This window comes from Lissotriton vulgaris, unplaced genomic scaffold, assembly GCF_964263255.1.
Source record: "Lissotriton vulgaris unplaced genomic scaffold, aLisVul1.2 SCAFFOLD_1408, whole genome shotgun sequence".
In the NCBI taxonomy this organism is placed as follows: domain Eukaryota; kingdom Metazoa; phylum Chordata; class Amphibia; order Caudata; family Salamandridae; genus Lissotriton; species Lissotriton vulgaris.
In genome coordinates this window covers 498,521-570,609 of record NW_028255291.1, presented here as the reverse complement: position 1 = coordinate 570,609, position 72,089 = coordinate 498,521, and the positions used below count along the sequence as shown (strand labels likewise).

The 72,089-nt window shown below is 46.0% G+C and overlaps 1 protein-coding gene and 1 long non-coding RNA gene across 2 annotated transcripts; both read right to left on the bottom strand.

The window, feature by feature from the left end:
- Positions 1-37,524: 37,524 nt before the first annotated feature.
- Positions 37,525-40,783, bottom strand: LOC147659180 (uncharacterized; the record flags this gene model as incomplete). The annotated part of the gene is made up of 7 exons (XM_086951919.1): positions 37,525-38,260; positions 38,345-38,596; positions 38,934-39,269; positions 39,354-39,660; positions 39,997-40,080; positions 40,165-40,579; positions 40,637-40,783. Coding segments are annotated over 7 exons (2,277 nt in total), but the record flags the coding sequence as incomplete, so codon positions are not given.
- Positions 40,784-40,794: 11 nt separating this feature from the next.
- Positions 40,795-67,761, bottom strand: LOC147659179 (uncharacterized). Its single transcript, XR_015307305.1, has 3 exons — positions 67,723-67,761; positions 50,133-50,216; positions 40,795-41,435 (listed from the first exon to the last, which is right to left on the bottom strand). It is a non-coding gene; the product is annotated as an uncharacterized LOC147659179 (long non-coding RNA).
- Positions 67,762-72,089: the final 4,328 nt, after the last annotated feature.

The window sequence follows — 72,089 nt, the reverse complement described above, 5'->3', positions numbered from 1 at the left end:
GGAGCTGATGCCGCTGAGAACCCGCATTTGCCTGTGTTACCAAAGTCATTGTGATCGCTATTGTGGGCCGCTGCAGCTGAGGAGCTGTTGCCTCTGAGAGCCCGCATTTGACTGTGTTACCAAAATCATCGCTATTGCTATTGTGTGCCGCTGCAGCTGAGGAGCTGTGCCTCTGAGTGCCCGCATTTGCCATCTGACAAGAATCATCACTATCGCTATTGTGGGCCACTGCAGCTGAGGAGCTGTGCCTCTGAGTGTCCGCATTTGCCGACCTACGAGCATCATCGAAATCGCTAATGCGGGAAGCTGCAGCTGAGGAGCTGTGCTGCCGAGTGCCCGCACTAGTCCCCACTTCGAGGGTCTTGTTACCACCTGCTTGTGCCGCTGGGTGCGCGCCTTTAAGTTCCGTCCCAGGATTATCGTGAGTGCATGCCGCGGACCGCTACAGCTGGGAGCTGTGGCCGCTGCAAGTCCGCCTGTCTTCACCGCAACTTCCTTGTGAGACTGCGTGCTGTGCCCCTTTAAATCTCAGGTACAATGTGCACCACCGGGCCTCGTGGACCCCGGCCTCGCACTAACTTCGTTCCACTTGCTTTTTGAGAGCCTTTATTGCTTTTGAAGTGAATCTGTAATTATGTGCATTGTGGCTCCTTGAGCTCTTTTACGCCTCATGTTCAATCTATATAAAGATAACTATTTTTCTATAACTGCTTGTGGTGTCCGTTTGTAGTGTCTTCCCTGCGTTATTGTGTATGGTCATCAATGCTTCACACACTGCCTCTGAGATAGGCCTGTCTGCTTGTGCTATGTTACCACAGGGTTTAGCAGGGGTTATCAAAGGGTGTAGCCCCCTTACTCTGGCTTAGGAAGAAGGATCCCTATTTGGACCTCGGCGCCAGGCGCTGCCAACTAGAGATCCCCATTTTTAACCGTCAGTCTCTAGATCGTAAGGGGGAGCACCCAGCATGTGTCGCAGGCTATCCATAGGCTGTCAGAACTGTCAGTGATGCGATTGTGGCAGCCCATAATCACGCATGAGAGTAGCAAAGGGGGCCAACGCACCGTCCCTTACTATATCATGCACAGAGTGTATCCCTCTGGCCCTCCACTGAGTATTCAGAGTTCAGATCATACTTGGCCCCAAGCAGCTCCTTGAGAAGAGCAGGGATCAGCAATGCGTTATACGTCTGAGCCAGGTGAAGCGTGAGGTCAGTCAACCAACACTGTTATGCCTCACAGGGGCCCTTATAGGCAGCCAAATCATTCATCAGATTGCCTCTCAGAGGCAATCCTGCCCTCTCACAGCACCTGTGCAGAGGAGATGGAGCCAACGTTCTCCTCCAAGTACTGGCTCAGATATTGGCACCGTCTGTGCTTGTCTTCAGGGGCTTTATCCCCTGCTGTATACATACGCCAACGGGCCTGAGGGGTTTGCAACAGTTGAAGATTATGGTTGGTTTGGGAGGATCAAGGCATAAACGTTTGCAATGGGTGTAGGAGGTGAAAGTATAGTCCACGTCCCTCAGGTGCATCAACCACCATGGATCCATCAAGGCATGATCATCAATAATGTCAGAGAGAATGAACCGGTCTCGGGGCTGCCTGGTCGTATGGTTTCTGGACTTGTCAAGGTGCCATATTCCAGCACCCCCCCTCATGAATACCCTGGCTGTCCCAAAAGAGAGCAGGAGTTTGATCTGCCGCCGGGGCATAGATAGAGCCCACACACAAAGATTAATTGAAAATCTAAACCTTGGCAAAAATATATCTGCCCAGGGGGGTCCCTCCATGTCCGCAGTGTGCAAACCTCCAGGAAGTAAAATAAGATGTCCAACCCACTCTCTCTATGTTCCAAAGGAGTAGGTGGGTGTGTAAGGGTAGTCTGGATCCAGCTGGCATGTAGTACCGTACTCATCCAATCCTGTCTAAGTTCATCATGTTCAATAGGTGCAGGTGTGTGTCCTGGAGCAATGGTACATCAAGGTGGTGCATCCTCTGAAATAAGAGGATTTTCTGTCTCTTGATAAAATAGGTCAGGCTGGTGACATTAAGGGGCAAATTTACAAGGGAGTGGTGGAGCACAGCGTTGGCCTCCTTGGCTTAATGCCACGCTCTCCACTTCTGAAATGCAGGGCTACACCGTATTTACAAGAATACGGTGCAGTCTTGCATTTCACCCTATGCTGGTGCTAAATTTAGCTGGCTAGCACCAATGCAGGCAGCCTTGTACCATAGTGCAAGGGGGCCTGCGTTGAGGGGAACAGGCCTGACAAGTAACACACAAAACACACAAGATGATGGATGGAATGTTGCACAATGGCAAAACATTCACCCCCAGTACCAGATCGGGGTTTAATCCATCATTATTTTGCTCACCAAGCCATCCCAGTACAGACATGTCATATGTAGTGTCAGGGGAGAGTGCCTTAAGGTGAACGACATGACAGTAGTGTCAGGAGGTGTAAAGAGATACCCGGTTGTAGAGGCTTATCACAGAGAGTGGGGGGTTAAGATAGCCGGTGCCGCTCGTAGGTCTTGGTGTGATAGTCAGATCTTTCAGGTGAGCCGGCCTAGCGTGATTGAGGTGAATCAGAGCGGTTTGTGAGAACTAAGATATATGTCAAGAGTGTCCCACATGTGTCTGGTAGAAGATTTCCATGGCGAGGTCTGGAGGGATATATTGTCGGCGCTTCTTAGATTGATGACCCAGTTTAACCAGCAATTAAAGGAGTGCTTTGCGTGTGTCTTTCCAATTGTTGAGGATAATCTTAATTGCCGCAGTTAGAAGTAAGTCTAGGAGTGTCCTGTCCTTTTCATTCAGTGCTTTTGCTCTAAGGAAACCAAAAACTAGTGACGAGATATCTCTACTAGGGGAGTAAGAGAAAAGGTTAGATATGAAGTCGAAGATCTTATCCCAGAATGGTGTCACACAAACGCACTGGAGTGTGAGATGATCAAGGTCACCAACTTCGTCCTTGTTTCTCAGCGTTGAGGCCCAAGTTTTGGACCAATCGAGCTCTGAGATGGGGGAGGAGGACTGCGATTCCCAAAAGGTTACCAACTTCTTATTAAGGGAAGATTGTTGAGGGCGAATTAGTTTATAGATCTAGTAGACCTGATGACCTAGCCTATTTACCTTCGAGAGATAGTGTGGGAAGGAAGGAGAGAAGAGAGGTAACTTCGCTTTATTTAATGCTGATTTTATTTTTAGGAAGTTATAGAACTCAATTGATTCCGGGTTATAAGTAGCTTGTATTTCTTTGAACGAGAGGAGGTAAGCGCCGTTGAAGAGTTAGTGTGGAAATATTATGCCCTTGTTAACCCAGGAGTCATTGTATAGAGGGTTTCCCTTGTAAGGTATTTTATGATTGCTCCAAAGTGATCCAAGGTTGGAGCGCTTAATTCTGTAGTCCAGAAATGTATTGATCTTTAGTAGGGCCCATTTTGTGTTCTTAAACAAGGACTTTCAGAATGTAACCGCCTTGAGATTCGTGGTCAGCAGGGACGCAGGGGAGAGATTCATGAGGATTTATTTCTCAATGTCCAGCCAAACTGGGCTGTAGTCTTCTGATTTAACTAGCCAATAGAGGCCTTGTTTTGCTAAAAAAAAGCCGTCTGGAGAGTTTGAAACCTGCACGATTGATCCCACCCAGTGAATTATCTAACCTAAGTTTCTTCATGCTAATTCTCGCTTTCTTCCCTTTCCACAGGAATTTGGCGAGCAGGGTGTCTAATTTATGGTGGAAGTCCTCAGTTAAAAGGAGGGGGAGCATAGTGATTATATAGTTATCTAGGGGCGAGATCATCATTTTGATGGTCTCAATCCTATCCCACCATGTTATGAATCTTGGGGTCCATGCATCAAGGAGACATTTAATTTTCTCTAGGGTGTTAGCCTCGTTGCGATGGAGTGTCTCGAGGATCGTACTGCCAAATTCAATCCCCAGATATTTTATGTAACCAGGTTGCCAAGCAAGCCCAGAGTCACCCAACATATCACGGGTACCAAGGATGTTCAGGGGTTTGACTTCTAACTTGTCGCAGTTTAATTTGTATCCAGAGTGACTACAGTATCTGTCTATGGTGGACATAAGTGCTTTGATGGAATCACTCGGGTTCTCTGTAACCACTAGGATATCATCCACGTAAGCGGCCAGCTTCACTTTGATATCTCCGAATGACACACCCTTTATATAGCTATTACGTTTGATATCCGTGATCAGTGGTTTCAAGGCCAAAAGAAATAATGCAGGAGAGAGGGGACAGCCCTGTCTGGTTCCCTGTTCTAAGCGGAAGGGTTCTGACAAGGTGCCAATAATAGCTATTCGGGTAGTAGGGCAAGAGTACAGGGCCAGGACCACATTGATATATGCCTCACCTAGATTGAAAAATGACATGCATTGTTTTAAAAAAGACCATGATACTCTATCGAACGCTTTTTCTTCGGCTAAGGTAATGGCGATGGAAGGGACGGGCGTTATCTTAGCTTTTTCCAGGATGTGGCACAAGAATCTCGTATTATCATTAGACAAGCGATGCTTGAGAAACCCCACCTGCGAATTACTTATCAGCTTTGGCAGAATCACCTTTAGTCTATTGGCTAGGATTTTTGCAAAGAGCTTGCAATTAAGATTGATAAGCGAGATTGGCCTGTAATTTTTGTTTAAAAGGGAGTCCTTACCGTCTTTGGGAACAACGATGATGTTGGCTTCACCCATTGATTTTTTTACACAGACATCCTTAGCAATAGAGTTGAACAGTTTTAGTAAGGTGGGTTTTAGTGACTTATCAAATTCTTTGTAAAAGGAGGCCTTGATGCCGTCTGGGCCTGGGGCTTTATTGCTTTTGAGGGATTTAATGGATATAGAGAGTTCCTTTTCAGAAATGGTGTTCCCTAGCGCTGAGCTCTCAGTTTCACTTAATTTTGGTAGGTTCAATGTCTCTAGATATTTAGTGCAGATCTCTAGATCTATTGTATGTTTATTTTTGTAAAGGTCCTCATAGAAGTTTTGGAATGCCTTCAGTATCTGTTTTTGTTTAGTTTGGACAATGTTCTTGGAATCTCTAGTCGATTGGATGGTGAATTGTTTCTGTTTGTGCATGAGATACGAAGCTAACAATTTGCCTGCCTTATTTCCCTCACATAATTGTAGTGCTTTAAATTTATTAATCCACACACCCGCATGTTTACTCATTATCTTGTTGTATTCATATTTCTTCTTGATCAAAAGGTCAAGGATGTCTTTATTATCTATATTTGCAGAGTGTTTTACCTTGAGTGATTTGATTTCTTTCTCTAGCGACTCCAGTTCTTGATTTAGTTTTTTATTAATTTGTGTCTTAATACTGATAATGACACCTCTAATAGTCGCTTTGAGAGCATTCCATAAAGTGGATGAGCTCGTTTCAGGACGGTCATTTAGTTCAATGTATTCTTTAATTACGGATTCGATCTTTGTTTTGTTTGCTGGGTCAGAGAGGATGTCATTGTTGAACCGCAATCTCTTTGCGGGAAAAATGGAGTGTGTACCTGCGAGTTTGGCACTAATGCAAGAGTGATCGGAGACTAGTTTTGGGGCTATATCTGTTTTGTCTATGAGATGTGTGAAAGCACTTGAGAGTAGGATGTAGTCAATCCTAGAATAGGAGTTATGAGGGGCCGAGTAAAATGTATAGTCTCTTGCGTCTGGGTGTTGGAGGCGCCACAAATCCCTTAGGTTATATTTAGAGCATATTTTTTTGAGGATTTCATGTGAGCGGGAGGGCTGGTATTTATATTTAGATTGGCGCTCTATGTGTGGGTCTAGCGGCAAATTATAGTCCCCTCCGACTATGATAAGGTCATCCTGCGGAAGGCTCTCAAGATTATTGGAGACCCTCTCCCAGAACTCCGGATGGGGTCATCAACTCTCTGGAGGTGTGTTATTAAAAGTTTCCCATCATCATCGTGGGAGCTTGATACAGTTGTGATGTTGGCCTTTTTAGCAATGAGGGTAATCACTCCTTTTTATGTTGAGCCTAGTGCAGCGTCTTGCCATCAGCACAGATTTCCTAAAAGCTTGTGCATGTGTGGCTTTAGAACACAATTGGTCAAAGGTGTGTGGAAGTCCTAGCTTCTTTTAAAAGGTTTACTCCCAGAGCGATTTGCTCTCGGGAGCCAGCAGAGGAGTGCAGGGCCATCTGGATTTAATTGCGAACGCTCGTGCTGCTCCCACAAGCAGGCTCACAAACTTTTCCTTCACTTGTACACTTTAAAGGTAAACACTGGCATGGGATATTTTCCTACAGCTCGGGGAATTGAATCAATCCGATTTAGCTGGAAGAATTTTCATTCGTGTGGTCACTTTTCCTCTTCATCGATCCCCGGAGAACTTTAATGGCTGTGTGGATACGCAGTTCCCAGAAAAGATCTGTTTTAACAGTGGTAAGCCCGTGGGTAGAAGTGCGTGCCAATCAGAGAACAGGCTTGTGACATTCTAACATTTAGAAAAAAGTTTTAAGCCCGGAATCTAGATCAAATCACAACTAAGAGGCCCCAGTAAATCCTTCCAGTAGCTAATGGGACACTGGGAAAATGTAAAATAATGTATTTGTGCTTTTTTGTAAATAATTTTACTCACAATTTGTAGAATTTGAACTATTTAATTTTATTTCACTGGGTTTGATTACATGCTTCTTTTGTTTTCTTCCCAAGTTGCAGTAAATTGTTCACACATTTGTTGCTTGACAAGGAGAGTACTATTCGCTTTCTTACATATTTTTGATTTAGCAAGGTCAGAGAAGGAAAGTTGCAAGGCCAAGGAGGCCATGTTGGCATAAGAGTACATGAAACAAGCTTTCAGCAGGGCTTAATTTGAGCGAGTGATTTTTGGTGGCGTCCACCTATACCTATTCATAACGCATCTGATTTTTACCGAGCTGAAGAGAGTAAAACACACAGATCAGAAAGATGAAACAACCATAACAGAGGGAGAAAGCAGGAACCTTCTAGAGTTAGAGAAAGGGGCGAGGAGGAGGGAGGGGGGGTGAGGGTGTCTGGTAGGGTATTTAAGTCTACCAGCCTTGGCACTTGGCACGTCCACTTTATATTAAACTGGCCGCTGAGCTTCGGGCACCGGCATACTTTCTTTTACAAATTAGGCACTAGCTTTCAGGTTGTTGTGTTTAACCCAGGCAGTATTTTTCTTCCTTGTTTCCTGGTAGATGATCAGTTGCTTTTTGACAAATACTCGCTGAATATCACATGAATTCACTGAAGGCATCTGTGTATGTTTAAAGTGTTACTGTAGCAAGGAACCAGGGATAAACTGAGACCAAAAGTAGGCCCGGACACCCCAAAAAAGTGTCCCACATTTGTAGATCGCAATTTTTCGCGAACTGTGGCTATATTAGAGCTGGGGGCTAATTTGTGGCAACATATTTGATAAATGACAAGCGTTCTTCCCTTAGCTCTGCTCGGCCCTACTAATTACTTCACCTACACTCATGCAACTCAGTTCTTCACCTACCCTCATGCAACTCTCATTCTTCTACCTTCTGTCCTGCACCTCTAGCTCTTCGTCCCTCTTTTTCACCGTCTCATCCCACCGGTATTCTCCATTCAGCTTGTGTGTCTTTCCTCCCACGTTGTCTGTTCTTCTTTCATTTTCCCTACCCCCTTCATGCCCTTTCATTCCATTCTTGTATTTGTTCTGAGAGAGAAAAAGCTCGTCCAGTTGCTACCTGGTTTTTCATCGTCCATGTACATGACAGTACCTTTTGCCCACACCAAAGCCCCTGATGCTCTTGCCTCCTGGCTTCTAACTATTCTTTGTGGTGGGGAAGCTAATTAGACTATTGGTGAAGGCTGAAATATATATTTTCGTTCCACAAACGCCAAAATGAGTGGGATTGCCAATAATCAATGCATGATCCCAAAGAATGAACTTTGACACAATAGGTCAACAGAGTTTACTTTGATTTTGCATATGAAACTGTTTTAGAAATTGACTGGACTGCTTTGTAAAATGAGTGACTCCATTTCATATGTGACATCTTCAGTCTTTCCTGTTGTTTTAGCCAACCTCACTTTGTATGTGAGGGAATTTGAATCCATGTTTCAAAAGCCAAGACAGATTGATGATTTTACATGACATGGAGATACTTCCCAGTAGTTTAAAAAGCAAGCTAAAATGCTTTTTTGATTTTCTATTTTTCCTCCACCCTGTCATACTTTTTATTTATGTTTTGTATTAATATGTGGTTTGAAAAGTGGCACTTTGTTCATGATAATAACCCTCTACTGATCATCTCCACATTTGCAGTTTTCAGCAGGATCCTTTGCACTAATATGGCTTACATCTCTTCCCGGACTGCATTCTCAACTTGGATTGCTCTTCTTTTCAGAATCCTTAATCAGGGCGGTAGGGGAAGGGCAGAGATGACCCTGCAAAGGCGAATCCCATCCCAAAGCTAATGGACAAACGTCAACACTTTTTAAAAACAAATGAGCCTGCTGACAAAACTTTACCTAATGTAGTTTTAGCTGCACCTACCACTCCTCGTGTGTTGACCAGCATTAGCAGCGTAACATACCTCAAGAAACACAGGAAAAGTTCTGTGCTAGGGCAAATTAACCTCCTTTGCCACACACTCTAACTTATACTCGTCTGTGGAAGTGTCTCTGCTCAGAGCTGTTCTGCAAGAGAGCAGACACAAACCACACTTTATGTTCTGCCATCCCAGGTCAGCCCATCATACTTCTCAGTATGACACTGAGCCAGCCAGAGTGTGTGCATGTTCAGAGTGGCATATATATGTACAAAACAGTATCCCAACTGGTATAATTTTGAGGATAGTTAATGGGGACATGAATACAACATTATCCAGGAAGGAACAAGGAGACTCAAGGTGATTTGTACATGTGCTCAAGGCATCGGTTTACTAAACATATTTTTCGAGATAGCCAAGTATAATTCACAGTTAATAACAGCAATGCAATTTCAAATGAAAGGATAAACAACCCAAAGTTGTACAAGGTGCACAAGTGAAACAGGTGAATACCACTACGGCGACACAAGCGACAGAGTGATCAGCGTGGGCGGCGCAAGGTGTTAGTGCATAAATATATACAGTGAGTTTTAAAAAGCACAGAGTGGTTTGTGGATAATTTCAAAGGAACATTTTTCATTTAACATTCTTGATGAAAACTACTGTGTGAAGGGCGTCCAGGGTCTTGCTGATAAGTCGACGGCGTTTCGATGCGTAGAAATTAGGATCATCATCAGGACTGGGGGGGTTGGTCGCAGTGCTAGTCTGGCGTAGTCGCTGAGAAAGCAGATCGTGAGGGTAAGGAATATGTTGATCCGTGCGTGATCGGGGAGGGCGAGAGGGATAAATCGAATGAGGAGCCCAATGAGGTCAAGTTAATTCCATAGGTCTGTCACATGACGTAAACAGAGAATATAGTGCCCGATCCGATCGATCCGAGCAGAAGTTGCTGAGGAGCCGATAGTTTGAGTATAGGTGCTCCTTAGGCCTTCATTCCGGTCAGGCGTAGTTTCAGAGAAGGCGGGTAGTCCAGGGAAAAGTAAACCGATCCAAGCGTGATGGCGGGGGGGCGAGGGGAATCAATCTGAATCCGGAATGGCTCGCTGTACGGGCGTTGCTAAGATGTTCAGGGTGGCGGCAGGCTGTTGGACTGTGTGGAAGCTGTGATAGTTGGCCCACACACACAAAGCGGGGGGAAAAAAGCCAATGGCTGGCAGGCCTTGGGCCTCGGGCCTCCGTCAATTGGTTGACTACATACTCAGACCCTTCAAGGAGCTTATTTTGGTGGATGTACCAAGTTTCCTGGGTAACTTTTTATTGGTTTGTCAGAGGCTGATGAAAGTTAAGGGAGAAACTACCAGTAAAAAGCTGGCGATGGGAAATTGTGTGAGTCCCACTAAATGTACTTTTTAGGTCTCGCATACGCAGCAAGCATGCGCTACATTGGGAAAAGACCTTTAGCCATCGATTCAGTTTGGCTGCCAAAAGCGTACATGCATTGCAGCAAAAATATTTTTTAGACTCCCCCCGCCATGGGAGAAGCCTCCCATAGCAAGGGGAGCATTATGTTTTTTTCTTTACATAAATAAAATCTAATTTTGGGATTTTCTTTTTGAAAAAAAATGGATTACTATTTGTTACAGGGCTCTATCGAAACAAACAGTAACATTCATTGAAAAGAACTGCCTGCTGGGTGGTATTTATAAATTTAGCAGGTATAGTAGTCTTGTCTTGCCTGAAGTAAAGTGCTTTATTAGGCCAATGGTGATTGCTCTGTTGACCAATGATTGAATTGGACCCCTAACTCCTCAATCTTTTTACTACAGGCATAGTTTCACCTCTCAAAATCTGGTTAAAAGGAGTTACTTTTCTCTCTCTCTGGATTTGCCTTCCCTCAGTACCATGTAATGAGTTACTGGTTGGGATGAGTCTGCCCATTGAATAATACATAATACACATGGCCAATGATTTGAAGCCCTTTCTGCAGTGCAATATTTAAATATGGGCTGTTCCTGCTCATGAGTGGCTAATGAGCTTGAATATAATAATTGCAGGTTACTTTAGCTTTAACAAAAGTTAAAGCTCCAAATTTCTATAAATTTTGCAGCCTAATAGCCTGTAATTTGAACAAGATGAGTCATCTAAGGGGTTATATAGAACGTTCAGAGAGGGTTCTCCTTCTTGTTAACAGGACAGCATGTGCGCCATACCTCTCATGACTGATAAAGCCTGAGTATGTCTTGCCTGCATTATTGATCAATATGTGAATCAACAATAGTCCAGTATATCATGCACCAGCCAAAGACAGGTGAGCTGCCTTCCTGCCTCAATTTGCTGAAAGCATTGTCATCCATAGCCCTCACAAGAAGCATCAGAGTGTAAGTTGTCTTTTGGTAGGAACCAGAAAATGAGAAAGCACTAACCTCAATCCTGCACCATCTTATAACATGCATTTTAGGCAGTCACCTAGCCTTGTGAAATTGCACACTTACTTTGTCTAGACTAACGTTACCTTATGACCTACCTGGGTAGGACCTGGCATCAGTAATGCACACGTTCCTCCTGCAAAAAGTTGCCTCTTGGACCCCAAATCATCAAGCTAATTGCATTCTTTCAAACTCTCACCTTCCCAGTGGCGCTTGCATGCTGTCCTTTGGTAACAGCTTGGCTCCATCCTCAAGCTCTCTGTCCCGTGGCACAGCTGTTCAAGTCCCCAACTACAGTGCCAGCCTTTTCACCATTGTTCCTGTACAACACCGACGTTCCTCACATCACCAACAAGCATTGGAATAGCCAACAGGTCTCGCCTTTGGGACCTTATAAGTGTTTAGCCATGCAACAGTTGAGGTTGTTGCACCAAGGATATTGTGCTGGATAACCAAACACTTAAAAGGTCCCAATGCCGAGACCTATTAGCTATGCCAATGCTTGTTTCTTATGGTCTGCTGGAGAGCATAAGACATGAGAGATCCAGTTATGTTTTATGAAGCCTACGTCTTCTTCTGAGAGTTTGGTTTCTTGTAGGAGGATGAGGTCCCCTTTGGTTTTCGCTCGGTATTTCCTGCGCTTCGCTGGATGGTTGAGGCCTTTAACGTTCAGAGATACAATATTAAGGTTCTCTGCTACGGCTCTATTCTGTGTCATGTAGGTGTTTGCTGTCACTAATTACTGGGCGCAAGTATAGGGGCAAGCCTCTTCTGATGGTGACCCAACTCCATTGCCAGCTAAGTCTGTCTGCCTTACAATGCCTATCATTCAGGAAAGACAACGTTTTATAAAGCCTTCACAGGCGGTATACGGTCAGAATCAAGGTTGCAGCTTCCTCTGACCCATTGGCTTGGATGTTAACTTTGCCAATTGGACATTAACATTATCTGCATTACTGTGTCTGCGCTGACTAATTGTCCCAATTGTTCCTACTGCTGATATCATAGGCACACTCATCATCCTACCTGTGGACCTACCTGGGCTTTAACTGTATCTATGTGCTAATATTGACAAGCGCAGTCCCTGGGATCCTTATCGACCTTGCAGCCTACGAGATATAGCTCATTGAGAGTAAGCCTGCCCTTAATCATCGCGTCACCTAGCCATCTCAACCACCTCTTGACTAGAAATGGCGGACAAAGAGAGCAGATCCTCCTACAAGAAAGTGAAACCGGAACAACCATCTCAGAATCACTGATAGAAGCCAGACCAGACCTAAATAGCACAATGGACATGATATTAAAAAAATTAGCAGAAGTCCATGACCTGGCCAAATCAACGAAACAAAACACTGATGCAATGCAACTAGAACTAACCGCAATCCGTGGCGATATGAACACTATGAACACGAAAATTGATGAAGCGGAACAACGAATAAGCGATGTTGAAGACACGACCTCCCAGGCCACCAAAGAGATCAAACACCTCCTCAATATCACCAGTGAGCTTAAGAAACAGAACGCGGAATTGGAAGACCGAAATAGGAGAGGGAACATACGTATTTTCGGTATTCCGGAAGGGTCAGAATCTGATGCAGGATCATGCGTAGCCTTCCTCGAAGCTTGAATACCAATGATAATGGGGATAAACTTCCAACAGGGCCTGGAACTGGACAGAGCCCATAGAATCCCGTCGTTCAACCCTCTAAATAGAAAAGGCTCTCGCCCCATGATCTGCAAACCGCTCCGCTACCAACACACAGAAGCCATCTTAAACTACGCCAGGAAAAATCATCATGTCACCTGGGAAGGCCAACGTATTACCTTTACACAGGATTACTCCAAAGACACAGTTGACACAAGGAAAGGATTCCTACAACTTCGGGACATTCTGAGGAAGAAGAACATTCAATTCTTTTTTGCAGGACCCTTGAAATTCAGAATATTAGAGAATGGAAAACCAAGCATCTTTACAAACACCCAAGACCTCGCACGTCACCTGGAAGACAACCCTGCCCAGGAGATGGACCTTTCTGGCGGTTCGTCAAACAAGCGAAAAACTTGATATCCATTACTTTGTATTCTTTGTCACACAACACTTACACCATTACTTTGCTTTTGCACAAATGTCATCCAAAGAAGCCCTGCATGATGTACTTCTATACAGTTAGACATATTCAGAGGTGTAAGGGTGGTAAGTCCTGTTAATTTTCAAACCCCATGTTAAACCACGACTCTTGCATCTAGAGTTTAGTTTTTGCTCCTGAATTAGCGGTGCCAACACACTGTTATCATTGTCACTTATCACTGGAATTCCAATTCCCAACGTTCAATGTTCGTAAGAAGTGCTACGGCACTTTCTGTTACTCAATTTATATGTACTTAAGGTTTATATGCTTGGGGTTTAAGGTGTAAGCATTGAGGACTAAGAATACTTAATGATGGTCCTGGTTAGACCTGACCAGGCCAGAATAGCCAAAACTAGTCCTCGTGGATCTCTAGGACCAAACACTCTGGTCCTGTGATCGGGGTCGATCAGCAGCCCTAGTTTTGTTGTTTTTGCCTGTAGTGCTCACCCCCATGTCTGCTAAAGGTGGGTTTATGAGAGAGAGTTTAGTGTTCTCTCTCCAGCCGCCTACAGGTGCAGCTGGAGAGGGTCTAGAATAGGTTTGGTTTGCAGGTATGATGAGGGACGGCTGACCTTTCCCATGGAGCGGCGCTGTTAGCAGATAAATGTACACACTCTTGCTGGCAGTACTAACAGTGCCACACAGGGCTTGGCATCACCATCACCATTCCTTTGTAAATCGTACATGTTTCTATTACTTTCATGTTTTACATCTCAAACCTTGATTTCCAAACCTGTGCTGAATATACCTAGCTGGCAGCCCATATGGACGTGGGAGGAGGTGTCCTGATCTAGTCACTTATTGCAATTGTGAGGATGATTAAGTGGTGATAAACAGGTTCGACATTGAAATCCATCGGCTTTGAGTCTCTGTGCCCTCTCCTTTAAGATTTGACTAACCAACAGTGTTACATCAGGCCCCTCACACCTCTCTGATGAGGAACACCCTAGACCAGTGGTCTTAAAACCTTTTAATGTCACGCCCCCAACCCCACAGCGATCGTCGGGCGCCCCTCAGAATTTTTCTCAATTATTCTATTCAATTGACAATGTTTAAATATGTCTTGACTTATTTAAACATTGCAGTTAAGTACTGTTTTAAGAATGCAATCAAGTACATGATAGCCAAGCATACTATTCTGGTCAGGCAGGCTTTAATATAGCCTTATGGCCCCCTGCAAGGGCATGCGTCTCGGGGCTGCAACGGGTTCAGGGCCTTTAACGACTGGTATATCCCGTGGCAGAAGGGCTATAAGGCAATTAGAAGATTCCACCCACTGAGGGTAGATTGTTCTAAATTAAAAAGAGAAAAAACATGAAGACAAACATTGGTATGTTGGAGCTCCGGACTTATACCAGCAATTACAAGCCATTTAAGGGCTTTAATACAGTGAAAATGTATCAATACATAACTGTTGGCAAATTGCCATTTTCTTATCATTTTATCCTCCCCTCCGGAGTCAGCAACTAGGTGTTTCAGAAATGTATGACCTTTTTATTCTGTACACTGCAATAAAAGCTAGGGACAGCTGTCTTGTTCATCAATCAGACTACCTTTTAAATTAGTTTGAGCATCCGCGAGCCCGCCACCTAGCTTGAGAAACCAGTTCTCGGTGAACACCCACCATGTCATACAGGACAGGCAGCCAAGTCGATAGGGAGCCATCTCTCTTTAGTTGAATATCATTGGTTCACAAAGCCTTCCATACCAAAAGAGCCATGGTGGATGGAACTCTGGCCCTGTGGCTGTGCTATGCTCTTTCTAGCATTTTACGGTAACTAACGGTTTCATTTCCAAGTTCTGACAGTGACCTCGTCTTATTCTACTGGACATAGAACTAGTGTGCTAGGCTGTATCTCAATCTAGCTTTATAGGCTTTTCGGCTAGCACCTGTTTTAAAGAGAACCAGGGGCAGAAAAAGGTTTACGCAATCAAAAGAACCAAATGCAATTAATTTCATATCACTATTTTTTGTGTCAAATGTTTTGGTTCTCTAAAATTTCCAAATGACTCAGCCTCACTAGCAATTATTTTCAATTGTATAAATATTTAGATATGGTGTCCTGGCTTTAGAAGTGAGGTTCCGTGAATTCTGAACCCGTTTCATAAAGGTGATGGTTTCGTTACGAATTTGATATTAGCGAACCGTAACTAGTTAGTGCGGCAAGTATGAGTGTTTTCATCACGTTAGACCGATGGATTCACTACGTATTTAGGGATTTCGTTCTGAACCCTTGGGTTCCATTTTGTGTATGGGAGCCATTTTGTGGTTGCCCTCACATAGGCCGATGACTGTGGCTGAACTAGTCTTTTTAAGGACATGTACACCTTAGCTCCAGTTCGTGCCGACTCCTGTTTGACCTGAGTGAACTGACCCTGTTGCCTGAAGCTGACCTTGTTAAACCAGTTCCTGCCCTCTAGCTGATCAAGATTAAGGATCAGAGCACAGGACATCGTAAAGTTTTATTGCACACAAATATGCCTTATCCTACTCTCACCTGTTTCTGCTCCTTTCTTTATGGTCTATTTATGATTGGGTTGTGGCCTTTTTTATTATGGGTTCGTTCAACCTGTTTAAAGAAGAATGTTGGGTTTGACCGATGATTGATCATGGGCTGGGCAACTGAAAAGTGGCTTTTACTGTCATGCGATACCTTTGGTGTGAATACATGTGATTGGACAGTTTGTAAATATTAGGTATTTGTCTGGAATGTGATTTTTGGCATAAAAAGGGACGACTTGCTGTGTAAAATTGAGCAGTCTCCTGAGAACTCATACCGTGATGATTTCTAGGATTTCTGTTTCTGGCTGCAGCCAATAAATTTGATCTTTGATGCCACCAAGAAGTTTCTGTGTCTCTGTATTCTAAGACAGGTGGAACCCGAAGACTTTGGGCGTACCCCTGGCGCCGCTGGGTATTAAATAACCCGGTTCATCAGTTGGCACTTCCAACGTGGGGCGACCTCAGCGGTACCGGTCCAAGCCTGAAGATCGTGAGGAGCTTCGTGAGGAAATTCTGGAGGACGGCCACCACTTCATCGACCCCGGCATGTCGAATGTGGACTGAAGGTCTTTTCTGCAAGGCTTCCCGCTTTCCTGACGGCTACGAAGGACTGCTGCCCTGACTGTCGCCCTGTCTTGGACCCACTTGTGATGCTTTGTATGGCGAGAAGATAGACGGGTCTTCTGGTGGCGTGACTGATACCTCAGTTAAGTAAAAGTGGGTCGCCCCCAGTCCTTAGTTTTTGGTTCTTTGGTTCTTAGTTTGTTTGGTCCTTAGTTTTGATTTGAAAATTGCAATTTCCAAAACCGAGGGTCTTGTATATTTACGAGTGTATCAGTAGAGATAATCCCTTGAAGTTTGAAGCTCGATTTGTGAGCGAAGATGCCTAATCGTAGTAAATTTTGTACTTGGTTTGGTTGTGGTTGCAACAGAGATTCCCGATTGGAGGATTCGTGTCCGATACCTCCGGTTGGAACTCCGACTTATGAGCTCTATTCTAAACACGGCGTGGGCCCCATTACGTTCAATGAAGTATGGGTCCACTACACTAGAAAAGATGGTGCCTTACAATGGCCCCAACATGGTAGCTTTAATACAGAGATTTTAGACAATTTAGAAACTAAATTATTTAGGAAGAAAGCCCGGTCGGCAATGTTTGACTCCTTTCGCCTTTGGTGTAAAGAAGCCAGACAGCGAGAAATTAAACAAGCTAAAAGAGATAAAAGAGAAAAGGATGTATCAATAATGCAAGCTGCTAGGCAGTTTAAAGAAAACGAAGAAGATAAAGCAATTGAGGTGTCAGATAGGCAACGTTGCATGGCCATAGATAAATGTTATCCGGCCTTGCCGTCTACTCCTCTGAAAGTGATTGAAGATCTTGAGAAAGATCCTTTGATGTCTCATTTACTGAGATTACCACCTCCTTATGTGCAGGGTGCTACTGCGCCTCCATTACCACCGGTTGTTCCACCCTTTGTTGTTCAACCTCCTGCTGTTGTTCAGCCACCTGGTACTCCACAGATGGTTTTACCTCCTCCTGCACAACCCGCTCTATGGTTGCCAGCTTTGCTATCAGCTTTGCCTCAAACTCCTTTGCCTTCCGCTTCTGCATCTGAGACTTCTACTGTTCTTATTCCTACACCTTCTTTGCCTCAAAACACTTATTCTCCTGTTCTTATGACTGCTTCTTCTCCTTCTGTTCGAAAACGAATGACAGAAACTGTTTCTAGTTTATTGTCTCCATTGTTTGGGTCACTGAATATGACCCCTGTTTCGGAACGTAAGCAGAGTCGTAGTCAGCTTCCTGGTTCCGAGGAACGGGCTGTGTTGGATTTGTTGGCTTGTAAATGGAATATAAATGCCTCAAGGTATAGTTTGCCAGCAGTTATGGATGTTTTCTTTCAGTGGGAACCGCCTAAGCAAAGGTATGTTTTTAATGTGATGTGTATGTTTCTGCGTCAGTAATGGGAAGATAATGATTTGGGTTTGATCCCGCAGGAACTACTTGATGTTCAGTCGGATTTTGCTAAAGGGATGATAGTGGAATCTGATATTACAGATGCCGTAGAGACGATACTGGCTTTTAGATCTAGCCTTCCTCCTCAGACATTGTACGAACCTGATTCCTCTGTTAGACGAAAACCAGACAGTATCCCATGAGAGAAGTTCCTCCTGTATGGAAGGAAGCTGTTCAGGCTAATGTAAATCAGGGTATTGTTGCTGCACCGGCTCATTTTCAGCGAGTATGGGTACATGTGCCATGGAAGAGAGCAGAGGTCTTGGCTCTTAAGCAGACCTTACCTGATCCCCGTTAGAATCCTGCTGGCTATTACAAAGAATTGTCCCAGACAGTTGACGCATGCATCATGAATTTGGCAGACATAGATATGCTGTTGGGTAATGTAGTACCTCAACCTCTATGGGCAAAGATTTGTCATGAGAATCATGGGGTAGAATTAGGAGATACTTGGGCAAATATTATTGCTGCGGATGGTAGACAACAGGGAGGTGCTAAACCTGAACCTTTGGTTACGGAATTGCCAGGTAGAATTATTAATTTAATGAAGACGATGATGCCAGCGTTATGAGTAAATTGGGACAAGTTAGCAGCATGTAAGCAGAAGAAGGACGAAAGTGTATCTGATTTCTTCACTAGATTTAAAGAAACATTTGTAGATCATAGTGGTCAGGATATGAGTACGGAAGGTGGGCAAAGATTGTTCGTAGATAAGTTTGTCAGACTCCACGCTGCAGGATCCGGATGATGCACATAAAACTCCACCTCCCGATCTCACCAACACACTGGTAGTAAAAACACAGTGGGTTCGAGTGATAGGGCGAGGGAAAAAACAGGAGACCAAGGAAGGGAAAGGAAGGGGGCAGCTGGGAAGGGAAGGCTGAAAGACAAGAAAAAAACAGTGTACTGGTTATAACTGTTCACTTCGAAAACCCTATCTCTCTTCCTCTTTCTCTATGATGATAAAAGGTTCACCTTTCTTCAATCAACGCTCTCCACCTCCTCCCTGTATCATGGTATGTGTATAGCTGCAACAATATTTCCTATGGAATATAAACAACAATTATTTCTAATTCCCCCCTAGAATAAAGGTACAATTATTTGTAACATGGCTATACCTACCCCTCCTGGAAAGGATTGTGCTTTAAATTAAACGTGTGAATTTCCACCCAATAAGTGCTCTCAAATTATAAATGTTATGCTCTTCCAACGAGCATGTCTGTGATGCCAGAATGTACAATAAATTCCTTCAGGAAATACGGCAAGATGTAGCCTCCTACTACTATCTTCCGCTCCCTTTCAATATCTCCAAAGGTCTCTCCTATGGGCGAGCTCCAAACACGGCAAGATGTAGGCCTTCCCACTATCTTCCGCTTTGGCAATTAAATCAGGAGACACTAGTGCCTTGCTTCGTAGCGGCAGTGCGCAGAAGGCTAGCACCACTACACTCCGCTCTCAGTAAACACAACAAGGATTCCAATACTATTCTAGGCAGTCAGCATAACACAGTCTAAACATCACAGTTCATTATTTCCGAGCACGCGTTAATCTCACGCGTGCGTGTAACTCACAGCTCAGTCGCACTTCTTGACGGTCTGCTTTTAGTCCGTGGCTCGTCCCTCTCCTGACAGCAAAGAAGACTGAAATGCCGGCAGGTAAAGATCAGGCAAACCAACAAGGAACAGAAAACACCGTTCCCGCTTTAGAGGCAGACGTGAAAAAACACTCTGCAATAACAGCGCATTCCGAATTCACTCGCGCTGGAACCAAAAACAAAACGGACAGAACTTCTCTTATTCAGAATCCAGAGAAGACAAGAAAACAATTCTCCACTATACAGCAAACGTACTGCAGGTCACAAAATCACGAACAGGAAGCAATGGGTCCACTCAGCTTATATAGGACCACGCCCCCTGTATAGGCATTCTGGGAGTTGTAGTTTTTTAATGTTCGGTAGGCGCCTTGGCAGATCCTGACAGTATGTCCCCCTCCCTAGCGCCTCCTAGGGCCTGGTTTAGTAGGGAATCTCCTGTGGAAAGAGCGCACCGCCGCCGGAGCATGCACATCCGAACACAGCTCCTAGGAATCATCCTCTGCGGTATACCCCTTCCATGAAACTAGGTATTTCAGAACACCCCGACTCCACTTCGAGTCCCTTATGCTCCTCACCTCATATTCCATTCCCCCATCACACAACACTGGCGGAGGGGCCGTCCTACGAGAGGACAGAGCAGGTTTCAACAACTGTACGTGGAACACAGGGTGTATACGCAAGGAACCTGGCAATTTCAGCTTGTATGTTACAGGGTTCACTTGTTTCACGATGGAGTAAGGGCCGATATACCTGGGGTGGAACACGCTGCGCAACTTGAACTTAATGTTCCTGGTAGACAGCCAGACCTTATCGCCCACCACATACTGACGACTCTCTATCCTGCGGCAATCCTCCCACCTCTTGTACACTTCCTTTGCCCTGTTCAAATGTACCTGCACCCCCTTGTGTACCTTCCTCAACATCAATACCCTTTCCTTAACAGAGGGGCTGGTCTTGGAGATCGGGGGGTATGTCAATCGGCAATGTTTTTGCATCAAATCCGAAATTAGCCTTGAATGGCGACATTCCCGTTGAACTATGCCAGGTGTTATTGTAGGCCAGCTCTGCCATCCACAAAAGATCTACCCAGGATTCATGAGCTTCTTTAGAGAAACATCTCAAATATTTCTTTAACCTCTGATTCAGACGTTCGGTTTGCCCGTCTGTTTGTGGGTGGAAGCTGGTAGACAGATTAGACTCAATATTCAGGGCACGACACCACATGCGCCAGAACCTGGCGATGAACTGGGGTCCCCTGTCGGACACTATCACCCGAGGAATACCATGCAAACGGACAACATTGCTAGCTAGAAGTTGTGCCGTTTGGCTGGCATTCGGAAGGCTTTTACAGGGGATGAAGTGTCCCATTTTGGTGAGGCTGTCTACTACCACCAAAACTGCGGAAAACCCCTTGTCCAACGGAAGACCAGACACAAAATCCAAACTGATATGCTGCCAGGGTTGACTGGGAGTAGGCATGGTAATAAGCTTCCCCGCTTTTTTAGAGGTTACTCCCTTTGCTCTCGCATAGATATCACACCTAGCCACCCATGCCTTGAAATCCTTAACTAGGTTAGGCCACCAGAAATGCCTTTGGACAATTTCGAGGGTTTTACGAACACCAGGATGTCCCGCCAGTTCTCCCTCATGACCCCAAACAAACGCCTTTTTCTGCAACGGTATTGAGGGCAGAAATAATTTATTCTGGTAAAAAGGCAACCCATCTCTCACCTTCCTCTCTGCTACGCCATGAGCCATGACATCCAACCTCCAGGATACTGATAAGTTCGTACATCATCCAAAAAGGTCTCAGCTCTGACTATGCATAAGACTTTCCCTTCCGGAATGATGGCCTGTCTCTCCTCCACACTATCTGCTGGCATAGACTGTCGTGATAGGGCATCTGCCTTTCTATTTTCAGACCCTGGACGGAAGGTGACTACAAAATTATATTTAGCAAAAAAAAGCATCCATCTCAATTGCCTTTGGGTTAAGTGTCTAGCAGAGGACATACATTGCAAATTCCGGTGGTCTGTATACACTGTGATGGTATGAAGGGCCCCCCATAGATACTGCCTCCACTCCTGAAAAGCCCTCTTGATCGACAGCAACTCTTTCTCAGCTATCGTATAGTTGAGTTCAGCCGAACTCAACTTCTTTGACAGAAAGGCCACCGGGTGCAACTGCCCTGTACCCACATCTCTCTGTGACAACACCGCCCCGATAGCTTCATCTGAAGCATCAGCCTCTACAATAAAGGGATGTTCTAAATTGGGATGTGACAACACTGGGGCTGTGATGAATGAGGTTTTAAGCGTTTCAAAGGCCTCACCTGCTTCCCTAGTCCACTCGAAGGGCTTACCCTTTCTCAAAAGTCTGGTAATTGGCACAGCAGTCAACGAGAAATGCAGAATAAAGCGCCGATAGTAATTCGCGAAGCCCAGAAAACTCTGGACCTCTCTCACATTTCTCGGAACCGGCCAATCACGCACTGCCTCCACCTTACGTTCTGACATTTGCAACCCCTCTGGACTGATCATTACTCCCAAGAACTCCACACTATACACTCCAAACTCACATTTGCTGAGTTTCACAAAAAGGCTATGTTCTCGCAACTTGGCCAGTACCTTGCAAACATGTTCCACATGACATTTTTCCTCCATCGAGTACACCAGGATGTCGTCTATGTACATGACTACAAACAAGTCAATGAACTCCTTCAGCACATCATTAATCAGGAACTGAAACGCCGCAGGGGCATTACAAAGCCCAAACGGCATGACTAGATATTCGTATAGTCCATACCGCGTCTTGAAAGCCGTCTTCCACTCGTCCCCCTCTCGAACCCTGACCAAGTGATAAGCCCCTCGCAAGTCCAAGCGAGTATAGATCACGGCTTCCCTCACTTGATCGATCAACACGGTGATGAGGGGGAGAGGGTAACGGTTCCGGATGGTATTTTTGTTCAAGACGCGGTAGTCCACACATGCCCTCAAATCACCATTGGCCTTTGCTATAAAGAAAAGTGGAGAGGCTGCAGGGGACCGGGACGGTCTTATGAATCCTATGCTCTCATAGTGATTGATGTACTCCTTTAAATGAGCAGTTTCGGGCACAGACAACGCATATACCCGACACGTAGGAATCACTGCCCCATCAATCAAGTCGATCCTACAATCGTAGGCCCTATGAGGCGGTAGCTTCTCGGCTCTGCTTTCACCAAAAACATCCTGAAAAGTTTCATACTGTTTTGGAAGCACCACCTCCTTCTCGGCCGCTGTAGCCACCACAAATTGCAAGGCTAGCACTGCCCCTGGAGAAGATACATAAGGTACCAAATGTTCCTTGCAGAACCCTGAAGCGAAATGCACGGTACGGGACTTCCAGTCAATGGAAGGATTATGGTATATAAACCATGGCATTCCCAAGATTATTTCATATTGCGGAGCATCTATGATATTCAGCTCCACTTTCTCCACGTGTCTCCCTTCTGATACTTCTATGGACAACTCCACCTCAGCAGTTTTCTCGGTTATGAGACCCGATTTAATGGGCTGCCCATCAACGGCTAAAACCTCCTCGGGATTACCTCGGGGTACTCTAGGTAACAACAGACGATTCACCAACCCGTTGTCTATGAAATTTCCTGTCGCCCCTGAGTCTAACATCACCATTACAGCATGGATTTTTTGCTCGCACTCCAAAGACATCTCTAACACCAAATGGGACTCAGTTTCCCCTATCCCAGAGGATGACAAGGAGGTAAGTTTCCAGTCGGGGATCTCTTCCGCCTTAGGCAAGGATGATTGCCCTTCTTCCGTCTCTCTGGCCGTGCTAGAAGCCGCCACCCTTTGATTCTTATTCCAAGTATTTGAGGTCTTGGGTTTTGAAGGGCATTCTCTTACATAGTGTCCCTTCTTCCCACAATACATACAGAGACCTTGGACTCTTCTACTTTCTCTCTCAGTTTTTGATAAAGGGGGCCTAATAGCTCCTATTTCTATTGGCTCCACCCCTGCCTCTGCAGAACCCGTAGCCCTAGAAGGAAAACTTACATTACGGGCATAGCCCCTGTCCCATTTCCTTCTATCCCCACTCCTCTCAGTCAACCTACCATCCAACCGCAATACCAGGTTCACCATCTATACAAGTAGTGGGCTGCGGGTCTATGTGTGCTACTGCATCCTTCAGTTCATCCCGTAAACCCTGATAAAACAGGGACATTCTTTTACCCTCTGGCCACTCCGTTTCCGCTACTAAGCGATTGAAAGTAGTTAGATATGTTATCAAGTCGCTTCTCCCGTGTCGCAGTGATAACAACTCCTTGTCCGCACTGAAATTAGTTGCCCTTCTGTCAAAGACTTTCTCAAACTCCTCCCTGAACACATTCCAATTTGACAGCATGGCATCATCTCTTTTAACTAAGGGCACAGCCCAATTGGCTGCATCCCCCACCAAATATGACACAGCAAACGCAACCCTGGAGTGATTCGTAGGAAAAGACGCAGGCTTACAAGAAAAATGCAGCAATATCTGCGTCATGAAAGCCTGTGTTTTGCGTGGATCCCCCCCATACCGTTCGGGAGTAGCTAAAGGGATAGGGGGAGGAACAGTTACTTGAATCTGTGATGCACCTGAAGAAAAAGGGTTTTTTGATAATTGTTCGACCCTGTCCTTCAGAGCAACCGCCTCAGCCTTGGACGCTACTAGTTCTTGTTGAACCAAAGCCAAAGCCCTCAATACATCATCCAAGGTGGCCATATGTACACCAACCGGACCAGGCAGAATGCAATTCGTGGGTTCGTGATTCTGTCAGACTTAACGCTGCAGGATCCGGATGATGCACATAAAACTCCACCTCCCGATCTCACCAACACACTGGTAGTAAAAACACAGTGGGTTCGAGCGATAGGGCGAGGGAAAAAACAGGAGACCAAGGAAGGGAAAGGAAGGGGGCAGCTGGGAAGGGAAGGCTGAAAGACAAGAAAAAAACAGTGTACTGGTTATAACTGTTCACTTCGAAAACCCTATCTCTCTTCCTCTTTCTCTATGATGATAAAAGGTTCACCTTTCTTCAATCAACGCTCTCCACCTCCTCCCTGTATCATGGTATGTGTATAGCTGCAACAATATTTCCTATGGAATATAAACAACAATTATTTCTAATTCCCCCCTAGAATAAAGGTACAATTATTTGTAACATGGCTATACCTACCCCTCCTGGAAAGGATTGTGCTTTAAATTAAACGTGTGAATTTCCACCCAATAAGTGCTCTCAAATTATAAATGTTATGCTCTTCCAACGAGCATGTCTGTGATGCCAGAATGTACAATAAATTCCTTCAGGAAATACGGCAAGATGTAGCCTCCTACTACTATCTTCCGCTCCCTTTCAATATCTCCAAAGGTCTCTCCTATGGGCGCGCTCCAAACACGGCAAGATGTAGGCCTTCCCACTATCTTCCGCTTTGGCAATTAAATCAGGAGACACTAGGGCCTTGCTTCGTAGCGGCAGTGCGCAGAAGGCTAGCACCACTACACTCCGCTCTCAGTAAACACAACAAGGATTCCAATACTATTCTAGGCAGTCAGCATAACACAGTCTAAACATCACAGTTCATTATTTCCGAGCACGCGTTAATCTCACGCGTGCGTGTAACTCACAGCTCAGTCGCACTTCTTGACGGTCCGCTTTTAGTCCGTGGCTCGTCCCTCTCCTGACAGCAAAGAAGACTGAAATGCCGGCAGGTAAAGATCAGGCAAACCAACAAGGAACAGAAAACACCGTTCCCGCTTTAGAGGCAGACGTGAAAAAACACTCTGCAATAACAGCGCGTTCCGAATTCACTCGCGCTGGAACCAAAAACAAAACGGACAGAACTTCTCTTATTCAGAATCCAGAGAAGACAAGAAAACAGTTCTCCACTATACAGCAAACGTACTGCAGGTCACAAAATCACGAACAGGAAGCAATGGGTCCACTCAGCTTATATAGGACCACGCCCCCTGTATAGGCATTCTGGGAGTTGTAGTTTTTTAATGTTCGGTAGGCGCCTTGGCAGATCCTTACAAAGTTTGTCTTTAACTTACTTCCTGAACTGTGTAATAAGTTGAAAGATTCTGAGAGTTCTTGGGCTGTTTCCTCGTCGGCCCAGATATTAGCGACTGCACAGTACTACGAGAATAGGGACAAGGACGAGAAAGAAAGAGTAGAGAAAAAGACCAAAGACTTAAAGACAAAGGTTCTTTTGCAGCAGGCGTATCCGCCTCGCTTGAATCAGCAAGAGTCACAGCAACGCCCACAGTTTCAGCAACCTCCCCCATTTCAGAGACCGCCACAGAACGCTTGGTATTTTCCTCCAAGACCACCCTTCGGTTTAAATCAGTGTGCGTATTGTAGGGAGGAAGGCCATTATAAAAATGAGTGCCCTGTGTTGCGACAGCGAGCGAGTGGTATGACGGCCCTCTAGGGGTAGAGGACGTGGTGCGTTTCCTCAGAACGAACGTTCCTTTCCCCCACAGAATTCTATGAATTGTTTTGATCAACAGAAAATTGCATCTGGTCAGTCGACTCAGTACTATGTTGAGGATTACTACGTTGAAGGTGAGAGTGTTGGTTATAATGATAACTAGGACAGCCATGGACAAAGTAAGGGAGTAGTCTCAGTTCCAGTAGATCAGAGTGGACCGTATGTTGAAGTGATTAAATCAGGTGTGGTAGAGCCTTTTCTTTTGGATACTGGTGCTACAAAGAGTTCTATTATGCACTCTAAACTCCCTGGCGCACCTTTGTCTGGCTTAACTAATGTTTCAGTACGATTCTCTGGCGCCCCAGTTCGTAACCCAGTTTCTAGTCCCTTGTCTCTTTCTATAGGGCCTTGTGAGTTGGAAGCACCTCTTATTTTAACGACAGGTTGTGGTGAGAATTTGTTGGGTTTGGATTTGTTGAAAAGGTTGCATGCAACATTACGTTGTTCTCCTGCGGGAGTACAACTTACATTGGGTAAGAAAGTGATCTCTCCGATGTATTTGTCTAAAGATCGGCTTCCACCGGAATTGCGTTCTCTCCCTGATAATCTTTGGGCTACAGGTCCTAATGATGTGGGTCTTTTGGTGATTCCACCTTATGTTGTAATGCTTAAAGCGAATGTTAAAATGCTGCTTATTCCCCAATATTGGATTTCTAGCGATGGTGAAAGAGCGCTTTTAGCAATCATTTATGATCTGATTGAGAAAGGTGTGATTAAAGAAACGAGAGGTAATGTGTATAACAGTCCTGTTTTGCCTGTCCTGAAACGCACTGACTCTTCTCAGCCACCTGTTTACAGGTTTGTGATCGATCTTAGAGATGTTAACAAGATTGTTGTGCCACAGTTTCCAGTTGTTCCGGATATTACTGCTTTGTTGACTTTGATTCCTGCTTCAGCTGCCTGGTTTTCAGTCATAGACTTGAAAAATGCTTTCTTCAGTATTCCAATTGCTGAGGAGAGTAGAGATATTTTTGGCTTCTCTTTAGGAGGCCGAAGCTTCCGGTTTAAGAGAGCTCCCCAAGGCTATTGTGAAAGTCCTTCTATCTATAGTCAGGCTTTGAAAACTCAACTTGATACTCTTGTGTTGCCTGCTGGTGCTGCTCTTATTCAGTATGTGGATGATCTGTTAGTGGCCGCTGATGATGAGAAAACTTGTAAAGAAGCTACTCTTTCTTTGTTGCGACATCTGTCGGACTTGCATCATAAAGTATCGCCTTCAAAGTTGCAATATTGCCGCCAAGAGGTAACCTACTTAGGTCATCTCTTGTCGAAGGAGGGAAGGAAATTGACCCCAGAAAGAATTCAGGTGATTGCGCAAATGAGTGTGCCAACGACACAGAGAGAAGTTCTTGCCTTTTTGGGTATTACATCATATTGTAGACAATGGATCCCTAATTTTTCATTGTTGGCGAAGCCTCTGTTAGCATTGACTGTGAAAGATACTCCGTATCCTCTTCCTTGGTCTGATGAATGTCAGAAAAGTTTTTCAGAATTACGTGATGCATTGTGTTCGGCTCCTGTGTTGGGTACTCCAGACTATAACAAGCCTTTCACGTTGTATGTGCACGAGAGAGAGGGATGTGGGTTGTCAGTGTTGACACAATCTTTTGGGGACAAGCAGCGTCCATGCGCGTATTTTTCATCAACGTTAGATCCAGTTGCTAGAGCGTTGCCGAGTTGCTTGAGAGCTACAGCGGCAGCGGCTGTTTCTATCCGACAGTCTGCTGGACTGGTGATGGATAATACGTTGATTGTGATGGTTCCACATGCAGTGGATACTTTATTAAATCGGACAAAAACTCAACACCTTACTAGTGCAAGGTTGTCGGGTTATGAGTTGACACTTTTGGCTAGTCATGTGCATATTAAGCGATGCAATGTATTGAATCCAGCAACATTGTTGCCGATGCCTGTGGATACAGATGGTTAGGTACAGCACGATTGCTTTCTGAGGACGGAAGAGGAGACGAAGGGTAGGATCGATTTAAAAGATTCTCCTCTTCCGGATCCTGATGGTACGTTATGGGTTGATGGTTCATGCTACAAGCTTCCGAATGGTGACATGACTGCAGGATATGCCGTGACGACATTAAGTACAGTTGTTGAAACTGAACGAGTGAGCTATAATTAAGCACAAGCAGTGGAATTGATTGCATTAACGAGAGCGTGTGTTTTGTCTGAAGGAAAGAGAGTGAATGTGTATACCGATAGTCAGTATGTGTTTGGTGTTGCCCATATTTTTGGACGTTTGTGGAAAGAAAGGGGATTCCTCACATCCCATGGGACTAAGATTCAGCATGGACAGTTGGTGAATGAGCTTCTCGAGTCACTTACTTTGCCAAAGCAAGTTGCGATTGTGAAGTGTAGTGCTCATCGGAAGGTTTCGGATGATGTTGGCCGTGGTAATGCGTTTGCGGATGAAGTTGCGAAAGACACAGAAAGAAATCTGATGAGTCGAATGTATGTGGCAGGCCCTGCGAGATGGATTGGTGATGTTGGAATGTGCGAAGATACGTTTGAGAGTGTGAAATCGATACAGGCTGAAGCTACTGAAAGTGAGAAGAATGTTTGGAGAGAAACTACGGGTAGATTGGATTCGACTGGTTGTTGGGTTGAATTGTCAGAACACCAAAGATGGATGTTGCCAGATGCGCACGTGCTTGCAGTGGTTATTATGGCACATGGTTTGCCTCACATCATTGTGAAAGGGATTTGTAAGTTGTTGGCTCCAGTATGGCAGAATGCTGGAATTCCCAAATGTGCGGAGAAAGTGGTCAAGAATTGCATGGTGTGTTTAATGTATAATCCTGGCAAGGGAACCCCAACTCCAGCTGGTCACTTTGCTCCTCCGACGTATCCGTTCGAGGTTTTGCAATTGGATTTCATCCACATGGAAAGGTGCAATAATTTAAAGTATGTCCTTGTAGTTGTTTGCGCCTTTTCTAGATGGGTAGAAGCATACCCCCTAAAAGATAATACTGCCTCGTCCACTGCTAAAGTCCTGGTCAAAGAATATTTCCCTAGGTTTGGGTTGCCAAGGATGGTATGGAGTGATAACGGAAGGTAATTCGTGGGGAAGGTGATGAAGAGAGTGTGTGAAGGGTTGGAAATTCACCAGAAATTCCACACTGCGAATCATCCCCAATCAGCTGGTTTAGTTGAGTGCTATAATGGCATGTTAAAGTTAAAGCTGGCTAAGATTCAAGCGAGCACTGGTCTTCAATGGCCTGATGCTTTACCATTGGCACTTTTGTCGACTAGAACTACAGTACGTTCCCGGATAGGCCTTAGTCCGTATGAGATTGTCTTTGGCCGTCCGTCAAACGTTTGGGGAGTGCCGAGGCCAACGAAGTTTAGTGACATCGAATACCCTATGCTAGTGGACTACTTGTATGACTTGACGACTAAATTGCGTGTCTTACATCAACAGGTTCATGATAAATTGCCGCCAGCTTCTGCGGACCCAGGTCACATCCTCAATCCCGGTGACTGGGTCCTGGTGAAATATTTTCAGCGGACTAAGAATGATCAGCCCCCCTGGAATGGACCGTACCAAGTCCTGCTATCTACGAGGACTTCAGTAAAGGTTTTCGGGAAGAAAAACTGGATCCACGGTGTACATTGTAAGAGGGTGCCGTTGCCTCTGCCGTACGACCAGTGGGTCCGAGAAGGTATTGCAGATTCAGAGACTGAAAGGGTGCCGAAGTTTGCATCGTTTAGCGACGCTGAGTTGGTGTGGAGAGGTTCCTACAAAGGAGATGACGATGTCCTTCAAGAAGCTGTGCCTGTGTCTCAAAGATTAGACACTACTGAACCTGAACTGTAGTTTCAGCCTCAAACGAGGCCTGGAAAAGAGCGTTATAATCTACGTCCTAGAAACAATGGACTAATAAAATAAATGAATTCCTTTTTTTTTGATTTTTGGAACTGAACTCTCTCAGGAACTGAACTCTCTCAGCCAAGAAACTTTTTTGGTATATTTTTGTGAACCACCATCCGGGTTCAGCTGTAGGGTCACGGTGTAAAGACTAGAGAGTGCAAGCCGAAGACGCAAGGTCGACGGTTCTGGTTGGTCTAAGGGAGTTCCCTGGGCTGACAGAAGCATTCCTTAGCAGAAGAAAACCAACCGCCGTGAACAGCATCGGTTAGAGCAGTGTTTCCCAAACTGTGGTCCGCGGACCCCCAGGGGTCCGTGACACATTCCCAGGTGGTCCGTAGGCAACAGTTTTAAAAGCACAGAAACATTTCTTGTATAATTAGCAGCCTTCCAGCAACAATAAAAGTGTCAAGAGAATGCCAGTGATTAATGTACCTGCTGGAGCTGAGGAGAGTTTTGTTCAGTGGCAGCTTTGATTGAACTAATGTAGCACAGAGGGTTAATGTGCCTACTGCAAAGAACGTGTATCATGCATCTTAAAAAGCTGTATTTTATGTGCATAGGTTCGTGGTTACTGCTTTTGTCACAGAAATTCTTTTGTTACTGTGCACTTCATAAGTGACAATCATAATCTAGCATATGGACCTATAAACTGTCATCAAAGAGCTGCTTGCAAACTGCATGGTACCAGTTATTAACATATATTTTTTCCCATTCATTATCCTGATGCTGATAAAAATATTTATTTGTGTGTAAATGCATTTTTAATGTTAAAGTCAGTGCTAGCCACTGTGTTATGCTCTGAATCCGGAGTTTGTGCTTTTCCAGATAAGCACTCTTTAAACATTTTATATACACACTGATTTACATGTATGATTCAATGTCTCTATATGTGTGTGATGTAAAGTGCTCTGACATCCTACAATGGTATGAGAGATGCTATAAAACAAATGAAATACATGTGACAGAGGGGCTATTACTTCAATATAAAATACCAAGTGCCAGATGTACGATCTGTTTTGATATGCGCGAACGGGTTCGCAAACCCGTTTATACATGCAAAAACCTATTGAGCCACGTACATAGCCTATTTTGCAAACTGAAGTACTGGGTTTTTAAGAACCCAGCGGTGCCAGGGACACACCCTATGACTTCAAGTCCTTTCTGTTTCAGACTACAGAAACACAGCGACTTCTTGGTGAAGTCAAAGATCGAATTTATTGGCTGCAGCCAGTAACAGCTGTCCTAGAAGTACCACACAGTGTATATTCTCAGGAGACTGCTCAATCTTACAAAGCCATCCTTCTCCTTTTATACAAAATATTATGCTTTAGGCAAACATTCCTTATTTTACAGTTAACCGTTCACATATTTCCACTACAAAGAAAAAGCAGAGTCATGATGACAAGCCCATATTTCAGTTTGTCCAGCCCACAATCAATTACCCGGCAAGGTCCAGTATTTTCATCAGATATCGACGGACCCCCAATAAAAACGGGCACCTCCTCCTCGTAAAGCAAGTCATAAAGAAAGAAACAGGGACAGGTGTGTGTAAGATTAGGCATGGTTCGTGTACGATGAAAGGTTTATGACATGTTGTGCCTTGATACTAATCTCATTCGACCACTGGGAAAGGAACTGGCCGAACAGGTTTGGCTTCAGGCAGTGGAGTCAGCTTGCCCAGGTCACAGAGGAGTCAGCAAAGGTGTATGTGTCCTTCAGACTCGTGGTTGGCCTTAGTCATTGGCCTATGTGAGGGCAATCACAAAATGGCTGGCGCTCACAAAATGGACCCCGAGGGTTCAGGACGGAAACTCTGATTTAGTGGTGATCTCATCACTCGAACACACCGAAAATGCTCGTATATAGTATACTCGTCATTCTCGGTCTGCTGATACCAAAATCGTCATGATACGACGATGTTTATAACACGGGTCCAGAATTTTAAGTACCACAAAGTCGCAATTTGTTTGCGACTCGCTAAATAGGTTTTGCAACTTGCTGTTTGGAAGGGGCATTCCCTTCCAAATAGAGAGTCTCAAAACCATGTACAAATGTTTTGCGGTTGCAAAACAGTTGCAATTACCACCTACTTCAAGTAGATGGTAATGCATTCGAAAATGGGAAGGGGTCCCCAGGGGACCCCTCCCCCTTTGCAAATGCATGCAAAATTATTTTTTAAGGGCAGGCAGAGGACCCAGGGACCTCTGCCTGCCCTTAGAAAATGAAACGAAAAAGTTTCATTTTATTTTTTATTTTAAATGCATGGTAAACAGGCTGCATTTTTTTTTAAACTGCTTTATTTAAAAGCAGTCCGAGACATGGTGGCCTGCAGAGCCCAGCAGGCCACCATCCCTGGGAGGGCTGGCATTCCCAATGGGCTCGCAGATTGCGAGAGGCTCATTAATATTAATGAACCTCGCAATTTACGACCCCATTGGGAATCCCAAACAGTGTTAAACACACTGTTGTACATTTCATTTAGCGACTCGCAATTTGCCACTCGCAATGTGTCGCCAATTGCGAGGCGCTAAATGAAATGGTCGTATATCTGGCCCCAAAATCCTTAGTACCTTGAGTATTTGTTTTGTGTGCACACATGTGTATTTTTTTCGAATGACTGTTTTAATTTTGAAATTTAACTCATACACATTGCTTGGGGGTCCCCGGCTTCCAGTGGTGACTCAATGGGGGTCCTCAGGAGTCAAAAGTTTGGGAACCACTGAGTTAGAGGATGGAGTTTTTTGAGATTGAGAGAGCCGTTGAGAAAATGAACTTTAAGAAGAAACTGTGTAAAATTATGCACGGCAAATGTTTTCTGATCACATGTCTTTTGATGTTTTTTAGCATGACGTTAGCTTTGGTGGGTTGGTTTGTATTTTCTCTTCAACTGATTTCTGCACCCATTTTTCAACCTACGACTTTACCTGCTACTACTTCTTTGCATTCTTTCCATACTTTACCTGAACACGAACAGATTAGAAGGTCAGAATTTGTAAATAACTCATTCATACAGTTATTGCATCAACATCAGTTGGTGGTGAACATCACTAATTGCTGGGTGTGTCGTCTTATGCCGCATACTACGGATAGAGGTGTTCCCTATTTGATTTTACCGATCAGTCAGAACGGGTCTTTGTGGGCTTTTCAGACTATGTTCCTTTATGCCCTTGAGGTTTATGCTCCACGTTTTGGAAGAGAGAACACGAGTAACCAAGCTTTGGTGAAAGGAGTTTTAAACATGAGTAGAGAGATCGATACTTATAGAACTATTCCCAGAGATGAGTTAATGGCATATGTTGGTTGGAATGCAACCAGATATAGTATTAGTCTGGGTGAGAAGCAGAGACGAAAAAGGTCACCTCCGATTTGGATATTACCCCATCGTGGTCATTTTTGTCTGCAAGGGAAAGGCAAGAATCCGAGAGCTCAGTTAGGGAAGATTGTTTGTACTCAGACGTATGTCTTTGAGTCCCAAACTTCCCCACCATTTTTAGCAGCTAAGGGCACGTATTTTGTCTGCTATGATAGAGCATATACATGGTTGCCCCCTGATTTTTCGGGAACATGTAATGTTGCATTTTTGTTGCCTCCTACGTATACTGCTGCTGTAGATTACCACAGAACGAGAGTTGTTAGGGGTGTCTTCAGTGAGGAAGATACTACGGGACAAGAAGTGGGACACTTTTTCAAGGGTTTCCTACCATTTTGGGGACCTATGGCAAACAGTAGAAATATACGGTAATTGACAAGAGTGGTTGAATCCACCATAAATGAAACTGCTGGTGCCCTTAGTAATCTGACCGCTGAGCTTCAAGCAGATCGCCTTATGACATTACAGAATTGAATGGTTTTAGATGTCATACTTGCAGATCGAGGTGGGGTATGTAAAGTGATCCAATCGAGTTGCTGCGTTTTCATACCAGACAATGCTCCTACAGTATACCAGGCCATTTCTAAGTTAAATAAGATCTCTGAGTCTATAAATGTGGATAAAGGAGATTGGTCGTTGATTGGATGGTTTTGGGAACTGTTATCGACTTGGGGATGGAAGATTCTGATGATCATTGGGATGGCTTTAGCGATTCTTTTTCTGTTCTGTCTTTGTGTGCAGTGCGCTCCTGCTATATGTGGCCTCTGTGCTACTACGTGTGCAAGGAGACCTGTCCCAAGAGAGGTACTAAGTGATAGGATTATGCTCCAGCAACATCTTGATGATCTGATGAATATAGACCTGGACTCAGATTGACGTGAGTTTAGATTATTGCCTATGTAAGGGCAAAAGGAGGGTCTGAGGTTCCGTGAATTCTGAACCCGTTTCATAAAGGTGATGGTTTCGTTACGAATTTGATATTAGCGAACCGTAACTAGTTAGTGCGGCAAGTATGAGTGTTTTCATCACGTTAGACCGATGGATTCACTACGTATTTAGGGATTTCGTTCTGAACCCTTGGGTTCCATTTTGTGTATGGCAGCCATTTTGTGGTTGCCCTCACATAGGCCGATGACTGTGGCTGAACTAGTCTTTTTAAGGACATGTACACCTTAGCTCCAGTTCGTGCCGACTCCTGTTTGACCTGAGTGAACTGACCCTGTTGCCTGAAGCTGACCTTGTTAAACCAGTTCCTGCCCTCTAGCTGATCAAGGTTAAGGATCAGAGCACAGGACATCGTAAAGTTTTATTGCACACAAATATGCCTTATCCTACTCTCACCTGTTTCTGCTCCTTTCTTTATGGTCTATTTATGATTGGGTTGTGGCCTTTTTTATTATGGGTTCGTTCAACCTGTCTAAAGAAGAATGTTGGGTTTGACCGATGATTGATCATGGGCTGGGCAACTGAAAAGTGGGTTTTACTGTCATGCGATACCTTTGGTGTGAATACATGTGATTGGACAGTTTGTAAATATTAGGTATTTGTCTGGAATGTGATTTTTGGCATAAAAAGGGACGACTTGCTGTGTAAAATTGAGCAGTCTCCTGAGAACTCATACCGTGATGATTTCTAGGACTTCTGTTACTGGCTGCAGCCAATAAATTTGATCTTTGACGCCACCAAGAAGTTTCTGTGTCTCTGTATTCTAAGACAGGTGGAACCCGAAGACTTTGGGCATGCCCCTGGCGCCGCTGGGTATTAAATAACCCGGTTCTTCAGAAGTACTGGTGTGAATATGTGCACAAAATGAGGACATTTTAACACAATTCCATACACAGATTTGAGCTGGTTAACTGTGTGATGACAGCGATCCTTGTGCCAATCATCCACACTCGAGCTCATTAGGTAAAAAGACAATCATCAGTACAGACTACGTACTTATCCCTACCTTGTCTCAGTGCAGGAGGGCTTTCAGTTCCATTATATAAAATTATACATTTAAATTTAAGCTTCCATAGGACTATGGAATGATTATTCCCCGGAGGAACCCACAGAAAACAACAAAAACAGATTTCAATATACACTTCAAAAATAGGAATCATTCAAGCCACCATTCATTCATCAGACGTACCACCACAAACAACAATAACAATATACTTTTAAATGAATACTGGAATAGAATTATTCACAGTAAAGCCATCTACAATTAATATTCTCTAAAAGAGATCTAATTATACAATTCTTGGAACCCTTTTTGTAATTTTTGGCTTATTGAAAGTTCTACGCGTTTCAAACTCGTGTTATTTTGGAGTTATCATCAGGACCGTTTGAATAGTGGCTTGAATGATTAATATTTTTGAAGTGTATATTGAAATCTGTTTTTGTTGTTTTCTGTTTATGTAAATATGAATGTATTTCTTTGTGTACATAAGGTCTTAAAAATGTGAATTTGGCAAACTAAGATACCAAAATAAAGGAAATATATAAATAAAATATAAAACAAATAAAAGAAGTGATAATACACACGAAACATGGTGCTTTAGTTCATATGTTTTGAAAAAATAGTTTAGGCTAAGTCAATAGCGGCACGTGCATCTCTTTTGTTCATTTTAGACACCTTCTGACAGCAATCACACTGTCAAGACAGGACCTCCTTCTAATGTCACCTGTGCCAGACTCTCTGCTGAGGACAGTCACACTTTCGAGATAGGACCTCCTTCTAATGTCAGCTCTGCCAGACCACCTGCTGACAGCAGTCACACTGTCGAGACAGGACCTCCTTCTAATGCCACTTCTGCCAGACCACCTGCCGACAGCAGTCACACTGTCGAGATAGAACCCCCATCTGTTGCCACCTCTGCTAGACTCCCTGCTGGCAGCACAAATTATCTTGAGTTTGGGGCTCAATATAATTTCTTTACAATCAGCAGTAAAATGTCAAAATCCAAATAATTTTTTATTCTATTACATATCTTAAAAACGTGCCTTTCTTTTTAATATGTAAAACTTAGTCATTATTGTGTACATTTTATAGCACCGTGATTGGTTCTACCTTAATATTATTTTTTATACAATCAATCTTTTTTTTCATTTCTTTTGTGGAACAATCATGTCAAAATTCGGCTCCATTAGTCATCAAAAAATCTTCGTCCAAGAATGTAAAATGGTGATTTTGCCTAATTATCACACAACATGCGGCTCAGTGACTTTTATAAATGATTCCTCACTCTCCTGAAGAGAAGCGCTCACCCTGTCTATCACACAGCATGCAGGTTGGAGACTTTCATTGATAATCTGTATTTGCTGAACAGACACCGTGTGCTCGGCCTGGATATGGGCCTGACTATCTCACAGCTGCAGCTCTGTGACCTTCATTATTGTTCCTGCACTCTTCTGAAGTGTGCTCGGCCTGGCTATCACTCAGCTGCAGCTCTGTGACCTTCATTATTGATGCTGCACTCTTCTGAAGTGAAGTACTCAGCCTAGCTATCACACAGCTGCAGCTCTGCGACCTTCAGTGTTGATCCTGCACTCTTCTGGAGTGTGCTCGGCCTGACTATCACACAGCTGCAGCCCTGTGACCTTTATTATTGATCCTGCACTCTTCTGAAGTGAAGTACTCAGCCTAGCTATCACACAGCTGCAGCTCTGCGACCTTCAGTGTTGATCCTGCACTCTTCTGGAGTGTGCTCAGCCTGGCTGTCTTACAGCTGCAGCTCTGTGACCTTCGTTACTGATCCTGCACTCTTCTGAAGTGAAGTACGCGGCCTGGCTATCACATAGTTGTAGCTCTGTGACCTTTATTATTGATCCTGCACTCTTCTGAAGTGTGCTCGGCCGAGCTGTCACACAGTTGTAGCTCTGTGACCTTCATTATTGATCCTGCACTCTTCTGAAAAGAGGCTGACATCTTTGTAGCTCTGAGAGTTGACAAAAGATCTTCACACATTTACTTCAATGACATGGCTTTTCCTGTGTGTGTTCGCTGATCAGTACTTAATATTGAATATTCATAAAACCTACATCAACATTCACTGCACTTGAAGGATTCCTGTGCGTGTTTTCTGATGCTGTTTTAGACCTGATATATATATATGTATATATATCCATTGTCACATTCCTTGCACTTGAATGGTTTTCCAGTGTGTATTCGCTGATATGTTCTTAATATTGATGATTCACTGAAACTACTTCTACATTCTCTGCAATGGTATGGTTTTTCCCCTGTGTGTGTTCTCTGATGGTGCTTTCGGCCTGATAATCGACAAAAGCTCTTCAGACATTCATTGCACTTGAATGGTTTTTCCCAGGTGTGCGTTTGCTGATGAATCCTTAATGTTGAAGATTCACTAAAACTACTTCCAGATTCACTGAACTTGAATGATTTTCCCCTGTATGCGTTCTCTGATGCTGTTTTATGTCTGATAATCGAACAAACCTCTTCATACATTCACTGCACTGGTATGGTTTTTCCCCGGTGTGTGTTTTCTGATGCTGTTTTAGGTGTGATGATTGACAAAAGCTCTTCACACATTCACTGCACTTAAATGGTTGTTTCCCCTGTGGGTGTTCGCTGATGAATCCTTAATGTTGAAGATTGACTAAAACTACTTTCACATTCACTGCACTTGAATGTTTTTTCCCATGTGTGTGTTCGCTGATGAATCCTTAATGTTGAAGATTCACTAAAACTACTTTCACATTCACTGCACTGGAATGGTTTTCCCCCTGTGTGTGTTCTCTGATGCCGTTTTAGGCTTGATAAATTTATAAAGCTCTTCCCACATCCATTGCACTTGAATGGGTTTTCCCCAGTGTGTGTTCTCTGATGCCTTTTTAGGTCTGAAAATTGAATAAACCTCTTCTCGCATTCACTGCACTGGTATGGTTTTTCCCCGGTGTGTGTTTTCTGATGCAGTTTTAGGTGTGATGATTGACAAAAGCTCTTCACACATTCACTGCACTTAAATGGTTTTTCCCCTGTGTGTGTTCGCCGATGTTTTCTTAATGTTGACATTTCACTAAATCTACTTCCACATTCACTGCACTGGAATTGTTTTTCCCCTGTGTGTATTCGCTGATGTTTCCTTAATGTTGAAGATTGACTAAAACTACTTCCACATTCACTGCACTGGAATTGTTTTTCCCCTGTGTGTGTTCGCTGATGTTTCCTTAATGTTGAAGATTCACTAAAACTACTTCCACATTCACTGCACTGGAATTGTTTTTCCCCTGTGTGTGTTCGCTGATGAATCCTTAATGTTGAATATCGACTAAAGCTACTTTCACATTCACTGCACTTGAATGGTTTTTCCCCTGTGTGTGTTCGCTGATGATTCCTTAATGTTGCCAAATCACTAAACCTTCTTCCACATTCACTGCACTTGAATGGTTTTTCCCCTGTGTGTGTTCTCTGATGCTGTTTTAGGCTTGATAAATATATAAAGCTCTTCCCACATTCATTGCAATTGAATGGTTTTTCCCCAGTGTGTGTTCTCTGATGCCTTTTTAGGTCTGATAATAGAATAAACCTCTTCTCACATTCACTGCACTGGTGTGGTTTTTCCCCGGTGTGTGTTTTCTGATGCTGTTTTAGGTGTGATGATTGACAAAAGCTCTTCACACATTCACTGCACTTAAATGGTTGTTTCCCCTGTGGGTGTTCGCTGATGAATCCTTAATGTTGAAGATTGACTAAAACTACTTTCACATTCACTGCACTTGAATGTTTTTTCCCATGTGTGTGTTCGCTGATGAATCCTTAATGTTGAAGATTCACTAAAACTACTTTCACATTCACTGCACTGGAATGGTTTTCCCCCTGTGTGTGTTCTCTGATGCCGTTTTAGGCTTGATAAATTTATAAAGCTCTTCCCACATCCATTGCACTTGAATGGGTTTTCCCCAGTGTGTGTTCTCTGATGCCTTTTTAGGTCTGAAAATTGAATAAACCTCTTCTCGCATTCACTGCACTGGTATGGTTTTTCCCCGGTGTGTGTTTTCTGATGCAGTTTTAGGTGTGATGATTGACAAAAGCTCTTCACACATTCACTGCACTTAAATGGTTTTTCCCCTGTGTGTGTACGCCGATGTTTTCTTAATGTTGACATTTCACTAAATCTACTTCCACATTCACTGCACTGGAATTGTTTTTCCCCTGTGTGTGTTCGCTGATGTTTCCTTAATGTTGAAGATTCACTAAAACTACTTCCACATTCACTGCACTGGAATTGTTTTTCCCCTGTGTGTGTTCGCTGATGAATCCTTAATGTTGAATATCGACTAAAGCTAATTTCACATTCACTGCACTTGAATGGTTTTTCCCCTGTGTGTGTTCGCTGATGATTCCTTAATGTTGCCAAATCACTAAACCTTCTTCCACATTCACTGCACTTGAATGGTTTTTCCCCTGTGTGTGTTCTCTGATGCTGTTTTAGGCTTGATAAATATATAAAGCTCTTCCCACATTCATTGCAATTGAATGGTTTTTCCCCAGTGTGTGTTCTCTGATGCCTTTTTAGGTCTGATAATAGAATAAACCTCTTCTCACATTCACTGCACTGGTGTGGTTTTTCCCCGGTGTGTGTTTTCTGATGCTGTTTTAGGTGTGATGATTGAGAGAAGCTCTTCACACATTCACTGCACTTAAATGGTTTTTCCCCTGTATGTGTTCGCTGATGTTTTCTTAATGTTGACAAATCACTAAAACTACTTCCACATTCACTGCACTGGAATAGCTTTTCCCCTGTGTGTGACCGCTGATGTTTCCTTAATGTTGAAGATTGACTAAAACTACTTTCACATTCATTGCAATTGAATGGTTTTTCCCCTGTGTGTGTTCGCAGATGTTTCCTTAATGTTGATGAATCACTAAAACTTCTTTCACATTCACTGCACTGCAATGGTTTTTCCCCAGTGTGTATTCGCAGATGCTGTTTTAGGTGTGATAATCGATTAAACCTCTTCACACATTCAGTGCAATTATATATTTTTTCTCCTGTGTGTATTCGCTGATGCTGTTTTAGGTGTGATAATTGACTAAAGCTCTTCAAACATTCACTGCACTTGAATGGTTTTTCCCCTGTATGTGTTCGCTGATGTTTTCTTAATGTTGACAAATCACTAAAACTACTTCCACATTCACTGCACTGGAATAGCTTTTCCCCTGTGTGTGTTCGCTGATGAATCCTTAATGTTGAAGATTGACTAAAACTACTTCCACATTCACTGCACTGGAATGGCTTTTCCCCTGTGTGTGTTCGCAGATGTTTCCTTAATGTTGATGAATCACTAAAACTTCTTTCACATTCACTGCACTGGAATGGTTTTTCCCCAGTGTGTATTCGCAGATGCTGTTTTAGGTGTGATAATCGATTAAACCTCTTCACACATTCAGTGCAATTATATGGTTTTTCCCCTGTGTGTGTTCGCTGATGATTCCTTAATGCTGAAGAGCAACTAAACCTACTGTCACATTCATTGGAATGATATGGTTTTTCCCCTGTGTGTGTTCGTTGATGTCTTTGTAGGCCTGATAACTGGATAACGCTCTTTACACATTCAGGGCATTTGAATCGTTTTTTCCCTGTGTGTGTTTGCTGATGGTGTTTTAATATTGATGACAAACTAAAGCTCTCACTGCATGTGTCTGAGACTTCTCTCTTGGTTAGCGTCTCTGGGTCTGGTATATACTTGTTTACATCCATTGACTGTACTTCCTGAAGGGCCAACATGACTGATAAAGCACTTGTATTATTCTTGCATTCTCTGTATGTATTGTATTTTGCACGTTTGCTTTCCAATTAAAGAATAAAGTGCAATGGTCACCAACTACTTCCCAATCTCAAAACGTGTGTAAGGCTTCTTCGTGGGCGATTGTGTCTTTAGACTGGATAATGGTTCTGCACGCATGCGGGTAAAGATCCAACGTCCTTCTGGTCGGTGCACACTGGGACAGTGCTCTGTATTTTAGACAGCAGAACCCCTATTTCTTTTAACCTTCAGTTGTCTGACTCCACTCCATTGCGCTTTTCAATGGTTGCTGTGGATTGGTCTGAAACAGTTTGCAATACACCTCTAGCACATAATGGTGGCCTGGTATTATTTTAGGAAGCACAGCACTGCTGTCACCACCTCATACTGACCTCATGATCAAAGCTGTTATTGGACATGTTTACACAAGAGGAGGTTTATCAGTATTGTCTTCATTTTCTAGAGGTTATTTCTTCGTTTTGAGGCATGGAAGTACACAGCTGAGACTCTTGGAATCACTGAATTTCTTGTGTCCCTTCTCCCTTCTTTCAGGATGTCTCAGTTTATGTTCGGGTTTGGCTGGCTCTGATGGCACTTATGTTTTCCTGAATACTGGAACTCAATATTTCAGACTTCGTCTTTGCAGATTTACAGTGTTATCTTCCTTATTTTGAAACATTTCGTACAATCAAAGATTGTTTTCTGTCGGATGTAAAAAAAAATGTAATAACTTAAAGGGAAACATAACGGAATGTGCAAACACAATTTTTTATTGATTGTATAAATATCTCTTGATTACCATTTTTGAAACATATGAAGGCATATTTAACCATACACAGAAATTTACATAAATGTTGCTTTGAATATGTCACATCTTAATTATTCATGAGTAAGTTGGTAAAAAAAAGGGCGCTCGCATAGCACTCATACACTAGTTACAGCTTTAGGTAGTGGCAAATGGTCAAGGTTTTGTAAAACAAGAACAGCTCTTTGAGTAAGAGATGGGAGATGGATAAGGAAGACTTGAGACAGAAGGTTGGACATCAGAATGTTGTGCCATGAATCAAATATTGCTGCTCGCAGAGGTGCTTTGCTTCATCCACTACACCCACAATATGCAGTAGAGCAGCAGTTTAATGATTGTATTTACTTTGTGGTTTTACTTCTCTCACATATGTTTCTAAGTTTGTCGGTATTATCCACTGGGGTGGGAGTTTCCCAGCTGGACAAGGAGATTGAGCTTGGCTGGTCTGTTGTTTAGTTGTCCCACCTCTAACTTTTGAGCTTGAGATAGCATGCTAGACTGGCGGCCCACTAGTTGACAACTGTGGTGCATCAGCGTAGCAAGAGCACAGATGGTACGCCAAAGCCAAGGCTGTTAGCACCCTTTCACCCCTGGACCATGCTCAGCACCCGAAACACTCTCTTAAAAACATCTCTTAAGTCAAACTGCTCTGTCCATACATCCTACACAGCTGCTGCCCGCCACACATGGTAGAGCCTGTTCTCAAACCTATTCACCTGCACCTCACTTGCATTGACCTGCTTTCAACATTCCATTTCCAGCACAAAACCTGCGAACAACATTTTCCAACCACGTAATTCCCATGACTTTTCATAGGTCTCTCCTCCTACTCATGCTTTTCAACATCGCCTGTACAAACCACTGTGGCCACCTTCAATGGTACAATCCTGAGGTGCGCTCATTCTTTCCACAAGATGGAGAATGCACCAGAACAGCGCACACTGCACATAAGATAAAGATAAAGTGCCTTCTGCGACTCTCACACATGCCCGGCAATGAAACAGTCCCTACACAGCTTTTACAAAGGGCCACATGTGTCAGGTTTCTGTGAGCGCCTCAGAACGTAGTCATCCGGCTGGATGTCATACGGACTAAACAACTACATGTCCCAGACTGCTTAGCGCCTATCTAGGGGCGGTCCTGTTCCTCTTGTCGGATATTTTGGATTCTATCGACCTGAACTCTGAGCTCTTGGAGTGAGTTGCTTCCCGTAGCAGTTACCAAGGATTTCCTTGCCCTCCGTTGGTAAGCCTTCTTGCTTCGGCTTGTGCGGAGGACGAATTGTTACCGCAATTGCCCTCCGTTGGTGAGCCTTCTTGCTTCGGCTCGTGCGGAGGACGAATTGTGTTCCGTGTGGAGTGTTCTCTACGAGTGTGTCTCACTACCGCAGTTGCCCTCCGTTGGTGAGCCTTCTTGCTTCGGCTCGTGCGGAGGACGAATTGTGTTCCGTGTGGAGTGTTCTCCATGAGAGTGTTTCCTTCTTGCAGTTGCCCTCCGCAGGTGAGCCTTCTTGCTTCGGCTCGTGCGGAGGACGAATTCTCGTATATACTTAATCTTACCGCACGTGGTAAGTTTTGCTCTGTATGCTGTGCCTGCGTCTTGCGGCTCGTACACAGGAAATCAGGATCTCATATTGAATTGAAGCAGTGCCCTTCAGGACCATATTCAATACTGATTGGAGTAACACAGGTACTGTACTGTTTTATACTATCGGGTGACGTAACCCATTGTTGCTTAACTTTGTTTTACTCGGATACATTGAATCCAGGGGTCCCTCGGATGTTGCTCAAGACTCTCCTCTATGTCCCGTCATGTTCATATGTCGTGGGGTATGTACAATAGCATAGTGTTTCATTCTTGCAATACGGTTATACAAGGGCACAGAATAAGAAAGGTATTCATTGTGTATTACAGGGAGGACGTAGCACCGTTCATATCCTTCCAGGGCTCTGATGCTGGTGAAGAGTTGTATCTTCTATTACACCGTTCCTTTAGTTTCTTTACAGGTAGATGGGTACATCTTATGTTAATGGGTTGCTGATTGAAACAGGAGTGAGAGTATCTGGTACCAATGCATTTCTTTGTCTTGTGTTTTCCAGATCTCCCTCCCCGCTGTTCCCTTCCTTCCCCGCCTTTCTTTTTGCCCTCACCTGATCCTTCCTTAACCCACGGCTATTTCAGCAATCTGGGTTTGGTTAGATCTGGAGGTGGCCTTGTTATAACATCACGCTGATCCCGAGGATTGAGAAGTTAACAACATGCTTAGCATTGCTTTTCAAATACTCACAAAATGCCACAGGCACAGCTCAATAATGCAAAATAAAAGTATTTCACAGTGTGAAATGCACCGCCAAATGATCCATAGCATGCAGCATGCCACCAAGGTTCTTTACTTTCGCAAATGCGTTCGCAGCTGCAAAGTTTGTTGTCACCAAAGTGTTCTTTCTTTGAAAAAGGTGCTTTTCCTCTATGAAATATAGAGCGGGGGCAGGCCCAGATCAGTCAGAAGTAAAACATTTATAGCTCAGTAGTATTCTGAGATAAAGAACTGGGTAGTAGGACGCTGGCTTCCAATAACACGGCACTGGGCACCTCACTTAAGCCAATCTTTAATGATTGTTTGAAGAACAGGGCAACAGGAAGGTGTTTTAAATGCCGACCATTAACCTTGCACCAGCTGCACACGGGGACGGCATTGGCTAGAGTGAACACCGTGCTCACGCAACCGCTCAAGTCGTGCATACGGGCGCTAAAACATGTTAGCGAAGTGTCCTGGAATCCTTGATTCAATTCACATAATTTAACTACACACATTACAGTTAACTCTCCCCCCACGGTATCAAGTGCATGTTTCCTGATTCGACACCAGAGTATTGGTGCTGTAAACTGGCTGGCGCTGGCTTCTAACATATGGTGCGGGAGTGCCCACCACTACTGATGTCATGGCTTGAGATTACAGCCACCAAAGCAGAACTCACAGACCATACACTGTCAACTACCCCTGAATCCTGCCTGCTAGGCCTTCTCAATAAAGCAAAGAGGGGGCAAACACTTACACTGGTTCATAGACCTTGGATACGTACTTTACAAGTGACAAAAGCAATGTTTTGGAAAGTGGCCTCTGTGCCAGACACTAAGAGGTGGCTGCATACTCCCCTGCACTGTGCACGAGCAGAGGATAACACACTACACATGCTACTCTCTAGAGGAGTGGGGAGAATGGGTGGGGTGGTGGGAAGGTAGGATCTGCTTTCATGGTTTCCCCCACTCTTTGCTGGTGTCATACAGTTTTTCTGACTAGTCTGCGTCAGATCCTGCTAATCAGGACCCCACTCACTGTGCTTCCTTTCTAAATTGGCTATGGTGAGCACCTTGGTACATTCCTTATTGGCTGCTGATGTACTCTAGTAAGTCCCTAGTATATGGTACTAGGTACCTAGGGCCTAGGTACTCCAGGGGACACCCATGGGCTGCAGCATGTGTTATGCCACCCATGAGCTGCCACTCCGTTAGCTGCCATCATTAGATCATATGGTTTTGAAACCGTGTCCTACGCCGACGACACTCAGTTACTTGTCACCTGTGACTCCGATCTCGTCGGCACCCGGCTTCGCTTTAGGAGTTGTATGACCCGAATAAATTAATGGATGAGCGCCAACAAGTTACAACTGAACAGCAACAAGTCCGAGATCATCTTGTTTGGAAGAGCTGAGGAGGTCTGGTCGTCTGACTGGTGGTCTGCGGAATTAGGATTGGGCCCCCCTCCCAAACCATCTGTCAGAAACCTCGGCATTACCATAGACGCCCCCTTGTCCATGAAGCCCCACATAGATCAGGTTCTTGGGGTCTGCTACGGCATCATGTGCATTCTCCGTAAGATTTTTAAGTGGCTCCCTATTGAGGCTAGGAAACCACTGGTACAGGGCCTTATCGTTAGCCGTTTGGACTACGGAAACGCCCTGTTCACTGCCCTAAGTGCCAATCTGCTTTCCAAGCTTCAGATTCTTCAGAACCCGGCAGCTAGGCTTGTCCTCAATCTCCCCAGTAGATCCTCATCCATCTCGAACCTACCGACTCTTCCTTGTCTCCCAATCTGCCAGAGATGTCACTTTAAAATCCTAAGCCTGGTCCATAAGACAATGCATGACGCCGGCCCTAACTACCTAAAAAACAAGCTCCTTAGGTACATCCCTGGTAGATCTCTAAGGTCCAGCTCCAAATTCCTCCTTGCTCAGCCCCGTTTTCGGACTCTGCGCAACGGGGGCCGTTCCTTTTCCTATCTGGCCCCAATGTGGTGGAACAAACTACCGGTCCATATCTCTTCCATAACCGATCATAAATGTTTCCGTAAAAATCTTAAAACCTGGCTTTTCCCCCCTCCCACCAACTAGCCGCAATGCACCGTCCCTGTCCTCCATTCTTTAGCTGCTAGCGCCTTGAGACCTTACGGTGAACTGTGCGCTATATAAGAATGTATGACTATGACTATGAGGGACCCTCCAAACTCTGACCACAGGCCTGCCATTGTAGCCTTTGTGAGTTGGTGCATGCACCTCTCACGAAAGATATGTTTCCTTATATCTAACATCTCTGCCCTTGAAACCTATAAGTCACCCCTTTAGCAGGCCTTTCAGGCCCAAAGGCTGGGTGATTGGTTCAGAATGTGAGGGTGGCCCTGCATGAGCAAACAACCCATACAAACCCCAAAGTCCATTCTCCAGGCATTGTACGTAAATCAGCCATTATGAGACAGCAAGACTATCTCTAAACTGGCTGGAACGAACCTGGGCATATTTGGTATCAGACGTGTTGGAATCATACCCCAACACTGTATTTGGTGTTGGAGGTATGATTCCATCCACGGTAGGGCTCCTCCGGGAAGCATACCACGCTCCTGGGACCGATTCTACAGACCTTGAAAGCAACTTAGGCCTGCTGCCTACAACAGACCCTATTTTGCCCTCCTGCTGCTGGGCCAAGCCCGAGAAGGGGAAGGTAGGACAATAGGCTTCCTGTCATAGGGAGGTGTTTCCATCTCCCAGACAAGATTTAGTGTATTAGGCAGGGGTGGAGGCGCTTGCCAGCGCCTCATAGTCTGCTGGAAGGACAGATTTGGTGCCCTCCTTGCATACTCCAGTTCAAACCAGCTCAGGGAGCTGTTGGCTACCGCTTTGAACCACAGCTGAACTCATCACTGATCCTGGGCTCCTACAGACTCCAACAGGTTCAGTGACATACGACACAGAATTGTGAGAAGAATTTAATTTCTTAGCTAAATTTGAGATTTGCAGGGGATTCTGGGTAAGATAACATTGGGGGACCCATGCAAACCACACCTCCCTGGTCTCCACCCGGTGTTTCCATAGATGGCTGCTGAGCCCGAGACCAAAAACTCCTTTGCAAAAATAGGTTGTTTTGTGATTGATTGGGAGCACCTGCGTTTTTGGTCCTGGCTCGCATGCCATCAAAGGAAACCTACAAAACATAGATATTTCTGAAAACTAGACACCGGGTGGAGTCCAGGGATGTGTGGCTTGCATGGATCTCCCAAAGTTTTCTTATCCAGAATCCCCTGCAAAGCTCAAATTTAGCTAAAAGGTCACATTTTCCACACATTTCTGTGTGCCAAGTTTGTGAGATCACTGCGCCGGCACACATTTCTAACCATCCAGCGTTCCCCTCGATCTCCCGATAAAAATGATACCTCACTTGTGTGGGTGCCCAAAGCAGAGTCAGCCTAATACAATTGAGATATCATTTTTTTATCAGGAAACCGAGGAGTACGCTGGTTGGTGGGAAATATGTGCCGGCACGATGAGGCCACAACTTTTCCACTCAGAAATGTGAGGAAAGTGTGACTTTTAGCTAAATTAAAGGTTTTCAGGAGCTTCTGGGTAGTAAAACGCTGGAGGTTTCACACAACCTACACCACCAGCCAAGCGCCATCCATGCATACCACCAGCCAAGTACCATCCATGCACACCACCAGCCAAGCGCCATCCATGCATACCACCAGCCAAGCACCATCCATGCACACCACCAGCCAAGTACCATCCATGCACACCACCAGCCAAGCACCATCCATGCACACTACCAGCCAAGCACCATCCATGCATACCACCAGCCAAGCACCATCCATGCACACCACCAGCCAAGCACCATCCAAGCACACCACCAGCCAAGCACCATCCATGCACATCACCAGCCAAGAACCATCCATACACACCAGCAGCCAAGCACCATCCATACACACCACCAGCCAAGCACCATCCATGCACACCACTGGCCAAGCGCCATCCATGCACACCACCAGCCAAGCACCATCCATGCACACCAGCAGCCAAGCGCCATCCATGCACACCACCAGCCAAGCACCATCCATGCATACCACCAGCCAAGCACCATCCATGCACACCGCCAACCAAGCGCCATCCATGCACACCACCAACCAAGCACCATCCATACACACCACCAGCCAAGAACCATCCATGCACACCACCAGCCAAGCAGCATCCATGCACACCACCAGCCAAGCGCCATCCATGCATACCACCAGCCAAGCGCCATCCATGCACACCACCAACCAAGCACCATCCATACACACCACCAGCCAAGAACCATCCATGCACACCACCAGCCAAGCACCATCCATGCACACCACCAGCCAAGCGCCATCCATGCATACCACCAGTCAAGCGCCATCCATGCACACCACCAACCAAGCACCATCCATGCACATCACCACCCAAGAACCATCCATGTACCGCCAGCAACACAACATCCACCAGCAAAGTGAAAGTCCACATACAAATCGCAAGACATGGTCCAGCCATGCAGACCGATAGCCAAGCGACAGTACACGCACACTGCCAGCCAAGCACTAGTCCACACACACTGCCACCTAAGCACAGGCCACACACTTTACCAGCAAAATGCAGGTTCACACACAGTCAGCCAAATGCCAGTAAAAACGGACCATCATCCGCACTCCAGTTCACACACACAGAAGCTACTGTCTAAAGGTTTTCAGCAGATTAGCCTACAAATATTGCTGATCTGCCCCTAAGAGGGTGGTGGGGGGGAGGGCAGAAGCAGCAAAAATGTGTTCACAAAAAAGGGACCAACCCTGCCTAAGCCCATAAACATTTCTCTGGTTCATAGTGGGCTTTCTGATCTCCAGGGAGCAGATCAGGGGCTATTGCCCCTTTGGGGGAGGGGGTATTTGCATCGCAGCCATCTTTTATTAAAAAAAATCCTGATGTCTAATAGGCTTACTGCCTCTGGGGAGAAATCGAGGGCAATTACCCGCATCTGCCCCCTCAAGGCAGGCAGAAAGACTGTCCGATTTTTTTGTTTGGAGGTGGGGTCATTGGCACACATATTGAAAACAAGAAATCCCTGGGGCCTAGTGGGCTTTCTGCCACTCTGGGGGCAGATCGGGGGCTAGTACCCTCAATTGAACCTGAGGAGGGGCAGAAAGACTTCTATTTTTATAATTGTGAATGGGGGCATGGCTTTGCCCATTGTGGGTAGCTCCAATCCCTTTTTTTATAATCCCTGGTGTCTAGTGGACTCACCCCCCCCCCCACGGAGGGGCAGATCAGTGGTAATAACCCCTTTCTGCCCCGGGGAGAGACAGAAAGACTGTCCCTTTTGTTTTGGGGTATAGAGATATTAGCATGCCCATTCTGGGAAGCCCCCACTTCTCTTTCAGAGAGGAAAAAAAATCCCTGGCATCTAGTGGGCTTTCTGCTCCCCTGGGGGGCTGATCATAGGTAATAACCCTTATCTACCTCCCAGGGGGGCTGTCCCTGTTGTGTTTGGGGTGGGGGCATAGACATGCCCATTGTGGGCAGCCCCCACCTCTCCATTATTAAAAAATAAAAAATTATAATTCCTGGTGCCTAGTGGCCTTTCTGTCCCCCAGGGTGAGGGGAGCAGAAAGACTGATCATTTTTCGACAGCTGGGGGCAGTATAATGCCCATTTAGGGCAGCCCCTACCACTAAGTTAAATAAAAAGCCATCCTGTGGCGATCCCCAAGCAGAGATCCACTAGATTCTCCCCTTTCCAATGATTCCTCTCCTGCCTGCCTACGTGCTCGGTGGACTAGGATAGCCCCAGGAGCATGTAGGCAGTGAAAGTGAAATGAACCTATCAGCTTATTTCACTTTCACTGTAGTGGCGTCAGCACGCCATGCACGCTGCTCGTCAGTACACTGAAAGAAAAGTGCCTCGGCAGCTGGGTAAGCTCATCACCAGCTCCCAAGAAAAAAAGGAAATTCCTCTGCTGTTTGCAGCAGAGGGATTCCAAAATAGTGGGCCTTGGACGTAACGGTTACATTTGGCACCGGAGCGCCACAACCATGGACGTTACCAGTACGTCCAAAGAATGGAAAGGGTTAGTAGATCTTACTCTCAAAGTGATGTAACTGGCAATGCTTCCCAACCAGGATGTGTTCTACATATGCCACATATATTATGTCATTGATGTTCCCTGCAACCTGTATCGCTCAAAGAGTTTGCTCTTGTTGATGTTTTACAAGAATAAAAAATGCAATCAAATATTTATGAGATAATGAGATGCAAACGTACCTCCATCCTGCACATCCTGGGACTAGACTGCTGGAAAGAGATCGATGGGAAGGTTTGGAGGTGAGCAAAACACTGAAACATGACCTGAAAGAGCAAATTCAAAAAAATTGTTAGGAGAAGATAGATGGAAATTAGAAATGACAAAAGGGACAAGCAAGAGAAGGAAATAAACTCACTAGCCTTGTAATTTTTTACAGAGCATAAAAATAAGTAAAAAATGTTTTAAAAGTTTGAATAACACTGAAAAAACCACAATTTAGAAACTGAAAACAGAAAAGCCAATGAATCTTGTTTTCAATGCACATTTTTAGAGAAGAAGACTTGTTGTATGCATGGGAGGATTAAATATGAGATCTAGTGTGTCATGACGGTGCACTAGGTGTGGTTTTCTGTAGTCTTGCATTCCAATGGGCTTTGGGAAGAGCAGTCTTTTTATAACTGCGTTTAACGTGGATGCTGATAAAGCTAGGAATGAAATGCATAATAGTTGAGACTTTCTGAATCTTTAAACTTAGGAAAATCTAAATTCTGAGCATGCATACAACACATAATGTGAAGTGTGCATTTGGATGAGAACAAACAGATGGCAGACTAGAAAAGAAGTGGAGAAGAGCTGAAAGAGGGAAAGAAGCCCAATGGTTGTGGCACTCTTTCTGTTAACCTTAGAACCCCTCACATTCAGCATATGCTCCTCAGAAGACATTTGGGAAACTGAAATCATAGCCGGAGACCTGAAAATTAGGCTGTATGCAGACAACATGCTTCTTACTTTACCCTCTCCAGAACGTTCGCTGCCAGCACCGACGTTCACCATATCAGACTGTACAGCACTTTCCAGGTACAGAATGAACAGAACCATAAGTGAAGTCTTACCCTTGATGGTCTATACAATGAGAGAAGCCCTCCATGAACATCCATTTTGGTAAATCGCCACAAAGATTAAATATTATGAGTATTGATTACCACCAAGTTTCCAATGATGATCAAAGACAATATGACTGCACTGATTGATCAAATGCACACGGATTTCACTAAATGGATCAAACCGCAATTGTCGCTGTGGGGACGAGTCCAAACTATGAACATGGAGGTAGCCCAAGGTTTAACTACATTTTCAGCATGCTGCCTATACTGGTCCCAGCATCAGAACTAGGCCTAATAGACGCAGCCATTAAAACATACTTTTGGCAAGGTGAGACACGTGGACTTGCCATGTCCAAACTCCAAGCCGCTACTTCAGGCGAACTGAGACTTCCAAAGATGGAAATATCTCATTTGGCGCATCAGCTCTCACAGGAAGCATATCATTCTGCCACAGATCCGGAATGCACCAATTGGGTACGACTGAAACAACAACTGTGGGTGGGCACAGGGACCGCAGGTGATGTATCTGCATCATCCCTCACAGATACCTCAAATTCAATTCAATTCAATTCAGTTAATTTGTATAGCGCGCTACATACCCAGAGGGTCTCAAGGCGCTTGTAGAAGGGTGGGGAGTTACTTGTCGAATATCCATGTTTTAAGTTGCTTTCTGAATGCTAGGTGGTTCTGAGTGAGGCGAAGGTGGGTGGGAAGTGAGTTCCAGGTTTTAGCCGCCAGGTAGGAGAAGGATCTTCCTCCCATGGTGGTTTTGTTGATGCGAGGTACAGCAGCAAGGGCTTGGTTGGAGGAGCGTAGCTGGCGGGGGGGGGGGGGTAGAAGGAAAGTCGTGTGTTGAGGCATTCGGGTCCAAGTTCGTAGAGTGCTTTGTGTGCGTGGGTTAGGAGGCGGAATGTTATCCTCTTATTGACGGGGGGCAAGTGGAGGTTTTTCAGGTGACCAGAAATGTGGTCGTTACGCGGGATGTCTAGTATGAGTCTAGCTGATGCGTTCTGGATGCGTTGGAGATTTTTCTGGAGTTTTGCGGTGGTGCCGGCGTATAGGGTGTTTCCGTAGTCCAGGCGGCTTGTAACCAGTGCGTGGGTGACCGTTTTTCTAGTTTCGGTGGGGATCCAGCGAAAAGTTTTTTTGAGCATGCGAAGAATGTTGAAGCACGATGATGAGACGGCGTTGACTTGTCTAGTCATCGAGAGTGAGGAGTCCAGGATGACGCCCAGGTTCCGTGCGTGGTCTGTCGGGATGGGTGCTTTTCCAAGGGACTCTGGCCACCAGGAGTCGTCCCAGGCAGAGGGGGAGGTTCCTAAGATAAGGACTTCTGTTTTGTCGGAATTCAGTTTCAGACGGCTGTGCTTCATCCAATCGGCTACTTCTTTCATTCCTTCATGTAGGTTTGTTTTGGCGGTGTTAGGGTCTTTGGTGAGTGAGAGGATCAGTTGAGTGTCATCAGCGTAGGAGATGATGTTGAGGTTGTGTTGGCGTGCGATGGCCGCGATGGGGCTCATGTATACGTTGAAGAGGGTGGGACTGAGTGAAGATCCTTGTGGCACGCCGCAGATGACTTCAGTGGCCTCTGACTTGAATGGTGGAAGGCGGACTCTCTGAGTTCTTCCGGCAAGGAACAAGGTGATCCATTCCAGTGCTTTTCCTTGGATTCCGGTGTTTCTGAGGCGTTGTATTAAGGTGCTATGACAAACTGTGTCAAAGGCTGCGGAGAGGTCGAGGAGGATGAGGGCGACTGTGTCTCCATTGTCCAGTAGAGTTCGAATGTCGTCTGTTGCTGCGATGAGTGCGGTCTCAGTGCTGTGTTTGGCTCGGAAGCCAGATTGTGAGGAGTCGAGGGATTTGTTGGTTTTGAGGAAGGCGGCGAGCTGGTTGTTGACAGCTTTCTCGATTACTTTGGCCGGGAATGGAAGGAGCGAGATGGGGCGGTAGTTTTTGAGTTCGGTGGGGTCCGCTGTGGGTTTTTTCAGAAGGGCGCTTAGTTCGGCGTGTTTCCAGCTTTCCGGGAAGGTGGCGGAGTTAAGGGTGCAGTTGATGACGTCTCGGAGGTGTGGTGCTATGATGGAGTCAGCTTTGTTGAAGATGTGGTGAGGGCATGGGTCTGTGGGGGAACCTGAGTGGATGGAGTTCATCAGGCGGATGGTGTCCTCAGTGGAGATTGGGTTCCAGTCATTAAGGATGTTCAAGGGGGGTGAAGGTACGGCGGAAGGTTGGGTGGGTTGGTCTCCGGGTTGGTTGTCGAAGCTGTTGTGGATGTCTGCGATTTTGTCATGGAAGAACGAAGCTAGGGAGTCACAAAGGGCTTGGGAGGGAGTGATGTCGTTAGAGTTGGCAGCGGGGTTGGTAAACTCTTTGACGATGTTGAATAATTCCTTGCTGTTGTGGGCGTTGTTGTCGAGTCGGTCTTTGAAGGCGGCTTTCTTGGCAGTCCGGATCAGTTGGTGGTGTATGCGAGTGGCGTTTTTGAAGGCGTCCCTGGTACTGGTGTTTGGGTCTTTTTTCCATGCCTTCTCAAGGGAGCGACAGAGTTTCTTGGATTTCTTAAGATCATTGTTGAACCAGGGGGCGTTTTTGTTGCCTAGTTTGATTTGACCTTTTCTCAGGGGTGCTAGGTTGTCGGCGCTGTTGGTTCACCATTGAGTGAGGTTAATGGCTGCTTGGTTGGGGTTCGAAGAGTGGGCAGGGGGGTTTTGAAGAAGCGATGAGGAGATCTGGTCGATGGTGATTTTGTTCCAGTTTCTTCGCATAGTAGGTTGAGGATGGTTGTGGGTTGTGGGCTTTTTGTAGAAAAAGTGAACGCAGCTGTGGTCCGTCCAATGGAGAGCTGTGGTGTGACTGAAGGAAATAATGCCAATCCACAATGTGGGGGGGTGGGTGGGGGTAGAGATCTGAGAAGTTCCTGAAGAGCCAGTTGTTACACAGCTGTAGAAGGCCCAGCAAATCCTTGCATCTGTAACACTATTCAAAGCATCACATAACAAAATTCCATAACAGAACACAACATGACCAATGTCTGTACACTGCCGTATTACATCATATAACAATAAACAGTAAAGGCATCCTATCTGCAGAGGCTACACATCTTTGCCCCTTTTTAACACCACACACAGACATACACACACACAGAACCACAGTGACACTACCACACACAAAATAGGACAATAAATCACCACAGTGACACTACCACACACAAAACAGGACAATAAATCAACTCAGAGAACCAGAAAAAAGCAATACCCAAGGAAAATATGAAAAACTAACCAGATGCCACTCAACAAAGAGGAGCTTATCTTTTAGGCACTTTGATAACACGAGAACTCCTTCTTAACCAAGAACTCTGCACCATTCCCTGCAACAGACACTTGTTTGTCACTTACATGTTTTTCACTTTCATTCTCACATTTTCCATTTCTAGCCACTCTTGTCATATTTCACCATTGTCCATTCGAACCACGAATAGCATTGCCTCTAACCTCGATGACTCTAACAGGATCTCTAGATTTCGAAGATGCATCTCTTAGCAAAATGGTGTCTTCCTGACACGTGCCAAATCAATCATTGCGATTTTGACCTCCTGGACATATTTTTCCTTACACCTCACGTCCCTTTGACACCGAGCAACACTGTTTGTCACTCAATTTCCCGGCATCATCACTTGCTGTAGACATTCATCACATCCTTGATCCATCACCTCCATCTTCAAAAAGGACACAATGAGGACACCTCTTTCCTCCCCCTCATGAGTGTGAAAGGTGCTTTACCAGAGATCGAAATAGAGACACAACGAGGACACCTCTTTTCTCCAAGTCATGAGTTTAAAAGTTGCTTTACCAGAGATCAAATGAGGGAAACACAGGGGACACCTCTTTTCTCCACGTCATGAGTTTAAAAGGTGCTTTACCTGAGATCAAATGAGGGACACAACAAGGACACCTCTTTTCTCCCTCTCATGAGTGTAAAAGGTGCTTTACCAGAGATCGAGTGAGGTGTACAGCTATAATCCCTCCCTAAATATCTGGTAGTTACTTCACAGTCAACTCTAGATGTCACCGCGCTCCGGATACACTCCACTAGAAACCTGTTGAAGCTCTCCACTTTTAGTTGGCCTAAGGGTGGTACAATGGCATGCATAAATGTTTCACTCCACATTTGCCTAAAATCTCTGTCATGGTGGAAGAAGTAAATTGAACTCCATTGTCAGTGAGCAGCTCCTCGGGAGTCCGTTCTTTAGCAAACACTTCACAAACAAAAGGAATCACAGAGTTTGTGTTGGGTTCGGCTATACCACGTACTTCCACCCGCCTGAAAAGTTGATACATCATGACAATAAAATGTCGCATATTGGAAGGTAATACATGAAAAGGGTCGGAAAAAAAAAATCAACCACAACTCTCTGCCACACCTTACCAGGACATGAAACAGGCACAGCAGTAGGCACAGAGGTCACCAAATGTTTATCACTCAAACAGCATGGTGCACAATTTCTCACTAATCCTTCTACCTCCACATCCACTCCAGGGCACCTGAAATCATTTCTTATCCTACGCTTAGTGGCACTCATACCCAGATGGCCTACATGAGCTGTCTCCAAAATCTTTTGGTGGAAACATCCTGGGGGAATTAACTTATTACCTCTTACCAACAATCCTCGTTCTAAAGATAACTCATCCGCCACCTTGCAATAAGATTACAAAGAATTCTCCAAAGTTTTTTCCCTCTGCCCCCCAAATTTCCCAAAAATCATGACCTTGGTCAATACAGTATCCTCCCTCAACCGATCACACAATTCCATTAAATTGGAACAAATGACCAAATCTTCAACTTATGCAATGATACATGCCTCAATTTCTTCCTGTAAATCTACTGAACACAAATCTAATGGTAACCAAGACAGAAAGTCCACTCTAATGTTCTTTCCTCCTGTAATATGAAGCACACTAAAACTCCAATAATTTGATAGATAATCTGGCTGAGGATCTTAATTTGGATCCTAGACAAAATAGCAACGAGTGGTCTGTGATCGGTCCACAAGCTAAATTTTCTTTTCAAGAGATATGGCTTACACTTGCCGACACCCCAAACGCATTCCAACATATCACTTTCTATTACATAATATTGTGTTTCCAAATCTTTCATGCTTCTGGAAGCAAACCCTACAGAGACTTCCGTCCCATCCATTACTTGTAGCAAAAAAAATCAATGCCCTATTGTAGGAAACTGGCTATATATATACTACACAAAAATGAGGTATAGTGTGTATAGAGACCAAGTGAACCCAGAGGTAGGAAGAGGTTAAAGTTAGATAGCACCTTACTCTCTAAATTGGTAGCTTGGTCGAGCAGTAAGGCAGTATCAGAGGACAGTGTTAAGCATTTGATGTACACACTCAGCAGATGGCAAATAAACATGGCACAGGTATGCATTAAATATTTTTCAGCAATAAGTTACTGGATATAGAACAGTTTGAAAATGCAATAGAAATTGTACTTTGTTTGATTTACAGGGTATGCAGAAGGATGCAACAGTTAGCAAATACAGTACATTGAAATGAATATGCTTTTATAGTAAATTACAGGTAAGTTACTTTCTACGTTACTTTTCTTACTCAAAGCAGGATACTTAGATTCAGCACTGGGACATTTCCTGGAAACAGGTATGTAAATAAGTTTTGGTTATTCACATGATTTTTAAAGAATATTTTTAGGTTTCAAAACTCCACACTTGGAAAGTTTTTGGAGAAAAAGTGTCAATGCTATCCTATGGAGAGAAAACAGGTTAACAGTCCATAGGTAAGTAATTGACTGTGGGAGTTAAGGTTCTGGGGTTAGACTCAGGGGTCCCCCAGGGTCAGTGTTGCACTGTTGTTACACCCTTAGCGGCACTGGGGCGGCGGGGTGCAGAGTGTTGAGGCCCACTGTTATCCAAAGGGGGACAGGGGGTCTCCGGATGGTGGCTGCTGGCAAGCAGGTCACTGGGTTGTGAGAGCAAAGCTCCTAGGGTTAAGGTCAGGGCAAATGGGGAAACAAAGTAGCACAAAAGGTGCACCCTCAGCGGCACTGGGGCGGCCGGGTGCAGAGTGCTGATTCGACGTTGGGCGCCCAGTTTTTTTCTATGGAGAACCTCAGGCAGGGAGACAAAGGACTTCTGGGTGCGACCACCACTGGGAGAGGTAAGTTGGGAAGTTAAGGATTGGTTAGGCACCGTCGGTTTGGGCACACAAGGCCGCGGGGCGTCGGGTGCAGGGGTGACTTCTGGGGTCGGATCTTCTTACCAGCTCCTGGTCGCGTTTAAGGGGGCCTTCTGGATTTAGGCTGCATTCGTCAGCTGGAGGCTTGAGGCAGGTCAGGGGGTCACCTGATCTCGGGTCAGGCTCGCCATGGTGACCTCCATTTGGTATATTTCCACTCGAGTTCGGGCCTGGTTCGGCGGGTGCAGAGTGGGCTGTATTTACGGTCCCTGACTGCTGCCAGGGGTTGCTGTTTGAACAAGTCCAGTGTTCACAAGAGGTTCAGTCTTTAAAGTGAAGGCATTTACAACAAGGGGTGGTGAGGGACAGAGTCTCTGAATTAAACAGAATACTCTCACCCAGTCAAGAGATCAGGGCTAGATCCAACACCGTTTTTTAGCTCACTGCACCATCCCAGTTTCAGAACCTGACTGTATGCAAATTAGTCTGTTCCTGTCCCAGTGCATGATGGGAACAGGGCAAACCAAACTACAAAAGCCAATTCTTACACTGGGAAGGAAACAAGCTACCGGGGACCGGTTTCTGGCATTTCAGCCTCTTCGGCCCGGCTTGCTTGAATCCTGATGGTGCAATGAGCAAGGGACTCACATCTGAGTATACCCTTCCACGCTTAGGGTGGACAAAAATATTTACAACAAGGGGTGGTGAGGGACAGAGTCTCTGAATTAAACAGAATACTCTCACCCAGTCAAGAGATCAGGGCTAGATCCAACACCGTTTTTTAGCTCACTGCACCATCCCAGTTTCAGAACCTGACTGTATGCAAATTAGTCTGTTCCTGTCCCAGTGCATGATGGGAACAGGGCAAACCAAACTACAAAAGCCAATTCTTACACTGGGAAGGAAACAAGCTACCGGGGACCGGTTTCTGGCATTTCAGCCTCTTCGGCCCGGCTTGCTTGAATCCTGATTTTGCAATGAGCAAGGGACTCACATCTGAGTATACCCTTCCACGCTTAGGGTGGACAAAAATATTTACAACAAGGGGTGGTGAGGGACAGAGTCTCTGAATTAAACAGAATACTCTCACCCAGTCAAGAGATCAGGGCTAGATCCAACACCGTTTTTTAGCTCACTGCACCATCCCAGTTTCAGAACCTGACTGTATGCAAATTAGTCTGTTCCTGTCCCAGTGCATGATGGGAACAGGGCAAACCAAACTACAAAAGCCAATTCTTACACTGGGAAGGAAACAAGCTACCGGGGACCGGTTTCTGGCATTTCAGCCTCTTCGGCCCGGCTTGCTTGAATCCTGATGGTGCAATGAGCAAGGGACTCACATCTGAGTATACCCTTCCACGCTTAGGGTGGACAAAAATATTTACAACAAGGGGTGGTGAGGGACAGAGTCTCTGAATTAAACAGAATACTCTCACCCAGTCAAGAGATCAGGGCTAGATCCAACACCGTTTTTTCGCTCACTGCACCATCCCAGTTTCAGAACCTGACTGTATGCAAATTAGTCTGTTCCTGTCCCAGTGCATGATGGGAACAGGGCAAACCAAACTACAAAAGCCAATTCTTACACTGGGAAGGAAACAAGCTACCGGGGACCGGTTTCTGGCATTTCAGCCTCTTCGGCCCGGCTTGCTTGAATCCTGATGGTGCAATGAGCAAGGGACTCACATCTGAGTATACCCTTCCACGCTTAGGGTGGACAAAAATATTTACAACAAGGGGTGGTGAGGGACAGAGTCTCTGAATTAAACAGAATACTCTCACCCAGTCAAGAGATCAGGGCTAGATCCAACACCGTTTTTTAGCTCACTGCACCATCCCAGTTTCAGAACCTGACTGTATGCAAATTAGTCTGTTCCTGTCCCAGTGCATGATGGGAACAGGGCAAACCAAACTACAAAAGCCAATTCTTACACTGGGAAGGAAACAAGCTACCGGGGACCGGTTTCTGGCATTTCAGCCTCTTCGGCCCGGCCTGCTTGAATCCTGATGGTGCAATGAGCAAGGGACTCACATCTGAGTATACCCTTCCACGCTTAGGGTGGACAAAAATATTTACAACAAGGGGTGGTGAGGGACAGAGTCTCTGAATTAAACAGAATACTCTCACCCAGTCAAGAGATCAGGGCTAGATCCAACACCGTGTTCATCACCACCCCCTTTTGTAAATCGATTTTGGCCACTATAGGTGTGGCAGGGTATACTCAGACATGAGTCCCTTTCTCACTGCTCCATCAGGATTCAAGCAAGCCGGGCCGAAGAGGCTGAAATGCCAGAAACCGGTCCCCGGTAGCTTGTCTCCTTTCTGGTAAAGAATTGGCTTGGTAGTTTAGTCTGCCCTGTTCCCATGATGCACTGGGCCAGGGACAGACTGATTTGCATATAGCCAGGTTCTGAGCTGGGATGGGGCAGTGAGATAAATAACGGTGATGGATCAAGCCCTGATCTTTGGACTGGGTAAGAGTGGTCTGCTCAATTCAGACACTCTGTTCATCACCACCCCCTTTTGTAAATCGATTTTGGCCACTATAGGTGTGGCAGGGTATACTCAGACATGAGTCCCTTTCTCACTGCTCCATCAGGATTCAAGCAAGCCGGGCCGAAGAGGCTGAAATGCCAGAAACCGGTCCCCGGTAGCTTGTCTCCTTTCTGGTAAAGAATTGGCTTGGTAGTTTAGTCTGCCCTGTTCCCATGATGCACTGGGCCAGGGACAGACTGATTTGCATATAGCCAGGTTCTGAGCTGGGATGGGGCAGTGAGATAAATAACGGTGATGGATCAAGCCCTGATCTTTGGACTGGGTAAGAGTGGTCTGCTCAATTCAGACACTCTGTTCATCACCACCCCCTTTTGTAAATCGATTTAAAGTGAAGGCAGGCAGGTCTTCCGTGGTTTTGAGGTTACTGGCTGCAGGACACACCGGGATTTTGCAGGAGCAGGTTCGAGGGGTGACAGGCCTGTAGGACTGGGGCAAGTTAGTGGGCGCTTTCCTCTTGTTAGCTCTGCATGGCTCTTCGGTCCTTCTCCTTATCTTCTTTTCTTGTCGTTTCTGGATCTGAGGAATCGAGGCTCAGGGTGACCCCTTAATACTAGATTTAGGGATATTACAGGTAGGTAAAGGGCAGGGACCATTGGGTCCATTCCCTGGGGTGGGTACACCCCCTATTCTGCCACTCTCCAGTGGGAGGGCGGCTGGAGCCTGTCCCTGGTTGGCTGGGTCCCCCATCCTCAAGATGTCCGGGACTCGAGGCTGTGCTTCAACCCGCTTCCCCCACCTGAGAGGTGGAGTCGGCAACACCCCTCTTCCTCACTTGTTTTTCCCGCCCAAAGTGGGGGGTAGAACCACTAGGGACCAGTTGCTGAAAGCAGCAAATTGTCTGGAGAGGCTCACAAAAGCGGTATGCCTTTGAATCTTCTCCTTCGTGAACCCTGCCCATCCTGGGGGAGGAGGCTTGGTACCTCGTCCCAGGATGTGCATTGTTTCAGGTCCCCGAGAGCAGCAAGCTCTCGACCCAGGGGTCCCGAAACATGTCAATTGGTGGCAGCCTAAGCAGCCACTCAGTCAGATCACTAGGAGTTGGTTGAGTTTCAGGGGCATCTCTAGGATTCCCTCTTTGGTGCATTTTACATTAAATCCCACACTGGCATCAGTGTGAGTTTTATGTGCTGAGAAGTTTGGTAACAACCTCTCAGTCTTTAGTGTAGCCATTATGGTGTTGTGGATTTCGTGATGACAAACTCCTAGCACCATATACTCTTAATGGCAGCACTGCACTTACAGTGCCCTGGAATGGCCCTGGGTACTGTAAGGGCACAGGGCTCATGCACTTATACCCTCACCACTGGCATAGGGCAGCCAGCTAGAGGGGTGACTGATCTATGCCAGGGCAGTGGTTTGTGACCAGGGCACACAGAGATGTTTGCCATATCGACTCTTCACTTTGTTCTGTACCAAGACACACAGCCTGCAAGGGCAGTGTGTGAGTGTCAGGGTACAGGGCCTCTAAGTGGTGCCGCCCTTAGGGGTCTTTTCTGGTCACAGTGTCCTTGGTACATGTGGTACCATTTAGTAGGGGCTGACATGTGGCCACAGATGCCAATTGGGGTTAGGCTTCATAACAGTTTTAGGGAAGAAACATAGGCCCTGGGTACCTGATTAGCAGGAGCCCAGGGCACACTCAGTCAAAGAACATCAGCAATTCATCAAAAAGTGGGGGCATACCATGCAAGAAAGAGGGCACGTTCTCACACAACCCCCCCCCAAACGAAAGAAGATTAGACTAACCTTTCCCTAGAGAGTCTTCATTGTGTAAGTGGAAGAACCTGGAAAGTCCATCTGCATTAGCATTGGCAGTCCCAGGTCTGTGTTCCACTTCAAAGTCCATTCCCTGTAGGGAGATGGACCACCTCAACATTTTAGGATTTTCTCCTTTTATTTGCATTAGTCATCTGAGAGGTCTGTGATCAGTTTGAACTAGGAAGTGAGTACCAAACAAGAATGGTCTCCCCTTCTTCAGGGACCAAACCACAGCAAAGGCCTCCCTCTCAATGGCACTCCAACGCTGCTCCGTGGTGAGACGCCTTCTGTTTATAAAAGCAACAGGTTGGTCTTGGCCTTCCTCATTGGTCTGGGATAGGACCGCTCCTATTCATAGCAGAGGAATCAGTCTGCACTATGAACTGCTTGGCATCATCTGGAGCCTTCAGAATTGGTGCTGAGCACATTGCTTCTTTCAGGGAGTCAAAAGCCTTTTATTTATTATTATTATTTTATTATTTTAAACATTTATAAAGCGCGGCTGACACCTTGCAGGTTTCCTGGCGCTGGTGAATACTCTTAACTCAGGGGAACAGAAAGCGAGGAGCAGGTAAGAAGGGGTTATTTCTAAGGGAATAACCACGTCTTGATGCGTTTCCTAAAAGGGAGGAGCTGTGAGATTTGACGGATATCAGGAGGCAGACTGTTCCACAGCTTAGCCGCTGCGACTCTGAAAGATCTGCCCCCCATCCTGACTTTGTTATATTTAGGAACAATCACCAGACGGGCTGAGGCTGAGGCTGAGCGAAGAGCTCTGGAAGGGGTATACCATGTGAACATGGCCTGCAGAGGCTTAGGTCCAGCTCCATGGAGCGCTTTAAAAACAAGGCAGAGGGACTTAAAGGCCACACGTTGTTTAAGCGGAAGCCAGTGTAGTTCAGCTAGGGCCGCTGATGCTGAAGATCTCCTAGTCCAACCCAGAACTAATTTGGCTGCGGCCGACTGAACTCTTTGAAGTCGGTCAAGCAGGGCCACTGGGGACTCAAGTAACAGCGCGTTGCAATAGTCCAGGCGACTGAGGATGGTGCACCTGACTATCTGCTCCCGAGCTTGTGCGGGTAGCAGTGGCATAATTTTGCGCAGGGAGCGCAGGAGTGCTGTGCACGTTCCCACCGTTTTAGCAACTTGGGTTTCAGTGTTCATTTTATCATTCAGTGTGGCCCCAAGGTTGCGAACCGATGTAACTGGCCGAGGTTTATCTGCTGTTTCCGGGGGCCAGAAGTCGCAGGGGAATTGCCGAGGAATGCGACTTCCTGCACAATACAGAACCTCCGTTTTGGAGGAATTAAATTGCAGCGAGTTGTTGTGTAGCCACCCAGCCGTCTCCCTTAAGCAGTCGTGAAAGGCTGCAAGGGGGGTAGAGTCTTCTCCCTCCCAAGATAGGATAAGCTGGGTGTCATCCGCATAGTTGATTGTTTTTAACCTGTGTGCCTTTATCAACGTGATCAGTAGTGAAGTAGTGTGGCTCACTGGTTAGAGGCGGCAGACCCGAGAGCAGAGGACGGCCCGGGACCAGGGTTCGATTCCCGACGCGGCAGGTTTCTGGACCAGGGTCAGCGGACTCGATAATTCTCTCGCCTCGGTGCCCACTCGGATCAGCGATCACACTCGGCAACTCTGGGCACTAGCTTGCCTCATCTTCACTAACGGCCCCCCCAGACCGCCGGGGATGCCTGGTCTCACCCTGGAGTTACCCATTAAGGGACCATCTCTCAGGGAAGCCAGGAAGGGTTTCGCAGCGGTCGAAGCGCGGAGGTACCCCTTCGGGAGTGATTCCTGCGCTATATAAGCACATAATTAATTAATTTTAATTAATCAGAGGTCTAAGGTACACGTTAAAAAGAATGGGACTGATGGAGGAGCCCTGGGGCACCCCATGGGGTACAGAAGAGAAGCTAGATTGATAAGGGGGGAGAGACACCGCCTGTCTCCTATCCCATAGGAAGGAGTGGAACCAAAGTAGGGCAGTGCCGTCTACCCCAGCCGTCCGGAGTCGCTCCAACAGGACCCCGTGGTTGACCGTATCGAAAGCGGCAGACAGGTCCAGCAGGACCAAGGCTACTGCCTGGCCCCTGTCTGCGCGCATACGAAGGTCCTCCAGAGCTGTCAGGACAGCTGTTTCAGTCCCGTGAGCAGGACGAAAGCCAAACTGAAAATCGTCCAGAATCTGATTTTTCTCCAGATGAATGGAGAGACAGGTGCTAACCCAGCGCTCTGCAATTTTTGCTGGGAAAGGCAGGAGGGATATAGGCCGGTAATTGGACAAACAGTCAGGGTTCAAGGAAGGTTTTTTTAACAGTGGGGTGATGAGGGCCTCCTTCCAGGAGGATGGTACAAGGCCGCAGTGTAAGGATTGATTGCAGATCCTGCAGAGGGTGACAAAGAGGTCAGAGCCAAAACTCTTCCAGACTTTTGGGGGCACCGGGTCTAGAGGGGATCCGGAGGTGATCCCAAGTGCCAGCCTTTCAAATTCCGATTCTGGAATGGGGGGAAACTCCCGCAGCTTTTCCATGAGAGGGACATCAGAGTACACCGAAACAGGATCACTAGTACAGGCTCTAGGTGTAATGAGACCACCTAGGGGAGGAGAGGAGTTCAGATTAAGAATAATGGTGTCGATTTTGTTTTTGAAAAATAGTGCAAGGTTATCGCAGAGGGCTTGTGTAGGAAGGGTAGATGTTATGGCACAGTCAGGGTGGGTAAGGTTTTTGAGAATCTGAAAAATGCTTTTAGAACTGTTGGGGGCATTGCTGATCGTAGTGCAGAAATAGTTGGCTTTGCTCTGATTAATAGCCGTTTTATATGCTTGGAGATGGTTTTTCCAGATTACTTTATTCGAATCGGAGTAGCCTTGTCTCCATTTCCTCTCTGATTGTCTGCAAGCTAGTTTAAGGGATTTCAGAGAGTCGTTAAACCAGGGGGCAGGAGCTCTGCTTTTTGCTTTGCCTTTCTTCAGGGGGGCAAGAGAGTCTATGGTGGAGGTAATTGCTAGACAGAAGGCTTTGAAGTTGTTCTCAACCGAGTTGGTGGGGGAGAAGCTGTTTTCAACATTGAATACAGTGCCCGCCGCTCTTAGTTTGTCAAGGGCTTTCCAATCTCTATACAGAATATCTGAAGTAATGCTACGTGGGGGCCTTTTAGCTTTATCACATAAGATGTGAAATTTAATAAGTGCGTGGTCGGTCCAGCACATGGGCAGAATGTCACCCAGGTGAACCAATTGGGGAGAGGCAAAAATTAAATCCAGTTGGTGCCCGGCAGTGTGGGTGGGTTTGTTAACCAATTGTGAGAGGCCGACTCCATCACAGGAAAGCACTAAGTTGTGCAGTGCATTATCCAGGCTGCCGTTGGGCCAGAGATTAAAGTCTCCTAAAATGATAAGTTTGTGGTGGGAAGTGGCCAAATTAGTGAGAGTGGTGAGTAGCGAATGTTGCTGCTGGGCGTTGAAAACCCCAGGGGGGCGGTAGCAGATGATGGCTGTCACGGTGTCTCCCTGGTGACAGTTAATCGAAACGCCAAGGAGTTCCGTTCCGGCAACCGGGTCTATGTCAAGGATGGCAGTCGACCAGGATGCTCGGAAGATGACCCCCACTCCCCCACCACGGCCCTTTGGCCTGGGGAGATGCAGTATTTTAAAATCTAGAGGGCATGCAAGACCGAGGTTGACGTTACAATCTGCATGCGTCCAGGTCTCAGTGAGAAATAACGCGTCCAGGTGATGGGCGTCAATGAGCAGTTGGATTTCATTGGCATGTTTTGGTAAAGACCTGACATTGAGAAGGCCACAAGTTAGGAGGCCCTGACTGGTGAACTCGTGTAGGGGGAAAGCGGTATCAAGAAATGATAACTGACCCTTATGTGCGAAGTCTCGCAGACGGAGAAGGGACTCACGCGTCAAATGTTTTGACAACTAACTGTCCAGTTTACCTTTATGGGCATTTTCTTGGAGGTGAGTTCTATCAGGGGAGTCACAACGGACCCATATCCCTTCACAACCCTCCTGTGGTACCCAGTCAAGCCAAGGAATGCCCTGACTTGGGCCTGGGTTGTTGGAGATGCCCAGTCCAGGATAACCTGGCACTTGGGCTGTAAGGGTTGTACCTGGCCTCCACCAACAAGGTGGCCCAACTACACCACAGTGCCCTGCCCTAGCGGGCATTCGGATGCCTTGATGGTTAGGCCTGCAGTTTGCAGGGCTTTTAAAACCTTCCCAAGGTGGATCAGGTGATCCTGCCAGGTGGAACTCAAGACAGCAATACCATCAAGATAAGCTGCACTAAAGGACTCCAACCCAGTCAGGACTTGATTCACCAACCTCTGGAAGGTGACAAGGGCATATTTTAAACCAAAGGGCATAACAGATTTCTCATAGTGCTAATAGTGCTCTAACGGTGTAGCAGAAAAGCAGTGAGGTACGCACACATTACTAATTGATCAGAACAAACCTCAGTAGCGTTAAAAGATTTTTCAAATTGTATTAAACAGCAGTTCAGAATGCACAATCCATTGTGCACATATTTTTCATACAGCAGCGTTGTGTGCACAGATTCCAGAGTACAGTAAACATCACTGAAGTGTACACTGATTTCTCCTCGAGTATTAAGAAACCGTGCAGCGTCCCATTATTTCTCAAGGTGCAGCAAACAGTAGTGCAGTGTGAACATATATCTCATTGTGTGGTAAACTACTGCATGCAATGCTTTATCATAGTCAATTACAAGTAATGAAGCGTAACACAGAGCATAGTAAAAAGCAGTGCAGTGTGCACAGATTTGTCAGTGCAACAAAAAGCAGTGCAGCCCATATATTGCCGTCACACAGAAAAAAAAGTGTGGTTTGAACAGATTACTCAGTGTAGTAAAAGCAGTACAGTGTGCACAGATCCCTCATATTGTCGTATGATGCAGTGCAGCATGCACAGATTTCTTAAAGTGTAGTAAGACGCAGTACAGTGTGCACAGATTCCTCATATTGTCGTATGATGCAGTGTAGCGTGCACAGATTTCTTATAGTGCAGTAAGATGCAGTGCAGCGTGCACAGATTTCTTAAAGTCTAGTAAGATGCAGAACAGTGTGCACAGATTCCTCACATTGCAGTATGATGCAGTGCAGCGTGCTCATATTTCGTAAAGTGTAGTAAAAGCAGTGTGCACAGATTCCTCAATGCAATGAAAAGCAGTGCAGCCTGCACAGGTGTCTCCCAGTGCAGTAGGATGCGGTGTAGAATGCATGGATAGTGCAGTACAGATCAGTGCAGTGGCACTGATTCCTCACAGTGCAGTAGTATATAGAGCAGCATGCACAGATTCCTCACAGTGCAGTAAGATGGAGAGTAGTGTGCACAGTTTCCTCACAGTGCAGTAAGATGCAGTACTGTGCACAGATTCCTCATAGTGCAGTAAAATGCAGTGCAACAGTGCAACAGTGCAAGGATCCCCTCTTTAACACAAATGATGCCCACAAACACCCCCAGGGCGGGAAGGAAAGCCCCCCAGGGCCCCCGGATAGAAGAGCCCAGCTCAGTCCCAGGGGCCCCGGATAGAAGAGCCCAGCTCAGCCCCAGGGGCCCCTGGATAGAAGAGCCCAGCTAAGCCCCAGGGGCCCCTGGATAGAAGAGCCTGGCTCATCCCCAGGCGCCCCCGGATAGAAGAGCCCAGCTCAGCCCAAGGACCCCTGGAAAGACTAGCCCAGCTCAGCCCCAGGGGCCCCCGATAGAAGAGCCCAGCCCCAGAGGCCCCCGTATAGAAGAGCCCAGCTCAGCCCCAGGGCCCCCGGATAGAAGAGCCCGGCTCAGCCCTAGGGTTTCGGATAAAAGAGCCCAGCTCAGCCCCAGGGCCCCCGGATAGAAGAGCCCAGCTCAGCCCCAGAGGCCCCCGGTTAGAAGAGCCCAGCTCAGCCTCAGGGCCCCTGGATAGAAGAGCCCAGCTCAGCCCCAGGTCCCCGGATAGAAGAGCCCAGCTCAGCCCCAGGGCCCCCCGGTTAGAAGAGCCCAGCTCAGCCGCCCAGGGGCCCCCGGATAGAAGAGCCCAGCTCAGCCCCAGGGGCCCCCGGATAAAAGAGCCCAGCTCAGCCCCAGGGCCCCCCGGATAGAAGAGCCCAGCTCAGCCCGGCTCCTGCAGATATTCCCTCCAGGATTATTCAGTCTATTTCTTCAAACACAGCAGAAGGTGCTGACAATCTCCTACCTGAGCAGAGACCTGTGCAGACGTGTCCAGGCTCTATCCTCCTCCTGGGAGGATGATGGTGGGGGGGGGCAGATCTGGACTCTGAGGGGGACAGGGGCAGATCAGGGGTCTGATGGGGTGGTCTGAAGATGAAGGTAACTGCCCACCACACAGACAGGGCTCCTTCATCCTCTGTAGCAGTCTGGATACAGAGCAGATGGAGGAAGTGATGTCAGCACCGCTGCTGGTGCTGTCTCTGCCACCGCTGACCCGGAAGAGAAAACTCTTCACCCTTTTATTCCATGTGTAGCTTTGTGGATTTCATCAGCAGGCGAGGAGCGCCCTCTGGTAGCCGCTGACGGAACCGCCGCCTCCAGGCTCCAGCAGTGAATACTTTTCACACAAACAAGCATTTATACCTGTAAAGACCTGGGATTTCAGATGTCACAGACGTGAATGTTTTTAAGGGTCAGACAGTTCAAGTACTGGGCCTCACACTTGGTTGCTGCTGTAGAAAAGTATTTGTAGCTTCCCTTCAGATGAGCATCTTCCAAACACCGATGTAAAGGACTTAAGAGTATTTACAGAAAGGTGGCAACTAGAAGTGACAGTCTGAATTTCAATGAATATATCTGTATTTCAATGAATATATCAATATTTCAATGAATATATAAGTATTTTGGTTAGTTTTGCAATCAAAATGGACAGTGTATTAATTTTTTTAAATTATCTATTTGTAGTTTTTTTCAAATCCACAGCGTGGTACGTAGGAAAGTAAACAGAGGAAAATACCATGGAGTTTTAACCCCTTGCATGCTGATGACGGCCCCCGTATGTCATGCACCGCGGTGCTCGTGTGCTGATGACGGCTGGGGGCCGTCATGAACTCGCCCACTTGCGATTTTGCCGCACAGGCGCAGAATCGCGGTCGCATGCAAGGGGTTAAACACCAGATCAGTGGCAATGCAGCATAGGTCATGTGTCAAAGCAATAATTAAAGAACATAGCTGCCAAGGTTTCATATTGCAATGTGTGACATTTTCATAATTTCAGTGTGATTATGAGTGACATTTCAATGACAATGAGTGACACTTTTTTGCGAGAATAAATCAAGCAATGAAGACGAGGGAAAGACATTTAATTGAATTAAATTTGAGCAACAAAAAAATCTTTAAACTGCTGCAAAGCACTTGAAACCCATTAAGCCTCAGGCCCCCTTAGTCACAGCCTCGTGGAGCCAGTGGGCAATTATATGGAAGATGATAGATCAAGTGTAGTGGCATTAGTAAATAGTGTCAAGTGAGCGTTCAGGTGGGAGAAATCATGTTAAATCAGCCGGCCTGAGAAAGGTGTTGTGCCGTACATGTTGTGTGTGCATGTCACTGACTGGCCGCTAGGTGCAAGTTTGTGTTTGACTGCAAGTGTGGGTGTGACTCGTGTGTGTGTGGCACATGGAGGTCAGAAGGCAAGTCAAGCACAGGTTTGGAAATTGGTTACTGGCAGCAATTGTTATTGTATGGCCCTCACTGACTCCTAGCAGGGTTAAGCAAACACTTACCTGAAATTAATTCAGTGGTGGCCAGCTCAAGAGCAGCTGTATTTCACGTGATGCCTGCCACATGGCTTCCCTCTCTCGGGCAGTGCACTCAACTTCACAGTCATGGGTCCCAGTGATCTGGGACCTCGAACTAACCACTCCATCAACTGCAGTCAGTCCGAATGTTCTAAGTGACTCCGCCGCCGCCCAGGGATGTGGTGAGACCGGGTGAGAGTTGGTCAATCGCAATGCAGCGAGCTGCCGAGTTTCATTACCGCACCAGCAGCAGAGAGCACGTGTCATGGGAGGCAGTCCATGACAAGTGAAAGTAAGCTGCGTTACTGCGCAGTGATTCAAACCAGTCTGTACATTGTAGCAAGCAGGCAGCTCAGAGCCCAGCTCCCAAGCAGTCATCTGAATAGCGCGGGCTGCCTGCCTGGCCCACTAACACTAGTATTATTATAAGAGCAGCCCCCACTCGGTCCACGGCGCTTGACTGGCACAGGCGCTTTATGCGTGACTTCACATTTCAGTGCGGTGATGCGGACCACCACACTGAAATGCGTTAGTCTAGCGCCTGATGCATGGTACTTGGCAGGACTGAAAGGAACAACTTATTTCTAATTCTATGTGAATGTGGCTTATTCCTTATTTTTGATACGGTTTTATATCCTCGCACAAGACTGAAATTTAGGCACTAATTAGGTTTTGAGTTTCTGATTTAAGAGTACAACTGTCTCCTAAATTATCAAGATAGCGGCCTCGGGGGAGGAGCCTAGCCGGCGACCAAGATGGCCGCCTGAACCCTCGGCTCCGCTGGTCCGTCTCCTTCTTGTCCGAGCCGCAAATAATCCTGGAACTCACGGTGCACCCTCTCGACGGCTTCGGACTCGGGAGGCGGCGCTGCGCCCGACGGTGTGATCCCCGTCGCTCTTCGCTCGGCAGAAGTGAAGGAACATCTTAGTTTGTTCCCAGCGTATCCTGATGGCGTCCAGTTCTTTGTCTCCATGGAAGGCTGCCCCCGACGGAGTGGAGCAGTGGCCGTAGACGGCGGAACGGAGCAGTTTGGCGGTGAATTGTAGCGACAAAGAGTCATCCGCTACACTGTTGCATCCGCTTCCTCAACACGCTGCACCGGGATCGCGGCATGTAGCGATACATTGTATCCGTTCTGGGTCTCATTGTTCGTCTTCGCCTTCCGACGACTTCCCCGGGGGCCATCTTGAGCCGGGCGCTCCTGAGTTTGCTGGTGCGGGAACGGCCGGATCCTGAAGACATTACTATCTTCTGCCTTATGCTACAGCCGGGAAATTGCCAATATGGGGAGTGCAGCCCTTGCCCCTGAGATCCGGGTGTGCAAGTTGAGCTGCCGCAGGTATTCCGGGCAGCTGGGAAGTGGTGCTGGCAGGGGGGCCCAAGTACTGACTCACGATAGGGAGCCCCACGGTCCTGATACTAAGCCGTCCCTTTCTCCTGACCTGCCCCTGAATCTAAGGGTCATTCACGACGCCCTGACCGCCTTGCGGGCAGATGTCCGGTCCACAGCTCGGGACCTGAGAGATCGACTGGACGCCGGTGAGCTCGCCCTGCCCCCCGTTGATCGAGCTTGCGTCCACCTGCGGGGCGCTTCGCCACATCCTGTGCTCGGTCGTGGTGTACCGACTGGGCGGCTATGCACGGGGGTGCTGGTGGACCTGGGCCTAATGGCCGCCTCGACTGTGCCGGAGTTACGTGTGGGCAGTGTGGGAGCTCCTGTACTACCGCGCCGACTTGAGAAATGCAGCTGGGGGCCATGTCCTGGACTCTCAGTGGGGACCGCTTGCGGCTCTGATTACTGTGGTGAACCCATGTCGCCACCGTCTAGCTGGATTGTCGTGGGTGATTCGCTGTGCTGCGCTGCTTCTCACTACACAGTTTGGGACTCCACGGCACTGGACTGGTCGGACGCTGGGGACAGGCACCTTCGATCGCTGCCGTGTGGACTAGCTGCCTTTGGTGAACTGCCGTCTTGCTATGGACCGTTTGCCACGATTGTGGTCCCCACTGCGACGACCGAAATGGACTTTGGTGATCGTTCCTTTATTCAGCTGTGGTCCCTTTGTATGTTCCCACCCTCTACGAGATCTGTTGTGCAGCTGGACTGTACCGTTGCACCGCACCGCAGGGGCCAGGGGTGAGGCTGCACCCTCCTGGGTCAGGACTGTCTCTCTTCTGCTGCTGGGACGCTGATGGACTGCCGGGGATTTAAATATTGGTATTGTACTGGTCTTGGGGTCGGGGTAAGGGCGGCCGGGGAATCGTATGTTTATCGAATTGGAAATGCTTAACTGGCCCTCCTCCGGTCTTCTGTGAAACGTATTTCTTTCTCTTTTTCTTTTTCTTTTTCCCTTTTCTTTCTTCCTCTTGATTTCTCTTCTCTCACTACATTTCGGGTTTTTGGGGAGATGAAACACTCTGCTAGGGGGGGGGTAGGCCGTAGCCTCTGCATGTGTGTAGGGTGGGGGGGTACATTTTAGTTGGTGTTAATTTCTATGGTGCCTTTGTTTTTGTATAATTTTTCTTTTTCTAGGCCCGGGTTAGGTAGACTGGAGGATGGGTGGTGGTGCGGTGTTGATTGGGATGGTGCGTCCTCTCCTGGGGTATGCATACTGAGTGGCCATCCTCTGGCTGGGACTTGCATGTTGCGAGCCGCACTGATTGCAACGGGGGTCTGTTGTCGAGTCCCACCTACATGGACCTAGTTTTCTTTTTCTTGTTGGTATTAGTGCGGAGTAGTATGACCTGATCGTAATTGTTGCGATGAAAACCTTGAAATTAACCTTCACTGATCCTGAGACGTGGTAATATGGTA